This window comes from Hippocampus zosterae, chromosome 9 (assembly GCF_025434085.1).
Source record: "Hippocampus zosterae strain Florida chromosome 9, ASM2543408v3, whole genome shotgun sequence".
Lineage (NCBI taxonomy): Eukaryota > Metazoa > Chordata > Actinopteri > Syngnathiformes > Syngnathidae > Hippocampus > Hippocampus zosterae.
Genome location: NC_067459.1, coordinates 9,183,397 through 9,253,280, shown reverse-complemented (window position 1 = coordinate 9,253,280; position 69,884 = coordinate 9,183,397). Strand labels below are relative to the sequence as shown.

The 69,884-nt window shown below is 41.9% G+C and overlaps 6 protein-coding genes and 1 long non-coding RNA gene across 23 annotated transcripts in view; 2 read left to right on the top strand and 5 right to left on the bottom strand.

Moving 5' to 3' along the window:
• kif17 (kinesin family member 17) overlaps nt 1–2,711 on the top strand; it is a 19,353-nt gene extending 16,642 nt beyond the window's left edge. Inside the window, exons 11-14 of one of the 5 annotated variants that reach the window (XM_052077110.1) lie at nt 739–967; nt 1,810–2,082; nt 2,160–2,204; nt 2,289–2,711. In XM_052077110.1, coding sequence (XP_051933070.1) covers nt 739–967; nt 1,810–2,082; nt 2,160–2,204; nt 2,289–2,465 — 724 coding nt within the window. In that variant the 3' untranslated portion in view covers nt 2,466–2,711. Of the gene's footprint in view, nt 1–738; nt 968–1,809; nt 2,205–2,270 lie in introns of those variants that run through there. The other 4 variants (XM_052077109.1, XM_052077111.1, XR_007964197.1 and 1 more) reach the window with 4 other exon arrangements.
• Nucleotides 2,712–5,931: 3,220 nt separating this feature from the next.
• On the bottom strand, nt 5,932–12,032 carry zgc:158258 (uncharacterized protein LOC791186 homolog). Of its 3 annotated transcripts, XM_052077123.1 has the most exons (5): nt 11,466–12,032; nt 8,466–8,593; nt 8,189–8,387; nt 6,822–7,949; nt 5,932–6,509 (listed from the first exon to the last, which is right to left on the bottom strand). In XM_052077123.1, exons 2-4 carry the CDS (start codon nt 8,568–8,570, stop codon nt 6,871–6,873), a joined length of 1,383 nt encoding a protein of 460 aa, XP_051933083.1. In that variant the 5' UTR covers nt 8,571–8,593; nt 11,466–12,032; the 3' UTR covers nt 5,932–6,509; nt 6,822–6,870. The 3 variants fall into 3 exon arrangements, with proteins under 3 accessions (XP_051933083.1, XP_051933082.1, XP_051933084.1); XM_052077122.1 differs by having other exon boundaries at nt 5,932–7,949; XM_052077124.1 differs by having other exon boundaries at nt 5,932–7,949; nt 8,487–8,593.
• A 122-nt stretch (nt 12,033–12,154) lies between these two features.
• yod1 (YOD1 deubiquitinase) lies at nt 12,155–22,248 on the bottom strand. Its single transcript, XM_052077133.1, has 3 exons — nt 22,153–22,248; nt 19,921–20,133; nt 12,155–16,418 (listed from the first exon to the last, which is right to left on the bottom strand). The coding sequence occupies exons 2-3, from the start codon at nt 20,126–20,128 to the stop codon at nt 15,727–15,729; spliced, it is 900 nt and encodes a 299-aa protein (XP_051933093.1). The 5' UTR covers nt 20,129–20,133; nt 22,153–22,248; the 3' UTR covers nt 12,155–15,726.
• A 7,053-nt stretch (nt 22,249–29,301) lies between these two features.
• LOC127607365 (6-phosphofructo-2-kinase/fructose-2,6-bisphosphatase 2-like) lies at nt 29,302–41,422 on the bottom strand. Of its 6 annotated transcripts, XM_052075586.1 has the most exons (17): nt 41,275–41,422; nt 40,991–41,071; nt 40,527–40,652; nt 38,275–38,371; nt 36,859–36,925; nt 36,686–36,760; nt 36,092–36,148; nt 35,876–36,000; nt 34,787–34,994; nt 33,749–33,895; nt 33,563–33,667; nt 32,894–33,023; nt 32,737–32,799; nt 32,106–32,170; nt 31,139–31,306; nt 29,802–29,824; nt 29,302–29,649 (listed from the first exon to the last, which is right to left on the bottom strand). In XM_052075586.1, exons 2-17 carry the CDS (start codon nt 41,049–41,051, stop codon nt 29,580–29,582), a joined length of 1,587 nt encoding a protein of 528 aa, XP_051931546.1. In that variant the 5' UTR covers nt 41,052–41,071; nt 41,275–41,422; the 3' UTR covers nt 29,302–29,579. The 6 variants fall into 6 exon arrangements, with proteins under 6 accessions (XP_051931546.1, XP_051931547.1, XP_051931551.1 ...); XM_052075587.1 differs by lacking the exon at nt 29,802–29,824; XM_052075591.1 differs by lacking the exons at nt 29,802–29,824; nt 31,139–31,306.
• A 968-nt stretch (nt 41,423–42,390) lies between these two features.
• LOC127607018 (uncharacterized) lies at nt 42,391–42,909 on the top strand. The gene is made up of 2 exons (XR_007963983.1): nt 42,391–42,698; nt 42,748–42,909. It is a non-coding gene; the product is annotated as an uncharacterized LOC127607018 (long non-coding RNA).
• A 426-nt stretch (nt 42,910–43,335) lies between these two features.
• phtf1 (putative homeodomain transcription factor 1) lies at nt 43,336–58,289 on the bottom strand. 5 transcript variants are annotated; one of them, XM_052074973.1, is made up of 17 exons: nt 57,802–58,289; nt 57,518–57,629; nt 57,337–57,393; nt 57,197–57,266; nt 56,979–57,137; nt 54,310–54,499; nt 54,121–54,229; nt 53,212–53,376; nt 50,764–51,006; nt 50,562–50,690; nt 49,407–49,676; nt 48,541–48,672; nt 48,371–48,457; nt 47,316–47,471; nt 44,334–44,429; nt 44,131–44,256; nt 43,336–43,645 (listed from the first exon to the last, which is right to left on the bottom strand). In XM_052074973.1, the coding sequence occupies exons 2-17, from the start codon at nt 57,545–57,547 to the stop codon at nt 43,625–43,627; spliced, it is 2,040 nt and encodes a 679-aa protein (XP_051930933.1). In that variant the 5' UTR covers nt 57,548–57,629; nt 57,802–58,289; the 3' UTR covers nt 43,336–43,624. The 5 variants fall into 5 exon arrangements, with proteins under 5 accessions (XP_051930933.1, XP_051930934.1, XP_051930932.1 ...); XM_052074974.1 differs by having other exon boundaries at nt 57,518–57,626; XM_052074972.1 differs by having other exon boundaries at nt 57,518–57,609.
• Nucleotides 58,290–61,494: 3,205 nt separating this feature from the next.
• Nucleotides 61,495–67,144, bottom strand: LOC127607138 (olfactory receptor class A-like protein 1). 2 transcript variants are annotated; one of them, XM_052075261.1, is made up of 2 exons: nt 62,966–67,144; nt 61,495–62,850 (listed from the first exon to the last, which is right to left on the bottom strand). In XM_052075261.1, exon 2 carries the CDS (start codon nt 62,837–62,839, stop codon nt 61,907–61,909), a length of 933 nt encoding a protein of 310 aa, XP_051931221.1. In that variant the 5' UTR covers nt 62,840–62,850; nt 62,966–67,144; the 3' UTR covers nt 61,495–61,906. The 2 variants fall into 2 exon arrangements, with proteins under 2 accessions (XP_051931221.1, XP_051931222.1); XM_052075262.1 differs by having other exon boundaries at nt 61,495–62,790.
• Nucleotides 67,145–69,884: the final 2,740 nt, after the last annotated feature.

The following is a 69,884-nucleotide window of genomic DNA, read 5'->3' as shown; positions in this document are numbered from 1 at the left end:
GATGAGCGAGTCCCAGGCACTCGCTGATCAGAAAAGTATGAGATCCATTATGCATTTCAAGAGTCCCAAATTTCTTAATCTGAAATGGTCTACTTATTCAATTGCATATGATAATATCACGAACAACAACAGTATATATTGATAATAGGTTTATCCTTATAAACAAATGCTGCAAAAATTTTAATAATTCAAGCATACAAGATTTGCTGAGAAATAGGTTCTTACTTCATCCTGTGGTTCAGTCTTTGAGTACATAAATTCTCCTCTCTTTAGTCTGCTTCCAAAGATGCGAGGCTTTCTCAAAGTCAACTTATTATCGCAAAAAACGAATCAACTTTAGCTGCTTCCTCCGTGACATCTCCGCAATAAACTTTCGGAGCACTTGTTCACAACACTTGTTTTACCGTTACACAACTTGGCAATCGTCTGCCGATTTCGCAATCTCGTCTCGCGAGAACAGAAATCTCATCACGCGAGATTGCTTAACGCAAGATGAAAACAACAATGGTGGCGATTGTCAAACTGGGATCATTGCTGGAAAAAAAGATGTACCGTAGTTTTTTTGTTTTGTCTGAGAAATGTCCTTGCGTCCCAAAAACGCACATTATTTGGAACTGTGTGTCCTGCGGGAAAATTATGCGTCTAGGACGCGGGACGCAGAGGTAACGAGATGGCTGCAACAGTAACATGGTGGGGGTGAAAAAGGGCCTTAAAATGGAGGCCTTGTTTCTTGTGCAGGCTTCAGAGGCTGGAGCAGGAGGTGGTCGGCGGTGAGCAAGCCCGCAACAAAGAATTCCAGCAGAGGCAGCGGCAGAGGAGGAAGGTGGCCGATCAGAGGAAAGCTCAGCTCGTTCAAGCTTTGTCGGACAACAGCGAGGAGAGCGACAACGTGCTGTTCAGTGTCTACGACTCCATTCAGGAGGAGGTCCACGCCAAAGGCCAGATGCTGTCTAAGGTCCAGGGAAAGGTCGGTCACAGTGCCATCACATGCGTGCACCGTCGCCAAAACATTACAAATGCAATTTGTGACAGTTCCTGTTTGTTTGTGGGGGTTTCTCCCTTCAGTCTCCTCTTCGGGAGGTGAAATGCATACTCGATTGGGTTCAGGTCTAGTGATTAACTTGGCCAGCCTCAGACCTTGATGAAATCATTTGTTGCGTAGGTCGCTGCCCATCTTCAAAAGCCTCCTCAAAACTCACTTGTATTCTTTGGCATTCGACTCAGCATGACTTTGTTCTTGGTTTTACTGTTTGGCGCTTTCTACCGTCTTTATTACCGATTTGTTTTACTGTTTATTGTATATGTTAAATTGCTCCATGTACAGCTTTGTATGCAGCGATGTCTTTTTGAAAGTGCTCTATAAATACAGTTGAGTTGAGTTGAGTTGAGTCATGTGTTTTGGGTCATTTTCAGTGCCCAATGTCACATGACGAAACTGAGAAAACAAGTGAGCCAGGAATGGTTGTTCCCTGACACTGAAACACTGATGCCATTTTTCGTCGACATAAAGTGGCAATATGGCCAACCTCTGAGAGGAATAAAACGGGTGGATTTTACTGCTTAATTCATATTCCACCAAGACAATGTGAATCAGAATTCTGTATTTACACTAAGGGGGTACATGGAACATCTTGTAAATAAAAGTTTTGAGTTGACTTCCCTTTTAAAATCAAAGATGTTCAAAACACAACTACGTTAATGTCAATTAAAATTTAGCGTGATTATCTTGTGTTGGTTCTGAATACTATGACCTATGTACTTGAGTTGTATCCCATGGCAAGATGAAAAGACCATCTTCTCCACCGGCAGCTGAAAGCAGCCAAATTAGAGATTCGTGACCTGCAGGCAGAGTTTGAAGAGGAGCGGAATGATTATCTCGTGACCATTCGTCGCCTGGAACGCGAGGGCCAGCTGCTTCACGGTCTGCTTGAGCGCATGGCGCCACTCGTTCGCCGGGACTGCAACTACAGCAGCCTGGAGCGCCTGAAGAGAGAGGCCGCATGGGACGAGGAGAGCACTGCCTGGAGGATTCCCGACGTGACGATCCAGAGAACCACGCTGCCCTCGGGTGGGACTTTCCATGTTATAGCCTTTTTTTACAGCGGTACTAAATGCCAATTTGAACATGTTCCTGGTGTCTTCCTCACTTAGCTTCCAAGCTCTCCCCGCCCAGAGGCCTGGCAGCCGATGCCAAAGACATCGTGGTAGGTTTTTGGCATGGCTTCATCCTCATGAGTTTGCCATTTGTCCCCCACCCCTCCCCGTTTCAGCCGCGTGTTCCCTAGCAGGTTGAGGAGGACCGTTACAAAGAGCTGCTGGACCGAAGCGACAGTGAAAACATTGCCAACGCTTACTTCAGATGCAAGAGGGCCAACCAGTTGCGTGGGGGTGAAACAGCCATGGGTCACGGTGAGGTTTTTTTTTTTTTTTTAGGACACTGTCGTACTTTTGATAGGACACGGTAATGTCCCGCTAATACGAGAGTTGCTAGCCATGAGTAGTGAAAAGCTTTGACCAATTAGCAAATCCATAACTCATTCAATCCCAGCCATTTTCACTGGAGCAACCCCCCTCAATCCCAGTGTTTTACTGGATTTTGATGATCTTGCGAGGCCCACAGAATATTTGGTTCTAATGCTATATAAACATGGAGCCTACCAAAATAAGGTTTGGACTCTCTTCTTTCAGAAGAAAAACTTTTAGTTTCTTTTTCCGTTCTTCAGCAATCGGCATTGCAAAATGGCTAAGTTTCATGAAAATGGCGATTAAAAAAAAAAGTGAAAAAGAGCTTTATATAAAAGCATGCATTTCAAGCACTTGAGGCACCACTGTCACCTACTGGTCGCTTTTTTACATGATTTACAATGCAAAAAGCTTATTCTCATTCAGATTGCATCAAAACCCTCCTCCTCTCTATGACGCAAAAAAAAAGACCTAGACGTACAAGTACGTCCTTGGTCGGCGGGGCCTAATTTTAGAAAGACGTACATGTACGTCTTGTGGGATGAAAGAGTTAAAACATTTATTAGAACAATCTCTATTAATAGTTTGAATGGCAAACTATAATCCAAAAAACACTTGAATATTTACTCATTTTACATTTCCCTGAAATTGGTTACTGATTAATTTGAACCAGAAGTAAGGATAATACTCATGCGGCAGAGACTCGGTAACATCCACGAATAAGCCCGGCTAATTTTACAATGTATTATTTTTATACACGGTCCACACACCCCTGTGCAAAGAGGCCTGTTCCACCATTGATGTGACTAAACACATTTTCCCCACATCTTTGGGAGGTTTGATTGTGGTCCAATCAAAGCAAAATTGGACCTTTTGGCCAAGGGATATTTGGCATAAACACAACACGACTCATAACCAAAAGAAAACAACGCTTTCATTTTAGCGTGGTGGTGGCAGAATCATACTTTGAGGATGTTATTCTTCAACTGGCTCTGGAGGCTGATTTTTATTAAAATCTTTTTGGGTGTGTTTATCTAGGGGGGGAAAACGGCGCAAATACGAGCCTGGACTCAGTCATGCCCCGTCCCCTTCGCCTCGAATCCTTGAATGTCCCAGCGTCCGGTGGAAAGGTGAAGCGGAAAAAAAACAAATTACATCAAGAATGAAAGTAATATCATCGCACACAACTAGCAGCATATTTTGTTTCCACAGTGGCATGTGCTTTAAATCTGTCTAATAAAAATTAATCTCATTAGTTTGAAGCAATAAATTAGTCTTAAGCACCTGTACACCAAACATTTGAATCTTCTTGCTTCATTGAAATCTTTTTTTGCATTCATTCCACTAATAAAAGGTCAAGATGTTTGATGTTGGTATTGCAATTAAATGTACAACATTTTCATGGGTGCTGTGATGCTCATTTTGCTGTCATTGAAAATCATTCGGGCGGCCTGAGTGGTTAGCACATCGACCTCACAGTGCAGAGGTCGTGGGTTCGATCCCGGATCTGGCCTTCCTATGTGGAGTTTGCATGTTCTCCCCATGCCTATGTGGGTTTTCTCCGGGTATTCCGGTTTCCTCCCACATTCCAAAAACATGCATGGCAGGTTAATGGAACACTGTAAATCACAGGTGTCAAACTCCGGTCCTGGAGGGCGGCTGACCTGCATGTTTTCAAAGTCTCCCAGTTGCAACACCCGATTCAAATGATCAGATCATCAGCAAGGTCTGCGGAAGCCTGATATTGAACCTGTTCATTTGAATCAGGTGTGTTTCAGCCTACATCATAAAATGTGTCCGTTTATTTATTCGTGAATTCTACTGTCCGTTCCTTTTCAAAAAATGACAAGGATGCCTTCACCATAAGATCGGTGATTGGCTCATTTCGCTGTCAATCAAAAACAGATTCAGCCTCAGACAGATCATTCAATCATAATGCAGAAAAGCTTAGCATCGTGGCCGCCCGATAAACACCCCCTGTCAATAGACTCCCAGAGACGCTGAGCGTCCGATGGGCAGGACAAAACCAGCATTTATCCAATGACTCGTCTCGTTTCAATGCATTGGGACAACCTACACTGAACTCTCTAGACCCCCAGCGTCCGCGCGGTCGACGCTCAGCGTCCACAGTGTGAAGCTGCAGGAATGAATGAGAAGAGAGTTGCGTCGTAACCAGTAATAAGCTGATTCGGAAAAAAATTTGAGCGTGTTGTAGCGCATATTTAGTCAATGACATGTCCACACAATTGTGCGTACACACATGTTTGAACACTTACTTTTTGACATTTTAGGGGAAGCTGAGCTTCTCTTGCACTCTTAGAGCAATCACCTCTGATGTGTTCTCTGCAATTGGCTGTCAATCGGTTCAGGGTGTCCCCCACCTATACTGCCCGAAGACAGGTGGGATAGGCTCCAGCATGCCCGCAACTCTTGTGAGGATAAAACAATCAGAAAATGGATGGATGGATGAAAATCATGCCCCCCCACCCCACCCTTTTAGTCGGAGGGCCCTGGGTTTGGGTTGCATTGTGAGGCCACCCCCTGCCACCCTGATTATTACAATTTTTGGTGAGCTTTGCTCACCAAGTGCAGTACAGTGGCGACCATTTGAGAAGTCCAGTCACTATTTTGACTTCATGTCCAAAGAAATTGATGAAGAAAAAAAACCCTCACATACAGATCACAACACATTTAAGAGAAAGACCCACAAGGCTCTTGAATTGTATGAGGTCTCCAAATGTAATATTTATAAACATACATTATTAGAAAACAAATAAATAAACCTGAATGAAGTTTAAAAAAAGTTATTTTAATTTATATTAGAAAAAAATTAAGTTTAAAATGATTTTCTTAAGTATTGGCCAACACGGGTGTCAATCTTAAGTGAGATTGCCAGCATGTGTTGAATGCAACTAATACATTAACTGGTGATCTAACTCAAAATCAAGTAATCAGTAAAATAAAAAAAATTACTTTTTCAAGTTAACTGGAGAAACATTGCCCACAACCTGTCAGGTGCTATCTCACGGTTCACAATTTGGCCTGATTTCATCCTCCATTGTAGAATATGAGTTTGCAGTGAGAGAAGACGTGTCAAGTATCAGAATCTGACACCCCTAATTCGCCGTGGTAATATAAGCCACAGATAACACCCCCCCCCCCCCCCCTCCACACACACACATTTTCCAACCTCCATTGGCCGAGCCTTGCACCTCTGCCAGTGATCGCGCCAACTGCAAAAAGGGAACAATTGGCCATTGAGGCCTTGCACAACCACACAGGGAAGGAATTAAAAGTCAAACACGCGAAAGAGGAAAGAGCAGGCAAAGAGAAAGGACCGTCTGTCTCTTAAGTCAACAGGCGTGCCATGCTCTGGCTAATCTGATAATGCAAGAGGAGCACAACTCTGGAGTAAGACGAGTAGTACGACCACATAGCTGCCCTGTAAATCAACCACTACTCAGGACGTGCAGTCAAACATTTTATTTTTCTTGTCCGTGTGTGAAAAAGAGAAGGTAGAAATGGTCATTTCTATTTTTCAGTATGAAAGACACATATCGGCAATTAGTCCAAAATCTGAGCATTTTCCCTCCCTTGCAGTCAAAGAACAAGCCAGATTTTTGGATGTCTCTGAAAAATTTATCATGAATGATTGCTGTGAGGTATTGTTTGGATTTGTTTTTCCTCGCTGATCTGTTTGGAAAACGTGGTCAGAGCCGAATTCTTGAATGCTACATGTGTTCAATATTCATAGGGTCGCTCACATTAAAAAAAAAATGGCTAAGATGTTAAAAATCAGAATGTGTGCACCCAACTTAAGACGATAACAGAAGTACTGAAATCAGAAGCTGTCACCTTTACTCGAGCCAATGTCCAATTTGAGGCACAGGCAGGGATCCAGAGTCCCGTAAAACATTCCCTTGGAGCCTAAGTACTCTGCTGGAAAACAGTCAATGCTAATTGAGCTGCAACACGACACTGTTGGGGAAAAAAAAAACAACAAAAAAAAACCAAAAACTGCATAAGAATACCTAGCATGGAAAGAGCTTCTCCTTGTAAGTCACAGGTGTCAAAGTCAAGGCCCGGGGGCCACATCTGGCCCACCGCATCATTTTATGTGGCCCATGAAAGCAAATCAAGCACATCAAGTTCCATGATGCTTACTAAAGTCGGAACCAAAATTTCAAATTGTCATATGTAATCCACAACAACAGTCATTATTCTTGACTTCTAATTTTAAAACTAGTTATCCATCAATTTGTTGTCCGCTGTGTATGCAGTATGTTTCCCCAAATTCATAACAACCCTCCAAGGGAAACGGTAACGACAATGTGGCCCATGACAAAAATGAGTTTGACACCCCTGTTGTAAGTTCTTCCTCTTCATCCTTCCCGTCCGCTCCTCTGCTTACTTGTGCGGTTCATCTCTGAGCAGTCCCAATTTCCTGAGAGCCTCTTTTCTGTCTGCGCCCATTCCGGGCACCATCATCACCGTGTATGCCACCGAATTTGAGGCTTTGGGGGCGGCCGGCTCGTCCTCGAGGACCGTTTTGAGTTTTGGTTCAGGACGATTTATCTCAAGTTTGTGGTTGAGCAGGGTAGTGGTTAATCTGTTGGGTTTGCCGGGATGAGGGAGCGATGTGGCCGATCGGTCGCTTCTCCTGGAGGAGTGGTGGAAGCTAGCACTACTCTGCAGCTCCTTGCTCCTGGGCGCAGGGGCCCCTGGAGCGTGGCAAAAAGAGGGGCTTCTTAATGGGCCCACGTTTGAGGGAGTTTTGGAAAATCCATCGTCCGCAGACAAATAAGACTTCGGGAGCTGCGGCCGGGCCAGTCGAGCAGTTTCCGACTGTGGGTCTTTGAGGAGGCCGAGCTTCAGCAAAGCTTCCTGTCTGACCACTTTAGGATCTATTGCGTTCTTCAGACCGTGGGATGAGCTTGAGGCAGGGGCCGCTTCCTTTTCCGTCTTCACGGAGATATTTGAAGGAATCCTTTTGGGTTTTGGAGCAATGGGTAGCGGGCCTGTCGTAAAGACGCCGGCTTTGAATATGGCTTTGTCGGACCTTCCGACGTTGGCGGTGTTTGAACTTTCTATGATGACTGGAGGACGTCGGACCAAGTCTATGGTGTGATCGACTGTGGGACATAAAGGTGTTTTCTTTGTGGAGGCGCTCCTCCGCAGGTAAACAAGCGCATCATAGGATAAAGGTCCCCTTTCGCCTGTCTTCACCAGGTTGTCTTTGGATTTGATTGCAGGAGGTGTCGTGACATTGCCATCGGAAGGTACGTGAACGCCGGTGGGCTTCTGGCTGGAACTGTTGCAGAATGAAAGCGACTTCTTTTGGTTTAGCCCAATGCCAGCTTTGACTTTTGGTTCAGAACAATTTGAGCTGCTCGCCAAAACGTAAGGTGTTGGCACAAGGTAGTTCTGTATGGGTTTGTTCTCGACTTTTTCCCTGATGGTTTCCATAGAGCTGTGCTTTTGCAGACCTGCGGGACATAAGATGTTTGTTAGAAAAGACAGACAGACGGGGAAAATAAACCCCAAGTTGACTCTCTCTCTCTCCCTTGACGGTCAGGCAGAAACAATGACAAAACAGACACGTTTCCCGACCAACAACCTCAAGAGATGGGCTTCGTAATCAAATATGCAATGGCTGTGCTAGTAGCGGTATTTTGTTGAGTTCATTGCAGCTAAATGGCAACTGTTGCCTGGAAGATGAGCTCACCGTTGAGCTTGGCTTTCCTCATGGAGGCTGACAGGTCCGCCAGTCTGGAGGCCAGACTGGCAGGGCCTCCCGGCAGGAGGTCCGCTTTGTTGTCGGACAGTCCGCCGTCATCCTCTGTGTCTAAGGACTCGATGGTCTCCTCCAAAAACATGAGGCAGGCTTTCTCCTCAGCAGACAAGTGGCCCAGACTATCATCACTCTGTAATGCAAGAGAATATCCCCACTTAGAACAGTCCTGTTTTTCCAGCTTTGAAAATTTTGAGACCAGGAGACTCACGAAAACGGAATGTCCGCTGACAATGCTGTCACAGCTCCCCGCGCTGTCCACTCCGGCCATCATATCCAGTCCAGTACCACCTGGCCAGGTGTCACTCTTTGGCATTTTATCCAAATGGCAGTGTCACTCTGCATCACAAAAACATTTCCAGTTAAGATTTGTTTAAAAATCAGCGGCCACCAACGTCTTTGAAGGTGTGAGTCAATACAACAAAGTCCTGGAAAAGAAAGAAACTACGGGTGTGCTAAGCAACACGCATCAAACAGGTCAGCCAAGGGGATGAACTGCAGTCGATGACGGAAACATGGTGAGAACTGAGAAAAAAACACCCAAAGGGTGTCAGCAGTCAGCAGCAACCTCCACAGGCTAGGGTGCGAAGGGATCACCATCCACTGTTCGAAGACTTGGAGAGAAGAAATATACATGTCATACTACAAAAGTCAAGTCAAGTCAGCAGTATTTATAGAGCACTTTCAAACAGCCATCGCTGCATACAAAGTGCTGTACATTGAGCAATTTAAAATATGCAAAAACAAAAAACAAAAAATAAAAAATGCAAACCACTTACAGTGAAACTCCTCTACAACGAAACATACATGGGCGAAAATACCCGCTAGTGTGGAAAAAAAAATGCATTAACACCATTCCCACTTTCATGCCCCCCATACAACGAAAAAAAAAAACCCTGTTGCATTATACGAAATCTTTTTCTCTGCTCTTGCCTCGCAACGAGATTCACTACAACAAAGTCTAATTCAACAGTGACCTTTACTGCTTCTTTCAGAAACGGCAACAGCAACCACCACACTGGTTTACACATGCGCAGTAGTCCAGAAAGTATTTGTTTTTGTTAGTTTCAGACGCAGCAAGAACGTTGCATTGCTAAAATGGCGACAAAATAGACCTTTGGATGTCAAGCAGCTAAGACAAGAAGAGCTCTGACGTTGGAAGAGAGGGTAAAAGTGATCAAAATGAAAGACGGAGGAAGCAAAATAAAAGACATCATCCAAGAAATTGATGAAAGTGAATGATGATAGTAAATTTTGCCATTTCTTTCCCTTTTTTTCTTTCTACACTGACTATTTGAAGTGTCAAATAAGTGTATGCTCATACTTATGCACTATTGGAATAAAAATAAAGAGTACACATACGTTTGTGTGTGTGGGTGTTTACATCTGAGATCAAATTTGGTACATTGAAGAACCCCCTGTTGTGAAAAATTTCGTGCTGCAAACATGATTTCGTTGTAGAGGCTGGGCTGGATTTTGCAAAGAAATACAGAGATGAGCCACAACAGCTTAACCCAACAGAGAATGCATTTCACCTCCTAAAGAGAGACTGAAGGGAGAAATTCAGAGAAACAAACAAGAACTGAAAGGGGCTGCAGTAAAGTCCTGGAAAAACATTTCAAATAAAGAATGCAACAGTCTAGCGAGGTCAATGGGTCGTCGGCTGACTGCAGTTGTTATAAGTAAGGTAAGCGTCATACGCCACCAAATATTAAATGACAATCATTTATGTTCATTTCATAACTTTTGCTCACTTGAAAAGTGGATGGCTTCAAACAAAAAAACTGCTCTGTCCCGAGTTCTTTCACACATCTTGATGTCAACCGCGTGAAAGAAAAGCTGGACTTCTGAATTTTTGTGTCATCTCCATCTTTTGATCTGAAACCCGAATGTCTTCCGTATTCAACAAAAACAAGGGAATTGACCTCGCCATCCAAAAACTATGGGTGGCGACTGTATTTGAAAACATTGATTGCGTTACTGATTTCCCACAATTATTAGGAATCCGATAAATATCACCGTGACCCTCCTGAGGATAAGAGGTTTGGAAAATAGATGCGTTGATGGTTAAATATCAATATGCAAGACTTTATTTGTTCAAATCTCTGTCAATGTTTACATTTTCAATGACCTCCCACATTACTAGGAAATCACAATGTCTCATCACTAGCTATTTTCAGCATGTGTATTATACTACGACTAAATCCATTTGACAATTCAAGCAGACTGGAGCACTCAAGATGATTTGTACTCGCTAGTTTTGGCTGCTTTTCAGCTCTTGGGATAGAAAAGAGTGCACTTTATTGTTCACGCTAAGCGACAGCCAGCTGTCAGGATGTGGACGTAAGATAACAGTTAAAACATGCACAGTTTATGCAAATAAATGTGGCTTCCAGATGAATCATGACATTTGGGTATGTAGTCTGGATGAATTACACAAGATAAGGACTGACCCAGGTCTTTATTTACGATTATCAGTAAAAGTGCGGCCCACTTTGTGATTTTTGGATACTTTCTTTGTTTTGAGTAGATCGGGGAGAAAAAGCCACTCAAAACACACCACAGGATAATCACTCAGGATAATCTTTTAGACACAGCCGATAATGTGATAGTCATCTGATCGCCTGCTATGCTTAAATTTAGATTACATTCAATAACCTTTTAGTCACATTTGCATCCTTTCAGCAGCAACAGTAGATATATGAATGGCCTCAAACATTCTTCACACATTCCACACCAGAGGATAATGTTGTCAATTTATCAGACAACTGTTTTTTTTTTAATTGACGTGTGTGGGTTATTTTTTTATTTTTTAGATCACGGGCGCAGGGGTCTTTCTATGTTTGGTTACTATAACTAAAATAAATATATGAAAAACAAATGTCAAAACCCCAACAAAAGCCAGACAATTCTAACTGGCGTTCTTCGTAAAGATTTGCATCTAATGCTGTGGCCGCTGAGTGTGTCCACAATACGATTATAAGGGCGGATTAAACTAAAAAGGAATGCCCTATTTAATCGATACTCAAGGACAATATTAACAAATGGAATATATACCGTAGAAGGCTACGTAATTGTCGTTTAGTATAATTAATACACCTGATATTGAAAACACCAACGATTTACACACGTCATCGGTGAAGACTGTTACAAAAGAGTTATAACGCTCATGGGAATGTTTTACGTCTGTCGTTGATCATAAATATCGTACCTGTAAATTGTTTGTGCTCCATGCTCTCGTTTGCTCCGTTGTATGTGGCGAAAGTGCTCCTGAGCTCGCTCTCGGTGCTTACCTGCGGAAGAGCTAAACTGTCAACCAATCAGAGCGAGGCCTAAAGACGTTGTCATGGCAATAAGCTGACATAAAGACCGACTACGACAAGTGCACTGACTCGCTCCCTCCTGCCCAGAACTCCAGAGTTGAATTGACTGCAAAATTTGAACGGAAAATTATATTATATTATTTGTCGTTAAATATGTTCGACAATGCGGCGACTTCTCAGCATGCTTTGTAGGAATCTTCATAAATAAGCGTGCCAATCCAAACGTTGCGCTTTGTTTGCTTTATGAGTGTGGCTGTGATGTCATACAGAGGAACATCTTCGGACATGTAAACTGAATGTTTACTTTTACCAGACAGCGTTCGCAGTGACCAGTCCTGAGTTGTGCCCGGCCGAAAGTGCTGTCAAATGAATGCATGGGCAGTCCATTGTGTTTTAATTATAAAGTCCTTCAACCACCTACGGTGACGTGACAGTATTTTTGACTTTAGTTGTTTAAGCTGTTCGAGCAGTACAGCAACGTTGAGGCACTTTGAAACAATACTTAAAAAACTCCCCTGTAACCCCAACTCTACTTCAAAATCCTCCTTTTTTTTTTAAAATAACACAAACACAACACGACTGTCTCTATCTTTTACTTGTGACACAACACTGCAGAAAAAGTCAAGTAAATCCAGTTATGTAATGTTTGGTGTGCAACATTCATGGAAGAGTAGTGATGAGAACTTGAGAAATGGCAAGGTGAAAAATAGTAGCAGTTCACATTAAAACAAGAAAATCTTGACATGACTTTTTGGCAGCAACCTTGTACTGAGCGACATTCTCCTCATAAAACTTGAAATAAGTGTCAACATTTTCACATTATTCAAATTCACAACAAAAATTACAATTTAGTGAACAGAAAAATTAAGTCTCTTTTGTTGACAGCACCATTATTTGCCATCTACTTGAAATGAAATAAGCACACAAACCGAAACAAAAAATTCACTTCAAGTTTTACCATCTCAGGAAAATCAAATCAAGAAAAATCAACAGTGAAACGCCACATATTCCGTGATCTCAACACTGCCCCTGGCGGTCTGGGGGGGACATCACAGAACGCCAAGTTGAACACTTAATGGGGTTCCAATCGCCCTCCCCATGAAATAAATCGAAACAAAAAAGCCTCGAAAGTCAAACTATCATGAAACAAGTCTGCATCTTAGTGAGCATCTAAAGACACAGGTGCTCGTTATATTAATTTTCAGATATAAGCGTCAAAATTTAAATGAATTAACACTTGAAATGTGTCATTCAGCGTAATGAATGTTTGCATTACACAAGTTTCACATTTTAAATAGCATTACTGAACTAAATCAACTTTTTCATATTATTTTTTAACGCACACCTGTACTTTTCCCTACAATTATTCTTTTGGGGGACGAGGAAGATTCATCATCCCTTGACAGGCACGACACAAGAAATGTGCCACGCGGGAAAGGACTTTAATGGGAATCCTCAAAAGACGAGGACTGACTTTCATTTTTGTCTTGCATAAAAAATAGGCATGTTAAAATGTTAGTTTTTGCAATTCCAAGTTTGAAGTCAATCCTGTTTCCTATTATTTTCAAAAGAGAGTTTGAAAGTCAGTGTCACGTAACAATTTGACCAGTTCCGTCACTACGTGTCTTGTGTTCAGGTAGTTTTCAGTCATGTATGTGTGTAACCGAAGACCTCCACCAAGACCTAAACACAGCTGAGAAATAAACGAGTCTAACATTAAGAGGGTCATAGCTAAAACGAGGCAAAGTTGGTGAGCCATTTTCCCCCACTGGGAACGTAGACTCAGCATGATGTCCGATTAAAGAAAACATTACTGTACCTCCACATATGTTGAACAAAAAGCAAAATTGTTTTGCAAGGGCACACAAAGACAATCTGTACAAATCTGAGCAAATTTCCTACGTATTTACTTAGCACACTTTCTTGTGTGTATGTGGGGCCCCTCTCAATTTAAAAGTCAGCAAGTGTGGAACCTACTTGAGTTGACAAAATGAGATGTTCATTGCGTTTCATTGAATACACATGAGAAATTCTGACCTGAGATGTTAACGCTTCATGTTAAATGAGATTATCTTATTTTAAATAAAAACAAACATTTTCTCATTTTAGTTTAAAACAAAACTCTAGATTGACGTTACCTGCTAAACTTTCAAATTTGGTCAATTTTACTTCCCCCCACACACAAATCAAGACAATTTTAAGCGGAGTAAACCATGGTCAGCAAAGACAAAGGGAAATGATCAAAACAAAAGTACGAGAGAGTGTGACCATTCGTCGTGCTGCCAACTTGGTTCATTTTTGTTCTGACATTCTGACCAAATTTATCGTGCTAGCATCATCTTCTGCATATGATCAGTATTAACTGACTACCGGACAAAATAGCACAACTCCTCTCTGCACCATTTGCAGAAATGACCATGTGTTTTTGTCCAAAATGTACACAGTCCATCCCATTAAAATAAATCCCTACGTTGGTTACTTGGCCAAATTACTGAGCGTCAAGAATTGGCTTGCAATCTTTGGCAATGCAATTCAAGGGGAAGTCAACCAGACCATTTTCTTTACGGGAATATGTTCTCTGCAACCCCACTGGTCTAGCATCTGTGCAATATGATTTGAACAGTAAAATCCAACCGTTTTTGTCCATCTGACGGAGCGGCCAGTTTGCAACCTGCGGTCGACTCATGACAGTCGGTCAGGGATCAGTTAACAACCAATCACGGCCCACCTGTTTTCTGTCACTTAGCCATGCCGTGTTGAGACTAGTGAAGGCACGCTGTGAAAATATTTTGGGGGTGGGGGTGGGGTTGACTTCACCTTTCATGGCTCAACAAACCAACCGTTTGTGTAGTTAGTTAGTGATTGTTTTGGTTTTGCAATGTTTCAACACAACGACAGCGAGATGAAAATGGCCAGGTAGTATGTTGAAGGCAGACATATTCTGTAGGCAGAGGTGTTTTCTAAAATGTTGACAAAGGTGGATTAAATTTTGACCGGTCGAGGCCGATCTGGAGAATAATGGCATTACCAGTGCTGGGTGGCCAGTTAAATGTTGTGGATGTCGGTGAGGTAGACCAGTGATACCAAACTACTGAGCCGCGGCAATTTCACTTACTTGGTTTGGAAATGATTTACAACAAATAATTTACCTTTGCTGATCTATCTATGCCAGTGATGTATTGTGACAGACAGAACAATTAAATGCTCTTCTGATGGTGTTCAATTAACCTGCATGTCATCCTGTTGCCATTCATACAACAGAATAATGCAAGTAATCCCCCCCCCACCAAGAGACTTATGATTGCCTTTTGATGCCACAAAATGGAGCCAAAGCAGTACTTTTCTTTTAGACAGGGCTTGGTGCCATCTTCATGGTGTTTCGGAAAGAGCACAAAAATGTGAATCGGAGAATATTTTGCCCCGCCACCCCCCCCAAAAAAAGTCGGCAAATAAGTGAAATTGCAAATGCGTCGGTGGGGGGCACACCATACATATTAGGGCTGAACAATTAATCAAATTCCATCTAATAATGCAATATAAGAGAATGCAATTTTTAATTCACACCAGGCAGTTCAAGTTACTGTTTTGTGAAACATGAACATATACAGTGTGTATATATTATATATATATACATATACACACACACACACACACACACCCACACACACACTTTTGTTCTGCAGTAAATTGGGAATTTCTCCATTGTGAGACAAAGGATTTCTTTTCTTGTCTTATAAGACAACAGATTTGTTTGTAATCAAATATGACTTTCTGACTTATGTTTTTGCCACGCTTGTTTGGCAGAATTGTGAAGTTGTCGGAGTGAATTTTAACTAAAGTGGATCAAGATGTGTGTCTTATTCATTTGGGCTACACTTACCCTTATTTTAGCATATAAGACCAAAACCATTTTTGGATAATAAAACCTGACCTTGAAAAAAATAATCACAAATGAAATAGCAATTAAATGATTTTCAAAATTGTTCAGCTCTAATACATACTTTTTGCTATTTGTGTTTGGTGGTGTGCCAGGAGATATTTTTTTTTTCTTTAAAATACGCAACTTGGTTCAGTAAAGGTCGGGAAACGCCGAGGTAGACGGCCACATAACGTGGAGGGGTGGCACACAAACAGAAGCAAGTAAATGTTTCAGACTTCGCCAAAATTGGTGTGGCCCGTCTCCTTAGCATGCTCGCGGGCCTCCTTCTGTCCTACCAGGCCCGTCTGGCAGACCATGCACCGCAGTGCAAAGCGGTTGACGTCCGTGAATTGGCGCTTGCGGCGAGCCTCGTCGGCCAGCTCCAGGGCCTGCGCCAGGATGATGTCATCGCCGGTGGAGAAGATGGTCTGGGGGGGCGCGCCGGGCACCTCCCTCTGCAGCGGGTCATAATGGATGCCGTCGTAGATGAGAAGCACGCGCTTGCGGTAGCCGGCGTCCTCCCCAAAGCGATCCACGCGTACAGTCTGTGTATCCACCACGCAAATCTCGTACTGGTAAAACTTGGACAGGATGGACACTTCGATGGCGCCACCCCATGTGTCGTCGCGCCGGATCCAGGCACAGTAGTCCTCGTTGCTCTTGCCCAGAACAGCCTCAGAGTACGCTGCCGGGTCACTGGAGACGATCTGGGCGATGAGGCCGCGCATCTCCGGGGCGCACGCCGGGTCGTACACGCCGCCCTCCACCACAAAGTTGACACTGGTGAACAGGCACGAGTTGTCGGCCGGCACCACGCGGCGCGCCAGTGTTGGTAAAGCGTTCAAGCGAGGCGTTTTGGTGACGATGGGATGGGTGCCCAGCTTGGCCTTGTTTTTATCCTCCTCCACAATAAGCGTGTCGCCTGTGGGGGAATGACCACACCACATTACTACGGTGGTGGAACCTCCACAGCACCTTTTTTTTCCCCCTTTAAAAATATCCCTTATTTCCAGAATAGGGGTTACCAAATTTTTACACAGAGTAACATCTTACAAACCGCACCCCCTCAAAAAAAAAAAAAACTCAACTCACCAAGTAACATCACAATTACGTTAAAATGTACTGTACATAAGTGCATCTAAAAATATGTTTGATATTTTTTTCCCCAGGGTCAGGGAAGGCACGCTTCAATTGTGCCACACAAATCCTTCAGACAGGAAAAAGCCGACTATCGCTTCTTCAATGAATTTCAAATGAAATACAGCAATCGAAACAAAAATTTGAGGATAATTGTTCAAGAGAATATTTGACATACCTGTCAATTTTCTTTTAATTCACAGTATTTTCTTTAAAGGAAAGTTTGACTTTTTGCCCTTGGAAAAAAAAGCCTTTTATTTAAAACCACTGCTCGAAATAAGCGGGTTCACATCGCGAGTAATGAGTCCAAATTCAGATTTTGCATTGAAAAGAAAAACGAAGTGAGAATGCCCTTCTTTCAAAGAGGACCACCGGCCAGGCCAAAATCAGAAAAATCATTGATTTGTTTTTTTTTAACAAACTACTGCAAAGATATACATAATAAATAAATAATAAATAACTGCATGATAGCTTTGCACATCTTTGCATCCACTGATGAACCGTGTGCAGATTTATTTCGATTTGTGTTTTTTGTGATTAACTCTGAATTTCTCACAAGGGTTATTTTTGACCAGTCTTCATGTCAAATTTATGAACTGCAATTGATAAGCTGTTCATTTTTTTGCGTTCACTAGACAGCTTTGTTTTTGAAAACCTGATGAAAATAAATTCACACATGAGTGTAAAGAAGCATACACTTCAGCAGGGGTAGCCAACCCATGGCTTACGAGCCGCATGCGGCTCTTTGGCTGGTTCAATGTGGCTCCCGGGCTTTCACACGACTAGCGTCGAAAATGCCTCGGCAGAGGCAATGCCATTCAAACAAGGCACTAAATTCACAGAATTTACTACGTTAGCCTATCATCAATCCCGTTACTTGATTGACATAGAGGGCAACCAATCAGATGACTGCATTACCGCTCATGAGCAAACAACGGCGCTAAGCTAGTCAGCGAATTACCTCTGATTTTAAGGCAGGGGTGCCTAATACGTCGATCAAAATCGACCAGGAGCCAGCGAATTGATCCCAAGTCGACCGCAAGGGGTGGGAGGAGAAAATGGGTGGGGAAAAAAAAAAAGATTTGTTTGTTTGTACCTTTAGTGTTCGTTCATTTTCGGCCTGTTCCGACTGTTACTCATCGTAGTGTGCGTGCACATGTGCGCACGCGAGTGCACTGGTGGGCACCTTAGTGAGTGTGTGTGTGTGTGTGTGCGCGAGGAAGGGTATGATGCGGCTCTTTACAGTAACACAGTAAAAAAATTGGCTCTTCGTCTCTGACTGGTTGGCCACCCCTACACTACAGTGACTGGCTGTAACCTGTTGCGTACAGACAATAGCAGTGGTATTTGGAAACCCAGTTCAGATTAGCAGCAGGTACAACGTGTGTTTACAATGTGCTTGCTTGATATAGAACATACTGCACATACATGGTGGCTATTTGCATTTGAGTTGACCCACCGTTCAGTTGTTCGATGCGTCAATGGCTGTGTTCAGACTGCAGGAATATGTGATCCCAAACAGACTGCGGTACATACTTTTATCTCTGGTAGACTTAATTATTGTAATGGTCTTCTGACTGGAGTCCCTCTAAAAAGCATATGTTCTCACCACAACAACGGTTTTACACTAGCTCCCAGTCAGCAATAGAACAGATTTTAAAGTTCTGCTACTTGTCCATAAATCACTGAATGGTTGAGGTCGTAATATATTAAAGAAATGCTCATGAATATAAACCAAGTAGGGTTCTGAGGTCCGCAGACTCGGGTCAATTAGTGGAGACCAAATTTCAAATCAAATATGGTGAAACAGCATTTAGCTGTTGTGCCACATAGAAATGGCGTTAAGCTGCCAAGAGAAGTGAAGTCAGCTCCAAGTGTAAACACTTTTAAATCCGGATTAAAAACTGCTTTTCCCCCCTCCATACTTATGATCGAGGTCAGGGGTGGCCGACCAGTCAGAGAGTAAGAGCCAATTTTTTACTGTGTTACTGCTAAGAGCCACATCATGCACATAGGCACACATAAGCATCATCACATCCCTTCCTCTCGCTTGCACACGCATGCGCGCGCACGCACACACACACCTACCTCTGCTATGCCACATGTATTGTAAATGTCCCACACCAACATGATAATGACAGAAATTATTACAGGCCAGTCACTTTCAACAAGGAATATTGTGTGCACTGCCTCACACATACACAAACTCTCACTTCAACCAAGTCCACAACAAAAATATAAGAACGTTTTTCTCTTACTATGCATGTTGCTTAGCGACTTAGTGCAGGGACCTCTGGCATTCCTTCTCTTGGAACAATGCTCTTCAAATCTGGCTTGCATTCCGTTGTTGCCACTCAAAGCAAGCACTATCTGCATGTGAGCTACAGTGGTTACTCGGGTCAGCCTGCCACATAGGGCAAACGTTTTTGCCCGAAGATCGACTTTTGAAGCAACCAACTTCCCATGATGAGCAATGGCCGGCCCGAACATGAACGAAACCGAAAAACACAAATCTTCCCCCCGCTGCCATTCCCTCCTTCCACCCATCGCGGTCGACTTGGGACCAGTTCGCAGGCTCCAGGTCGATTGCGATCGATGTATTGGGCACCCCTGCCTTAAAATCTGCGGTAATTCCCTGACTAGCTTAGCGCCGTTGTTTGCGCATGAGCGGCGATTCAGTTGCCCTCTGACTGGTTGGCCTGTATGTATGATAGGCTGACGTAGTAAGTTCTGTGTATTTAGCGCCGTTGTTTGAATGGCAGCCTCACCACCGAGGCTTTTTCGACACTTGTCATGTGAAAGCCCGGGAGCCGCATTGAACCAGTCAAAGAGCCGCGGGTTGGCCGCCGTTGATCTAGGTCTTTTCAAGCATTTTTTAAATCATTCATTCTTTTCCCAAATGTTTTTCTTGCACTCTTTAGTTTGTTTAAAGATAACCCTTATTTGTCCCACACTGAGGAAATTTGCAGTCTAACAGCAGCAAAATTGGGGCGGGAGGGGGGGGGGGGGGTAGAAAAGTTGTTTTCTAAGTGACTTTTTACTCCTTTACTTTGATTATAAATCTCGAACTATTTTTTTGTTTGTCAATGCTTTTAGATCATGAGCTTTTAATTATGTCGAGCATAGTCAGTTACTTGGTTTATGAAGTGTGACATATAACGCAACCTTGCCATGCTTATTGACTTGAAAGTCAATGAGCATCACGCACGTCCGTCTGAGAAGCAACGTGTGATTTCCAAAGCAAATTGACAAGGTGGCGGTCACTTTGTGTGACGCTTGCGTCATACCAGACTTGATGGGGTAGTCCTTGAGGTGAGCGTCCCCGTTGCGCAGGTCCAGGCTGGAAGGCGGGTAGCCCACCATGATTTTCTGCACCTCGCAAGGGATGCCGGTCAGCTCCTCCACTTTGCTTTTTAACTCTTGCACACACGATTGGTGAGTCAACCCTTGCATCACGTGACTCCCGTTTTTTGTCTTACAGCGAAGACGCAACATCCTGCCTGATAGGTGGGACAAAAATATGGAAGCTTGACAACAGCAACAATGACAGTTTGGACATAAAGTTTATGACGCTCTTCTAACATGACACACCCATTTGACTTTTTTTGTCTTCAAATCAAGAATATGACTTTTTGTTTTAATGTTACCCTTTTTTGATATGGTTTTTTTTCTAAAAACATTCAACATTTTCCTTAAAAATGATACAACTACGGGCGGCCCGGTAGTCCAGTGGTTAGCACGTCAACTTCACAGTGCAGCTCCGGCCTCCTTGTGTAGAGTTTGCATGTTCTCCCTGGGCCTGCGTGGGTTTTCTCCGGGTACTCCGGTTTCCTCCCACATCCAAAACATTGTCCCTAGGTGTGAATGTGAGCGTGGATGGTTTTTCGTCTCTGTGTGCCCTGCGATTGGCTGGCAACCGATTCAGGGTGTCCCTCGCCTACTGCCCTTGACCTTTTTTCTGAGCAGTACATATGTGACGTGCGGTTGGACCGTTGCTGGTGGTCAGGAATAATGTTAGCACAGGCATGATACATTGTTCAATGATTCGATGTTTTTATCTTAATCTGCATTCATGTTGTTCATGTTATTTCTACCAGGTTTTTTTTTTGCAGCACATTTTTGCGATGCGGTTCCCATGCAGTGGGTAGAAGAGGGGTTGAAATAACATGATGGGTTGATGGATATAGTGAGCGAAGATATGAGGGCAGTTGGTGTTAAAGAGGAGGACGGAGAAGATAGACTTTGGTGGAAAAGAAGAAGACGGTGTGACAAACCCTAACGGTACCAGCTGAAGGGAAAAGAAGAAACAAAATCAATCAATACAATAACAAATGGGCATCCGTGCGATGCCTGAAGGCATAGGTTTTGTGTCAACCGTTTCTTTTAGTCAAATTATTTGAGTAATATGACTGTTTCAGTGGTAGTGGACTATTGTCCACTAATCTGCTGATAACAACAGCTTTGTTTTGCTTTTTGCATGCTCGCAAAACAACTTTGATTTTGTCACAAGAGAAAGAAGAAACTTATTCGAATTATGACAATTAACTGTGGGGTGGTGGGGGAAAATGTGTTAAGCGAAGCTAACATTATAACCCGTCTGTGGACATTCATGCTTTTTTTTTGCCCTACAGACAGCCATCTTTGTCTTTGCATCACACAATCACAGTAACAAACAACCTTTTCACTTCAAATATATTACTTTTTTCTTGAAGATATGCAATATTTTCTGAACAATGCACCCTACAAAAAAAGTTTCTTAAAAAAATAAACATTTCGAGATATGCCACTTTTAAAAACTTTGCTGGAATTGTACATATTTTTTGGGTAGAAAAAGTGTAATGTATACCCTTGAAAGCACATACCACACATATAAAAAAATACTGAAAAAAACTCGGTTTAGGGCTTTTCTATAATATATGACTTCTGTTAATTATTTTCCCCCTGAAAAATATTGTTTTCTTCTCTCAAAAACAACTTTTTTCCCTCACAAAACACAAAATTACGAGTTTTCTTCACCTTTTCAATGCAAAGTATTTAAATTGAGATTTCGCAGAACACAAAGTTTAAAAAGTATGTAAAGACTATTATTTAATTTAGAAAGTTGTGACACTACTGTTTACCAAACTGACGATGACAAAGCGCGCGTGTGCATACATAAACACAAAAACGACTTGACAGCAAGATTGCTTTGTTTTGTTTTGCTGCCCTTTTGTTCAGACGCGATACTGTTGTTTTCAAATGTTAGCGGGACAACTTGCATTTTCACATACCCTGCGTTTACGCGTCAAATAAACTTCGTATTGCCATTATTGTAATGATGATTACTGATGACGAACCTAAGGTATTAGTAGATGGGGAATGTGTGTCGAGCGAAGCTATCCTGTGCTAGCATGCTAACCTGTCCATTAACTTAGCGTTCAGTAGACATTTTCTCTCCAAGCGGTCATTTTCATCCTGTTCTTGCCCTCGAAATGAGCAAGCTCATTTTAGTGACATTCACGCTGTATTTTTTTTGTTACCTGTATTTGCTCGTTTCCAGCACGTCGAACAATGCAAACACAACTACGGGGCGGGATGGGACGTCAAAAACGTACGTTCGACGTCATGACGTGACACTACCGTAAGTTCTCTAATAGCTCACTATTAGATTCTTGCGGTGATAATTGGTAACCCGTATGCCCATTTTAAATAACAACCTCAGACGCTTCGTCATGCAGTCAAAGTTGAAGTAAATGTACAAAAATATAATTATTACTATCAATAACAATAATAGTAATAATAATGAGGGGAAACTATGCCTTTCGAACTTTATCCTTCCCCTAAAACCCATATTCACAACAACTCTAAGCGGTTCTTCCTCAATGTTTTGCACAAACACTACCTGAAAAAAAAACATTTAGTCTCCAAGTGCGACTCTCATAAACAACATTAAAGTACAGTGTAAGACTCTGTTCTCCAAAAACAATAGGACGTTGTATTACCATACCATTAAATATATTAGTCGGTCACTGTAGGATTATGTCTTGCAATTAAAAAATGAAAATAAGAACCATAAAAATCTACTTAAATAACGATTAAATTAAAAAAAAATGTACGTAAAAGCTGTACTGTATGTAAAAGTGATAAATAATGAGTTAATTAAAATTTGTATCATTTACGCCACAATTGACTCAAATTTATTTGTAGAGGCACTTAAAAAACAACCATTGCTGCACGCAAAGTGTTGTCTAGTACATGGAGTAAAACACCATAACAAAAACATTATAACATTCATTCATCTTCCGAACCGCTTGATCCTCACTAGGGTCGCGGGGGGTGCTGGAGCCTATCCCAGCTGTCTTCGGGCAGTAGGCGGGGGACACCCTGAATCGGTTGCCAGCCAATCGCAGGGCACACAGAAACGAACAACCATTCGCACTCACACTCACACCTAGGGACAATTTAGAGTGTTCAATCAGCCTGCCATGCATGTTTTTGGAATGTGGGAGGAAACCGGAGCACCCGGAGAAAACCCACGCAGGCCCGGGGAGAACATGCAAACTCCACACAGGGAGGCCGGAGCTGGAATCGAACCCGGTACCTCTGCACTGTGAAGCCGACGTGCTAACCACTGGACTTATATTATAACACAATTAGAATAAAAATGTGATTGAAAACGGCTTCTTGAACTTTAACCAAGTGATTCTGCCACATACAAGACTGTACCACTAAAGCAGTGGGTCTGAACCTGGGTTCGAATTAGTCTCAGTGGTTCGATGGAGCCTCAGACATGTAGATTAAGACACACTCGACTCAACATGTCAATTAGTTATGACACGCCCGCCTGGCCATCACTGGCTGTAGATGATCACATTGCTTGTCCAATCTGTGCTGCGTGAAATTTAGTTCGCTCAATTCTCGTCGTGTGACTGTCGTGAAAGTACGTCATGCACGGTTCATTTTGTGCATTTAACAACAATTTACACATAGCTTGTAAAATCTGGTGTTGGACCAAATACAATGTCTTTAATAAGAGAATAAATATAATATAATCATTAATTTAAGTTTGTTTTCAAGGAAAGAAAAAGAAAATGGATGGTTGGATAACAATATTCAACAAAACAGTCAAAATTGCGATACAAGTTATTTAATATTCTATTTACATGACAAAAAGATGTGCAAATACAAGCGGGTTTATACAACAAAAACATAAGTACGAATAATTGTAATAAACCATGATTTTTCTTTCATGCAATGAAAAGCATTGTCATAATACATAATATAATAATACCTTATTTAAAAATGGGGAAACAATTAAATCAAGTGTTTAATTAAACAGCAAGCCAACAGTAAATAAATACAACATATTTTAAATGTAATGTAAAGTATGTCTATTGGGGTGTGTCCTTGTGAATGACATCAGAAACTGGAGACAGGTTAGCCAGCTAGTCTGCATGTGAGCGACTGGGCTCGAGTTGTGGCATAAAGCAGCTCCTTGTGAGTGTTTAAAAAATAAAGTAAAATAAACAATAAATGGCTGAAAGTGTGCTGCACCTGTGATTTTCCTTACCTATTTGCAGAGCATTACAGTACCATTTTACTTCAACAAGCAGCAGCAGTGCATCTGAAGCTTGCTCTGACCACAAATTTTCACTTGCAAAACACACACACAAAAAGCAACCCAGCATAGGCTCATAATTAGAAAAATATAAAGTGAGGCACGAGTAAGTCATGATACAGTACTACTATGTCTATATGCAGTAAATAAAGTGTTGCCTTGAGATGCGAGTTTAATTCGTTCTGTGACCACACTGTTGTAGCCTGCATAAAAATAAAAATAATAATAATACTGTTTTTTTTAAACAAGAAAATTCCGATACTGGGCGGCCCGGTAGTCCAGTGGTTAGCACGGCGGCTTCACAGTGCAGAGGTACCGGGTTCGATTCCAGCTCCGGCCTCCCTGTGTGGAGTTTGCATGTTCTCCGCGGGCCTGCGTGGGTTTTCTCCGGGTGCTCCGGTTTCCTCTCACATTCCAAAAACATGCGTGGCAGGCTAATTGAACACTCTAAATTGTCCCTAGGTGTGAGTGTGAGTCCGAATGGTTGTTCGTTTCTGTGTGCTCTGCGATTGGCTGGCAACCGATTCAGGGTGTCCCCCGCCTACTGCCCGGAGACAGCTGGGATAGGCTCCAGCACCCCCCGCGACCCTAGTGAGGATCCAGCGGCTCGGAAGATGAATGAATGAATGAATTCCGATACTTATTTTCCTTTAACGAACTGATTGCCAGCTATTTTGAAACCCTTCTTTATCCTACCATGTAAAGATGTACCTGGGATTGAATGCCTGGATTCTTTAAAAAAAAAAATGTGAAAAACATTTTAGGCATTGAATGAGTTCACCAGGTTAAAAAAAAAACTAAACAAAACAAAGCAAACACCCCCCACTGAGTACTTTACTGTAATACTGTACTGACATTATTGATATTACAGATACAACAACTCAGTAAGTTATAATCGGATTTTTTTTGTTGGTTTGTTTTTTCACAGAAGATAAGGAATATATGCCTGTTTGTATTGTTAGAATTTACATGTCCTGTTGCACCGATGGTGTTCAAATTGCTTGAAGGGGTGCAACACTGTGACATCAATAAGATAAGATAAGAAAACCTTGATTAGTTTCACAATGGACAATACTGATGTGTATGGCGTTTTGTATTGTGTTTTAGCATTAAGATAGCAGACATTCCTGGGTCTCATCTGGGTCCTGTCCTGGGTATGACGTTAAACTGCATCCAACTGGTCCTCCAGGTTGGGGGTTGGGCGTGAGGTTAACAACCTCACCCTGTAAAAACCTGCTGCCTTGTAGGTTGGGTTTCTTTAGACAAAGGCTAGGAGAAGGCAACTCTGAATCCAAATCCCCCTGCTGCCTCGCAGGGTCTGCCTCTTAGGCATTGGCTACGGTGGTACATCCTACCAGTGTACCCGGAGTGGAGCCCCGACAGGCAGGGTCAGACACGCAGTCAGCGACCCTGGCAACTCCTGCAGCAGACCCGGTCCCAAGTGTATTGGTTCATCCTCTCCCTTGGGCGCCGATCGGTGACGCCGAGAGGGGGACACTACAGCCTGGGCAACTCAGTGTCTCTATATCCCCCGCCCAAGCCTTCGACGCGCACTGGAGAGTGGTCTCCACCGAAGTCACAAGACTTCGTAAAGCAACCACGGGAAGAGGCACTTACCGGTTCATTAGAGCTCCGGCCAATTGGCGTAGAGCCGGAGCGCCAGGGGCCTCGTCCGACGGTGGGAGGAGTCATCGCACTCCATTGGCTAGCTACCGCCCGCCCCAAACTGGGCAGCCCCCAGTCAATAGGGTGCTAGCCCGTCACACTCGCGTGCTCTACTGGGTGCGTAGAGAGCAGGGGAAACCCGGAAAGCGAGTGCCTCCATGCACCAGGCAAAACACGCAAGAGAAAGAAGTCCCCAGCACTTCGCATAGCAAGCTGGAACGTCAGAACTATGTGCCCCGGAATGTCCCCCGACCCGACTCAGATCACTGACCTAAGAAAGACCGCCATCATTGGGAAGGAACTGGCCCGCTTGAACATCGATGTGGCCTGCCTCCAGGAGACACGCCTGCCAGACAGCAGATCCCTCAGGGAAGAAAACTACACCTTCTTCTGGCACGGTCAGCCGCAGAAGGAACCGCGCCAGCATGGCGTGGGCTTCGCAGTGAGGAACTCCCTGCTCCACGCAGTGGAAACACCGACCGGCGGCACGTCCCGTCTCCTCTCCCTGCGCATGAAGACCACAGCAGTGTATGCCAACATCATCTCAGCCTACGCCCCCACCCTGACGTCCTCCCCAGAAGCCAAGGATGAGTTCTACGAAACTCTCGAAAATGAAGTGAGACGTATCTCCAAGACCGAACTCCTCCTGATTCTCGGCGACTTCAACGCACGTGTGGGGGCCGATTGGCAGGCTTGGCCCTCTTGCCTCGGCCCACATGGAGTTGGCCGACTGAACGAGAATGGCCAACGCCTCCTCGAGCTGTGCTGCCACCACAGCCTCTGTATCACCAACACCTTCTTCGCAGGCAATGACCGCCACAAGGTGTCCTGGAGGCACCGTAGATCCCACCATTGGCACCAGCTGGACCTAGCAATTACAAGAAGATCCAGCCTGAACGCCATCCTCCACACGAGGAGCTACCACAGCGCAGACTGCAACACCGACCACGCCCTAATCGCCAGTAAGGTGAGGCTGCAGCCTCGCAGAATCCACCACGCCAAGACCAAGTGCAAGCCGCGCATAAACACCTGTGGCACTGCCGACCCGGAAAAGGTGAACTGCTTCTCCACTACATTCAGAGATAAGCTGAAAGAGAAATATGACAACACCACAGAAGACCCCGTCCGTCTCTGGGACCAGCTCAGAAACGCCATCTACGACTCCGCAATGCTCGCCTTTGGGAAGAGAGTGCGGAAAAACGCAGACTGGTTCGAGGCGCACTGGCTAGAAATGGAGCCTGCAACAGGAGCCAAGAGAAAGGCAATGCTTGAGCACAAGAACAACCCCTGCCCCAACACCCGAGACACCCTCCGTGCTGCCAGGAGTAAAGCCCAGCGGTCAGCCCGCCGTTGTGCTAACAAATACTGGCAGGACCTCTGCATGGAGATCCAGTCAGCTGCTGACCAGGGCAGGACCAGGAGCATGTATGAGGGGATCAAAACGGCAACGGGTCCATCATGCAACAAAACCGCCCCTCTCAAGTCCAAGACCGGTCACACGATCCAAGACCAAAGCAGGCAAATGGACAGGTGGGTCGAGCACTACCTAGAGCTATATGCAACTCAAAACACCGTCGCAGGAGCAGCCCTTGACTCCCTGCCTGACCTTCCCCTCATGGAGGAACTGGACAGCGCACCCTCGCCTGACGAGCTTGCGAAAGCAATCGACGCTCTAAACAATGGCAAAGCACCAGGCCAGGATGGCATCCCCCCTGAGGTACTGCGGCATGGGAAACACACGCTCCTGCAACCGCTGCACCAGCTTCTGAGCCTCTGCTGGGAAAAGGGCCACATCCCCCAAGACATGAGGGACGCCTCCATTGTCACCCTCTACAAGAACAAGGGGGACCGCAGCGACTGTAACAACTATCGGGGCATCTCTCTGCTCAGCACCGTTGGGAAGGTGTTCGCCCGCGTCGCCCTGAAACGGCTTCAGCGCCTCGCCTCACGAGTCTACCCCGAATCGCAGTGTGGCTTCAGGGCTAAAAGATCCACAGTGGACATGATATTCTCCCTCCGCCAGCTTCAAGAGAAGTGCCGCGAGCAGCAAAGACCTCTGTTCATTGCCTTCTTTGACCTGACCAAAGCGTTCGACCTGGTCAGCCGGAGCGGGCTATTTCAAATACTGGAGAAGATAGGCTGTCCACCAAAACTGCTCACCGTTATCCGCTCCTTCCATCAAGACATGCAAAGCACAGTCCGCTTCAACGGCACTACCTCCCAGCCATTCCCAGTCAGCAGTGGAGTGAAGCAGGGGTGCGTCCTTGCACCAACCCTATTTGGAATCTTCTTTTCCATCCTCCTCCAGTATGCCTTCTCCGACTGCGAAGAGGGGGTATACCTCCGCACACGGCAAGATGGTAGCCTCTTTAACATGGCAAGACTGCGCGCCAAGTCTAAAACCTACAACATCCTGGTAAGAGAACTACTGTTTGCAGACGATGCTGCCCTCACTTCCCATAGTGAGGCAGGACTCCAGCACTTGGTGAACAGACTCTCACGTGCGTGCAGGGACTTCGGGCTCACGATCAGCCTAAAGAAGACAAATATACTAGCCCAGGGAACCGCCGTCGCCCCCTCTATCACCATCGAGGACACGCCGCTGCAAAATGTCGACTCCTTCACCTATCTAGGCTCAACCGTCACATGTGCAGCAACACTCGACGCCGAGATCAGCTCGAGGATCGCCAAGGCTGCCGGTGTGATGGCGAAGCTGTCGAAACGCGTCTGGGATAACCGCCTTCTCAGTGCAAAAACCAAGGTTATGGTGTACGAGGCCTGCGTCCACCTACACTAGGCAGGAACGACGACTTAACACCTTTCATCTACGTGCCCTCCGGCGGCTGCTGCGCATCAGGTGGCAGGACCGGATTCCAAACACCGCGGTCCTCCAACAAGCCGGCCTCCTAAGCATCCAATGCACCTTGATGAAGAGGAGGCTATGCTGGATCAGCCATACCTTCCGCATGGACCCCCACCGGCTGCCGCGGGAAATCCTCTATGGCGAGCTGCTTGAGGGACGCCGGAGTGTGGGCCGACCCCTGCTGCGCTACAAGGACACTTTCAAACGTGACCTAAAGGCGGTCCGGGTGGATCCCAACAGATGGGAGAGTGCAGCAGCAGACCGAGCCACCTGGCGCAACACCATCCGCATAGGGGTTGCCGAGGCTGCGGCGGAGGAGCAGGACCGGGCCTCACAGAAGTGGGCAGCGAGAAAGTGCCGCGCAGCTGCTCCACGCACCACCCCACCATCCTCAACATTCATCTGCGTGAAATGCCAGCGGGAATGCCACTCAAGAATAGGGCTCTTCAGCCACTCGCGCTCATGCGTCCAGTACAGGACCTAATCCCCCCCTACGCGTCGACCATCGCCTTTCGAGACGAGGATGCTATATTTCACAGCAGACATTCAAGGCAAATGTATGTGGTTGTTTTAAATATGCAGTGTGGAACTGTCATTGTTTGATATTTTATTTGACAGTAAACATCAATTGGGCACGCCAATCAACAGCTTCAAGCTTCTTTTTGAAGAATTGACGCTCTGCAACCATCTAGTGCTCCTATCTTGAATTTGCTGGCAAGTCAAAGCAAAAGAATTGGCCAGGCCACGGCACATATCTTGAAAAACTCGTATGTCAAGGCACCATTGTACATATTTTGTGCTGGGACATTTTTTTTTAAACTTCACTCAGAAGCGGACACAGCCGCTCGTTTCTTCAGGGTTGTCAAAATCGATTCCTTCACACAAGGAGCCCTGCAAAGCAAAACATTTGTAAGTGAAGGTCCAAAGTGCCACATTTGCTGTGAGTGCAAAGGTTGACAGAGGCACGCTTGTAATGAGATGTGTCTAATAAAGGGATGAAGAGGAAAAAGAAAGCTTGGCTGGATGTCATCCAAAATACTCACAAACAGCCGCTTCCTATGCGAGGCTGTAAGGTTTAAAGAGAGAACCAGACACAAAGAATAGAAATGTAGAGACAACAACGAGACAGATATGAACATGCTTTTCGTGAATGCAAACATTTTCAGTTGAGTTTAGAATCCTGCTAGTTCATGAACATACATGCAGACAAAGAAAAATATGGCAAATCACAAGCTTCATTTTCTTTACTTATGTGAGCAATTTGTGTTCTCTTTTTGCACGTCAGGAGGACAGTGTTTCCCTTACATCCGAAAAATGCTATGGTCTCATTATCTAACGCCAGGGGTTACTCAATCTGAATTGGCGGCCCCGGGCCACATCCAGCTCACCAGCCGTCTCACTGTGGCCCCAAAACTGTTCTAGCCCTTTCCCAGATGGGATGCAATCAGTTTGGTGCGCACATGACGGACCCATTCAGAGCATTAAATTCAACTGTTAAGCAGTCACTCAGTAAAGTCCAACTAAGCAGTGCGCCTCGCTGTTGGCCTCTCACGTTGTCCGAGAAACAAACGAAAGGGAGTTTGTGAAATTGGACACCGGACCCGAAGGACAAACTATCTTAGTGCTCACTAGGATGAGGCTAGTACAACACTATGGGGATGGATTTAACAAGAGAGAAAACAAGGTCCTGGGTTCTTCTGTTAGCCGGGGAGAGCGCGGGATCCTGGAGATCAATGCGCCAGTGTATTCTATACTCCTATATGTTTGAATAATATAAGTCAATTTGGCTCCGTAAACGTATGATGTAGATAAAGCACCAAATACCGGTAAGTGAACTCCATTTACCATTTTGAGAACGTTTGATTTTTCGATTATTGGACTATGATGTGTTTATTCAGAAAAGAGCAAGAAGCAAATTGATTCGACGATCATTCGCTGATGTTAGCAGGAACGGTGAGTGGAGATTTTGAGTGCAAGTCTGAGCTCTGGTAATTACAGCGTAATTTTCCCCTTATGTCAGCGTAATTTTCCCCTTATGTTTATTCGTCATATTTACGCATATCAATCATGAACATAGATACTTCCCATTACCTGAAGTGGTGCCCTTCCCTCTTTCAGAATAAAAACATTAAGCAAAGGGAGCACTTTGTTAACTGTGTGGATTTCACTCATTTAAACATCTATCCCTTTTGCAAGTACACTACAGTATTTGATTATTGCTATAATCTATTTGTTGTTTGGGTACACTTATCAATCCGTGTTTGCTTATTTCTTTTCTTAGAAAGCACAGAGTGAAACATGGCAGGGGTGGGGGATAGTTGTAGATGTGACGAGTGGGATGGTAGGTGACAACATGGCCGGCGGGTGAGGCGACACTGACTTGGCTTGACCGTCCCTCGGGCATCAAAGCCGACGGCGTGGGGGCGAGGGGCAGCCAGGGCTGGTTGCCGGCGCTGTACAGCCGGGGACGCTTGACCTGGTCGTGACTTGACAAGGGTGTATAACTATTTCGCCGGAGTAAGAGGGTGGAGTCCTTGGGGATTTGACCCTGGTGGGTGCGGGGGGGGAAAAAGAAAATGTATAGCTGGGAGGAGGAAGGGGGTGCACAGCTGGGATACCTCACTGGACACACTTCGAATGTACAAAAAGGAGGAAGAATGGAAAGTAATAGAATCAGGATGCAACCGGCGCGATTCCTGGTATCGTCATCAATTTCAAGCCAAGTGCGGCAGCATGGCCAGCCATGAGCTCTCATTAAAGCTAATCCTCACCTCAGCAAAATGCAACATTCCACAACGAGGAAGGAAAGGAAGAAAAAGAGGTGCAAGAGCAATAGACTTTAAAATAAGTATGGAGGCTTGCAGTGGAGTTTTGACGCTGGCAATGTAATCCAAATTTATACCGTGTACAATTCGGAATGTGAACCTTCACTTACCCAGTAATGAAGTCATAAATACAGTAAATATTTGTGTGAAACATTTGTAAGCCATGAATATAAAACATTTGTTAAAAGAAAAAAAAAGGGCTTGTTCATTTGTGCCATTGATTTTGTCCAAACTTCATGATGGGGACTCTGTGTAATGCAGATTACATTGTGGCATAAAAACATTAATTCAAAACAAGAAATTCCTGTTGCGTTTGTGTTAACAAACCTGTCATCGAGCCGAGTGCTTCCCAACGTTTATTCACGCAAGTAACACATTTACATTACAAAAATCTAACGGCACACCCCCTCCCAAAAAAAAAGTCTTCTACTAAACTCATGATGCTCTTGCTTATGTTTTCTCACAAATTTAACTTGCTCCGTGTGAAATCTGGACCCGTTCAGACGTAAACGATATACTCACAAGTGGTCTGTCGCGATGCGTGTTCACTGCCTCCACATTCAGATAAAACATTTCCACTTTACAGCCTGGAAGGGGGCGAGAGAGAGAGAGAGGGAGAGAGAGAGAGAGACTTAAAACAGTAAGTCCCTTGCTACCTGCTCTATAGTGAAAAAAAAGAGCAATTGACTCCCCCGAAAAATGTATATAATAAGTAGTTTCACTGTAAATACACAACAAACTATAATCCCAAATGACGTAAATAGCATTTTGATCTAATATTATAAATGTAAACAGTAAACAGTTCAGATATGGTTTCAGTTGAGAAAAAAATAAGCCAAAGTGTGCATGCACATGTGACAAGGCCTCTCTCCATACTAGGCTAAACTCCCTGGTGTGGTGTTCCTCCCTGGCAACCAAAGATGTTCGTCTCTCAGTTGAGATTTAATATTTCACCTTATTTCTTTATACCGATTCTTTCTTTCCTGTTAGTTGCGGGTTTAGTGCCATCTAAGAACGGCGATTGAAAGAGAACAAAATTGCAAATAGCTGAGTTTTTCAGAAGATAAAAAAAAAGGTGTGTTTGTGAATAACATTGCACAAATCAACCGCGGTTTACTGTCAACTAAAACTAAATCATAAAGATGATCTCTACCATATGCCACTGGGGTAAGTTTGAGGACTGTGTGGAGCGGACATTTCATGTAGGGCAGATCCTCTGGGAACAAAACGGGGACAAAATCAGCTTCACAGTCAGCATGTGGGACAGGCAGCGTATAAATAAAGTGTCAAGCGCCTCGGACTGCACACACCTGCACTTTTGTCCAGGAAGTAGGCCAGCAAACAGCGCATGACTGCCTGGTGGCAGACCACCAGCACGTTGCCTTGTCTCTCCAGCTCCATGATGACCGGCTCGAGACGCTGGACCAGGTCCTGGTACGACTGGAGGAGCATGCAAGTCACCTCGAGGGGTTTATTTGAATCAGACATGCAGAGAGCTCATCTTTTGTAAAAAAAAAAAAAAAAAAAATCAAATAAATAAAAATCATCAAATCTTTAGAAATGCACAGGCAGTGTTTTGAGTCACTTTTGAACATGCTCAACTTTTGAAGACGCCTGGCAAGACACACACACATGCACACACACATACATACATACAAAATAAACTGCATTTAAGGTTAGTTTTTATTTATTAGTTGTTTTTTTTTCAGCGCAAACTCTATTTACAAAAGTAAATTATTTCGAAAAGAATCCTATGTTTTAGAGAAAATTAAAAAATTGGTTTTCTTTTAGTTTGACGAAAAAACACTTGTGCGGGAGTTAGAATGCTTTGAACGCCAACGTTTATATGACTTTTGAAGAAATAGTTCAACGGATGTTTTGTGGTCCACCTCCAATCTTTTATGTTAAGGGTGTTGGATTAAGGAGAGTCCATGGTAAGGATGTTTTGTGTTTCGGGTGTGGCGGGTGTATTCAGTCACCTCTCCGCCTGGGTAGCGGTAGTGATATTTGTCTTGGTCCCTCAATGCAAACTCCTCTGGGAACGCCCTTTGGATCATTTCGTAGGTCATCTCCTCGCACACACCCTGGAAAAAAAACCCAACACAAAATACCTTCACATACGAGATCTTATTGCAAGCTGTGGGATTGGACATCACGCCGCTGACCGCGTCAATTTCGTTGAGTATCTTCCACTGTTCGTAGGGGACGGCCAGTTCCTCCGCCGTCTGTATGGTGCGTCTCAGCTGGCTCGTCCACACCTTCAAGTCAGACAGCTCATGCTCCTCAATGAACTTCCGCAGGGCCCGGGCGAACTGAAAAAAAAAAGTTCAATAATTGATAAATAAATACACAATAAATACCTCATAAAAAGATAAATAAATTGTGCCATATCTTACAGTGACGCCGTAATTAACTTGCGGTTCCTGAGCATCTTAATTAGTGACTGAATATGATTTAGGGATGGCGATGTGTTGAAGTTGATACCAATTGTTTAACGGTAATAAATCTGTGAATAGGTAAGCCGAATTGTCGAAAAGACAACTCAAGCCAGTCGCCACGCTATCATGGGGGCCAATTTCAAAATAAAGCTCTAAACAGGCTAATGCACTGGCGCCAATGTATTATTTGGTAAGCTTTTATTTGGAAGTTAGCTTTTGCGTTGGCAGTGTGTTACATTGCGAGCATGTTTGCAGCTTCCTTGACATACATTAATGACTGAAGGCAGAAAAAAACAGTTCTATCATTAATTTTTATTTGAATTTTTTAAATTTGATGTACCCAAAGCACTTAAGAAGTCATAAAAATGTGTTAGTATTACTAAGTGCAAGAGAGAAATAGAACAAGAGCGGGTACGGAGGGCTCATGTGAAGTCCCGGTATGCCATAAAAAGTCCCGGTAGAGGCTGAAATTGAAAAGTGATGGTACTCCTTACCGCTGCGTACTGACCCACTTAAAGCACTGCTGCTGTTCTTTTAATGCTATGACAGATGAACAATCACACTCTATACTATTGTAATTTATAAAAAACAAACAGTAATTATGTTTTTTTCTAATATAGTGTAAAGAATTCAACACGTTTTGCCACATTTTTTGCTTCAAATCAATAGCCTTGCATAGAGACAGTCACAGCTCCTCAGTGAGCTGCAGTGACATATGTCATTCTTGGCACAGGAAAAATAATATGTGCCTGTGAGTATTGTTACCAGTTTCCCACGGGGAGAGAGTTCTGAATCTCCTCCGATGCGCCCCTCGACGTTATGGTCACTCTCGCCATGGCGACACAGGTAGATGGAGTGGGAGTGCACGTGGATGTTCATGAGATAGTAGACAATTTTACTCTGGATGTAGTCCTGCACCCGGTTCACCAAAAAGCGGCGGCCCACATTCACCACTTTAATGAAAGACAGGTCCCTGTGGAGAGAGTGGTCCAGTGTCATCCTCTAGTGGCTGTTTTTCAAAAATTGGAAGATGACAATTTGGTAACTTTGATTTCTCACTACGTAGCAAAGCAATGTGATTCCCTGCTTTCAAAAGTGAACTTAAAAACAAAAATATTTAGAGAATTTTGGAAAAGGATTTGAATTGACTTTTTATAGCATAAGGAATCAGTCGTGAAAATGTGTGACACTCAGCTCAATGTAAAGCAAATGAGATTTGCAAACATAAAATACAAATCTAAAAGTGAAATAAAATAAAATATAAATATATTGTATAAAATATATATTTATATATTTTTTTTTATCCTGGACTTAAATTATCCTCAGAAGAGGATAGTTCGAGCGCGTTTTTTTTTTCCCCCTCCCTACCCAGCGTTTTCCTTTCTGAACTCTGACTGTAAATTTCCCCATTGCGGGACAAATAAAGGATATCTTATCTTATCTTATCTTATTGTAAACATGTTCCTTATCTTTTTGAAAAGGTCAGTAAAACAGTCAAAATACCTGAAAAAATGATTTTTAAAATGTACTGAACTAGAAAAAAACAACGACCTGTTAATCCATGTACTGTATATCCATTTTTTATACCGCTTATCCTTGAGGGAACTTCAACAAAAAAGAAGTTGTTTAAAAAAAGGTATTTCATACTATATTTTTGAAAAGAAATAAAATCATTTAAAAAGGTCTAAAACTATATATTTTTTAAAAAGGTAAAAAATACAATGAAACAACAATCAAAATAAATGGATACTGTCAATAAAAAATAACATTCATTCATTAAAATGAAAAAAAAAACAAAAACAAGCACCTTTTAATGCACTACAATCATGCAGGTGTCTTTGCCTTAAGTCTTACTTGTCATAATCATCAGGATCCAACGGCTGGTAAGTAACCTTGTAGCACTCGATCCTTTTTAGGAAGTCATCCATGACGCGCTCCCGGTGCCTCTCGGGATAGTCCGGGCTGGACACCTTCACTTCCTGTTTGGAGGGATTTGTCAGCATGTGAATCTTATTTCATAATATCACAGCTATAGAGTATGAATATGAAGAAAAGCTTTCAGACTCCTACCATGATATTCGCAGCAATGACTTCCGGGTCGTCACACACGGACTCCACAAAGAACACCTGTTGGCAAAAGGCCACACCACCAGCATGACTCCCAGCAAGGCGATGCAGAGACGCATAGTAGAGTGCCAAATCAGTTTGTCCATCTGCAGCTCTTGTGAAAGTGCTACATAAATATTTATTCTAGAGTATTGTATCGTGATAATTCAATGGAGCATTGTAATGTGTTTTCTGGCGTGCGCGTCTTGATCACCATGTTGATTTGCTGATGAATTACAGAAGACCATCACTAGCTGTTGCAAAATATTGGACATTTTTCAAAGAGGAAAAATAATATACACTTGTGAGTATTGTTTTATGCTTTGACGCAAGTGTCCAAATACAAGATGTTTAAAGGTTGGTAACAACGATTACATTGATGCTAGTTTCATTAGCATGTCAATGATGTTTTGCATTTTCGGTTAGCATTAAGCTAGTGGAATTTCCCAAGACAACGTTAATGTGGTTTGATTAAATACAATGCTTTTTTTTCTGAAAACATGAACAGGTAGTTAGGGTTAGGGTTACCAGTGTAGTTTATTGATTGTTCAAACACACCTTGAATGCATTTTCCTTCACAAACGTTTGAATGAGGTCACGACGCTCTCTTGTTGTGTTGGTTGCGTCAAAAACCTGACGACAAAAACTCTGTTTGGGTCATTTGCTCTGAGCAAGATGTGCTTTTGATGGGAGAGAACAATAAAATGAGAGAAGAATGAAGCAGGACTCACAGCGATTTGACCACCCTCGTCTGTCAGATACACCTTCACATCTTGCAGTGCCACAAGCGCACATTGCCTGTAAGACAGACAAATGGAAAGCTCCGAAACGAGTTGCGGACATAATTGGAAATCAGGGTTTCGCGCTTGTCCACAGATCATTATTGCAAAATGGGGGCGCAGAGTGAGATGTGGAAACATTTTGCTTTCAAGGCTGACAGAAAGATAAAAATAGTCAAAAAATAGTCTACAAAGCCACACAGACCGCAGGAGGTAACAGGTAACAGTAAGCAGCTCACTGGCTGAGCGGCTTCCCTAGAATTCAGTGAGTGACAAGTGAGAAAATACGATGCATTTAAGCATAGCTTCACAGACAATTTGCAGACTAACAAGTGAGAAGTGTGACAAGCAAACATTTGAATTAGGTGTGTTGGAGGTGGGAGATGTCTAAAACAGCCTTGATAGGAGCTCTCAAGGACTGGAGTTGGGCACCGCTGATTCAGACAAATCGGGTGTTTTGCTGCCGACATCTTGTGGCGTCCAAACCATTTTGGGGTGTGGTCATTTACTCACAGATTTCCATAATTTCCATGATATTGAACAGAAGGAATAGAGTGTGGAAAGTAGGGGCATCCCAATCCAACAGCATTATTTGTTCGACACCCCCCCCCAAAGAAAAAAGAACATTATATGGACCTAAATCCAACAACTCAGATCTTACCACTCATATACAAGCAGTCTATTCCAGACTCTGTTCCCACCTTATGGTAAATGTAAAAAAAAATAAATAAAAATCCTAATGACCTGAGGTAAACTTGAATTGTTATTTTTCACTTCCCTCCATCCATTTTCTAATCTGCTTATTGTCACAAGATGACTTCATGATGCTGAGGTTGATTTTATGGAACCCAAATGTTTGGAATAAATAGGTCAGATTTTCTCATACCTACTGTTGTTGACCGTTGTTCTTTGTTTGAATAGGATCACTTCATCAGGTCTCTTCAAACATTTCATACGAAGAAATAAATAAAATCATGTATCATTCTTGGTGATATCGTATCAGATCAATATCGATATCGAATAGAACTCCAGACTACAATATTGGGATTGTATCGGAAGAGAAAAGTTCTATGGGGTCACTGAAAAACATTTCTGGATCTTTCAGGTATTTTGATGAAAGCATGTTACAGACATGTTCTTCAGACCCAAGCATAATATATGTGCAAAAAGACTCCTGGTACTTCCATATTTATTTTTAGCTTCTATGTGAGCTAGGGAAAGTCATGCCACAAGTGACAGCTGCAGCTTTTGCTTTCATATTTGGGTCATGATTTAGCACTGGGAAAGCAATCCAACCCTGACACGATATCATGACAGCACTCATACACACGCACACTCAAGGTTGTGGTGTTACAGAGCAGAACTCACTTCCTGATCTTCATGGCCTCCTCATTGTCATGGCGAAAGAAGTCATAGGACTTGTAGGCTCGGACAGCCTCTCGGCGGTACACGCCCAAATTAAACACTGTGGGGACATGACAGAACTGACATTGACAACGGGTTTTACGTGGAGGCCTAACAAATCCTATTTTTAATCTGGTATCACACGGAAACATTGAGAGTGTTTAACTACGTACGTTTAGACCAGGAGTCGGCAACCCAAAATGTTGAAACAGACATATACATGCTGTATGTGTGCAGGAGACTGCACTGTCTCCTACATCAGAATGTTATTCATTCCTTTGTTGTGTGCTCACAAACGCCCCCATAGAATTTATTTTGTGATTTCCTGACTTGATTTTTTTGTTTTGGTGCATTATTTCGCTTTTCCTAGTGTCAGTGAAGTGATCATAAATTTCAGTTTTTCGGAGGCTGTCTTTTAACGCCTCTCGAGTTGAACGAGAAGAGAGAAGGCACAGAGTCGAAAGCAGACGTGTCTGTGTTTGTCGAGACTATTAAAAGCATACATAAAGTGTAGGTTTTAAAAAAACAACACCACAGCTCTCCTTTTTCGGAGCTGCAACATGTATCTATATCTATTTGAGCTATATTAGCCTACTATCAAAATCTTTTTCCATTTTCAAACATTTTTTATAAAGCTCCAGGGAGCCACTAAATGTCGCTAAAAAGCCTTATGAAGCCGTGTGTTGCGGACCCCCGCTTTAGACTGATGATGATGCATAGATTTTTATCAACATCATACTCAAGTACTTAAGCTAATGAATTTTATCCCATGCAAAAAAACAAACAAAAAAATACATAAGCATCTCAATTCAGGCTGAAATGATGAATTCCAATAAAATAAATAATTTAATTACAGAAAAAAAAGTTTCAGCAAAATGTTGCATCTAGCATGTTCTCTACACTCACATGTAGAAATTAATTGGCACAATCGTGGTGAGCCAGGAAGAATTAGTGTGGATAAAAGGGAGAATGTTCAAAGTCTGGGATCATTTCATGCTTAAAGATTGAAGATGAAGTGCAATGTGTCCACTGCAAGTCAGTGATAACTCTCATATCACGATCACCAACACAAACTATCAATTTTAGCTGACTGATGACAGCCACCCACCGCAAGTTGGAACAAACATATTGTATTGCCTTGAAACGGACAGACAAGGCTGCCGGTGCACTTACAGTAACATTGTGCTGTTAAAGAAACTGTAATAATATAACACCCCAAGTCAGCACAGTCATGGTCAGGGTGTTAACGGCCATAACTGACATCCAGGCACTCACACAGATAGCTAACGCTTAGCCAATTAATAGAGAGCTACTCACCTGCGCTCAAAAACAGGCAACTCTCCAGTTTCATTCAATGACACCTACGTCACTCACCAGCCCAGGCACCACCATTTAAAGCCACACACACATTCAAAGTTAGAGATACAGTATTACAGTGTAGAAAGTGAGAATGGAGACCGTAAGAGGAAGCTATTGTACCATGCCGCCCAAGAATAATCAATTGCAAAAGTACCGGTAATTCAAATTAAGATATTGCAGAAAACTTAAAGGAAATCATACGGACTGAACAATTTTGTTATTTTATTTTTTTAGAATTTGGATGATTATAGTTCACAGTCAATGAAAACCCAGAATTTACCATCTCAAAAAAATTGAATACAACACGATAAAGAATTAATTAAAAAAAACGTTTTTAAAATGAAAATGGGGTACGAATTGTGTATTCCTGTGTGTTCGATGAATGTGTGTATATTAAAAAAAATACATATCCCTCGGGTGGTGTCCGTCCCTCATTCAGCTCGAGTGCTCCGACCACCACAGGCACGACTGTCACCTTTACCTTCCAGGCTCTCTCCAGCTCCTCTCTGAGCCCTTGGTATTTCTCGAGTTTCTCATATTCTCGTGCAGTGACCCCCAAAATAGATGAGTGGTTGCAACAGATCCCGGGAACAACATCGGACATCTCAGTCCAGAAATGAGAGTCCAGAATGAGGGACGGACACCACCCGAGGGTGGGTGAGACGAGGAATTTATATATATATATGTATATTGGAAGTTAGCAAGAGTCACTGAACTGAATCTTTTAAGACAATGATGTGCATTTGTCATACTTCCTGTCGGGCCATTAAGCCAGGTAACGACACCACCCCCACCAGAAATGCCTCGTTGTACAGCCACACATGTCACGCATACCAGAAACCACCATTGTGTCCTACCTTTGGTGGGGACGCCAATCCAGTTGAGGTAGCGTGTGAGCTTCTTGGAAACGTATGTCTTCCCTCGGGCAGGCAGACCGATCATCACAATCACGGTAGGGGAATTTGTCATGTAAGACGCCCATGCTGTATGTGAGAGAGGAACGATGTGAAACTACATCAAACATTGCTGAGGTAATAAGTTACAATATCTATCGCTGGGAAAAATATGGAACTCACAATATAATAGTGTAGGTCCACATTTTTTTAAGGAACCATAAAACATATCAAACTACAGAATATCAAGCACATCATCCTTGAGATTATCTTCCAAGTCAATGAGTTTTCCCTATATTATTATGGTGTACTTGTTTGCTGTAATTTAGCTCCACAGTTCGTTCAACAATATTCTGACGTGATTTTTTTTACATTGAAATCCAACTTCATGACATGCCATGTACAGTATACCCAATGAATCGACTTACAGCATTTCTTCTCATTCATCCTCACGTCAGCTTTCTTGACGTGGAGGCGCCGGTTCGACATGAGCGATTAAGTAATCGCTTCTGCACACAAATCAGAAGATGCAGTGTTATATATTCATGATAAATATTCCTGTTGCTGCGGCAACCCACACAGAACGGTTGGCTGCACGAGAAAAGATTTTGCTGCCACATCATCGGCTCGACGACGAAGCCGGAATTAAACTTGGCAACATGCAGCATCTGTCAACGTCAGCACGTCGATAACGCTATCGTTTTTTTCATACCTCGTAAATTGAACACCCGGAACCAGAGTCACTCACTGGCGCTGGGTGAATGCAGGTCCCGGTCGCACCGTCCTTGGTTACCGAGCGAGCCAAGCCGGCTGGTGCCCTTCCAAGCCGACCGACGTAGGTGTGTGGCTTCGTCACATCGACTCCCCGAACAGTACCGTAAAGCTGCTAATAGACGCCCGCACCCGTCCCATTGGGGCAACGGGTTCTGGGATTGACTCGAACAACCTCCACATGGAGCCACTAATTTGAGCGCTTAAATTTAAGAAAATGGAACTGTTCTTTCTTTTAAGAACGATTCTCTTAAAATGTATCGTTCAGTTAAAGAAAATGTTTCCTCAAATAATGTTGAAAACCAAAGTTGATAAAAATCGAACTATATTGAGCCAGCTATTTTTTTCATGTATCACCACAAAGAGCCTGCCGTACATGTACATAGTTTTGTACATAGTTTGAGAATCACTAAAATAGTTGATTTTGATTCAAATATTTGAAACACTTAAGCTTTCAACACACACATATACATATATATTAATTAAATAAGACCTAATATCCAATGTTTTTAAATCCATTGTGTCACCTTATTTAAGGTACCCTACATGTCAAGTATTTGCTAGACATTTCATTTTAACACTATTTTTACAGTACATATTACATGATATAAATTGTTCTTGCACTGAATTTTAGCTGTTGTAATTTTTCAAGCCTAGAAAATACTCAGTATCCCACTTAATGCTTTGTTAGTGTGTACCAAAATCCCCTTTTTTAAATTGGATTGTTTGATATTTGTGGCCCAGAAGTTTACAAACACAGTATATCAATGTTTACTGCTATGCCAAACAAATTGTGGTTATGTCATGCATGTAGGCAAGTAACCTTCGCAAACCGAGCAAACTCCCCCCCCCAAAAAAAACCAGTACAGGTATTACCAGTGGAATTGAAACATTTTATTCTATTGATCATTATTATCAAAACAGGAATAACCCTCCCCCATTCTAAAAAAGTGCACAAAGTCTCCTAATATAAAATCCTTAACAAGGTTGCATCATATATTTTATTTGAAGTTTCAATTAAAAAAAGCAAAAAAAACAAACAAACAACTGGAGTGGTTCCAACATGCATTAAGCCTCCTCTTATGTTACTTTCTTTGCTACACCAGAAATGTCGGTGTGACCCGGTGCAAGTTTAAAATTTAAGAAAGAAATCATACTTACGCATTTCGTGAATATTGGAAAATCCCACAAAAACATACATGAGTTTTCATAACACTTTCCATTCATTTTCTATATCGCTTATTTATCCTGTTCAGGGTCATATCGAGTTAAAACCTACCCTCGCTGGCATCTAGAAACAGATTACACCCTGGATTGGTCGCTAGTCAATCAAAAGGTACAAGAGAAGCCAGACAACCACCCAAAGTGTCACTGAGTAGGAACTATACCCAAGCTGCCTCCACAGACAACAAAGTGTCACTGAGTTGTAACTAAACCCATGCTGCCTCAACAGACACCAAGTGAGTGAACCACTACATCAACGGTGACTGCACAGGCAACATTTTACAATTCAATGTATTTGAAAAATGACTAAAAATAAAAACATGGACAGTAGAAAATATTTTACATAAATATTTTACCATTTCGAAAACTCCCAACATTAAAGATGGGTTAAAGTTTGATAAGATGGAAAAAAAGTTTTGTTTTTTTTACTGTACAATCGCTCTACTGGCCTTTTGTTCCCTTTTTTAAATTGTCAAAATAATTTTCCTTGTATAAATTGCTTTGGCTTCCTTGCACAATCACTAAACACACATTTTAAGTTCACTGAAGATTCTAAATTGTCCTTTGTGAATGTGAATCCCCGTTTTTCTTTATGTGCCTTGACTGGTGACCAGTGCAGAGTTTAACCCATTTCTCTTACCAACAGTCAGCTGGCTCCAGCTTCCTTGTGACTACTGGGTATTGATGACAAGCGCTATAGAAAATGAATGGATTAATTCAACATCACTGTATTGGTATTGCTAAGAAAGGAACATAAGAGATTTTTTAAAAATCCCAACTTGCATAGCGGTCATAGTCTATTAAAACAATCATACATACAGCTGAAATAAATAAGAAAAAAAACCTTAGGATGCTCACCTTGTGTTAAATTACTGCCATCATATGGCACACATTATACCACAGGTGACAGTACAGTATTTCACTTTCCCGGCTAAGTTAAACCACATTAAACAGAATCCAAAATTGGTGTGAGCCGTCATGTAGGGTTCAGTAGCTTTGCACGTGTGGTTAGAAGGCGGGTCTGTTTCCGCTTTAAATGCCGAGAAGGCCTTTTGCCGCATTTCACATTAAGGTTTGATTTTCCACAGCTGCAAAAAACACAAAACACAAGAACTGAAAATCGAAGGCATCAACGAAAGCCAGTCTCAGCTAATCTCTTTTTTTTCCCTTTGACTCTTTTGTGGCACTTAATCCATAACAACTCAAAGGCTATTCAAAGAGGGACAACTCGAGTTGAATAAAAATATATACAAAAAGTTACTCTCTACTCTACTCTCTCTACTCTAATATTTCGCAAAATTTGAAGATTTAATGCAGGAGAAAAAAGTTGCACTAGATTCAATTAAAATGTATTGTGCATAAAGGTTAAACAAAAACTGTATATATTGGTAAATGTAAAAAACCATAGGTGATGACATGAAATGTGGATGTATTATACTGCACTTGAAATTTAAATACAATTGTATTACATTTAAAATATGTACTGTACAGGACTAAAAACGTTTTGTGTTGAAGGCACCAACACTGCATTTAAAAATTCTTATTGTTTTGAATGTTATACTAGGAGACTCACTCTAATGTTGAAACCCAGCAGGTCGCTGACCACGGCAGACACTGCCGACAAGATGACCACCCTAGTGATGTTGTAGATGAGTGGATTGACGGTCAGGCCGAGAAGGCCGAATGGTGTGTCCAGCTCCTGGCGGGAGGTTCGACGTTAATACTGTTCACACGTCAAAGCACTCACTCGAGTGCTCACATGTCTAATGCACTTGCCTTCATCAGTTTGGTGGCCAGTTTCAAGACGTTGTTCACGATGTTGAGCTCCTCTTTTTTGTTGGGTTTTTTCTCTATCTTTAGGTACAGATTGATCTGAAAGGCAGACAAAGTGGAACAGAAACAGCGACACCTGCTGGTCACCTACACCCACCAGCCGGAACATGAATTACAGTGCACTCCGCTTAATAGAACACCATTGGGCCGAAGCGCTTCTGTTCTACTAAGCGGAGTTTCTAACCGGAGACACTTTATTAGGTACACCTTCAGACACGTCGACGACCAAGTTATGCACGCAGAAAAACCCCTGCTGACGAGTTAGAAGAGATATTTCGACTGTGGACGTCCATATCTTTAATCAAACAACAAAACAACAACTTTAATCAACTTCAGTCAAACATCTCAAATCACGAGAAAAATTTCGTTACTTTTGTCTGGAAACAGGAGTCCGTAATTTTGCGGTTGACTTCCCTCTCAATGCGCTGGATAAGAGGGAAGTCCTGGAAACCGCGGGCGTACCTTCTGAGAATCCGGCAATGCATCGTATCGTCTGAGTATGTCCTTCTTATCCGCAGGTGATAGCCCTCGTCTCTTGAATGAAGTTGAAGCCATTGTGACGTGCGTGTGTCTATGTGTGGAGTGACGCGTGCTACCTGTTACTGTATACGGCTAGAACTACCGCGTTTTCTCGCGATAGTGGTACAGTATCACGATAGCTACACTTCGTCTCTCTCTCGTCTCTTGAATGAAGTTGAAGCCATTGTGATGTGCGTGTGTCTATGTGTGGAGTGACGCGTGCTACCTGTTACTGTATACGGCTAGAACTACCGCGTTTTCTCGCGATAGTGGTACAGTATCGCGATAGCTACACTTCGAAAACCACTAGTTTACAATGTTCATTGCTTACGGCCTGTTCTACTAAGCGGAAATCTGTTCTACTAAGCGGAGTATCTTTATAGGAAATTGCATTAGGCAAATCCGTTCCAGAGCCTTTTGCTCTATTAAGCGGATTACTCTATTAACCGGTGTTCTATTAAGCGGAGTGCACTGTACTAGTACAGTGCAACTCTACTTATGAAATTAAGTGGTTCTGAAAGAAATTTCCTAACTATAATATTTTGTAAGTAGAGATACATTTTCCATGTAAATGCCCTAATTCATTCAAAGCCCTCCAAAAAAATAAAAATTAAAATAAAAAAATACATGTTTTATACAGCATAAAAATGCATCAAAATACGTAACAAATACATGTTGCAATTAGATTATTGCACAATAAATGAGAGCTGTGCATAATGTAAAAAACAAAGAAAAAGATGGTTATTTAACCTTTAACTGCGTCCTCATCGTTTTTTGCCCTCTTTCATCCACGTTCTCTCTCAGAAGTGTTTTTTGCCTGGCATTTTGTAAAGAACTGCTTTAGTCGGCTTTAAACAATCCTTCGAAACTGTCCAAAGGCAAACATCAGGATAGTGAGCGATCGCCTGAGTGGTGGTTGGTGACTTTTTCGGGGTGATTCACATTTACGTAAAATTATCGGAACTCCTCATGGCCCGAGGGGTCAATGACGAGGACGCTGCACAGACACATACCTGTATCTATCTATCTACACACAAAGACACATACGGTCGAGGTCCCTTTTAGCTAATAGGATGCCCGGATAATGCTCGGCAATAGGCAATGGCAGAGCAGCTTTAAGTATGTTGCGTTCAGGAAACTCTGAGCTGCGACTAGCAGACCATAATGTAGTTTTACCTTTCGTATCTAGAAATGTCTTTTGTAACAAGGCAATATTTTCCTGTTGAGACGTTTCGTAACTTGAAAATTTCATATGAAGAGACGTTCGTAAGTAGATGTACAACTGTTCACTCAAATGAAACCCCAACACAATTGTAGAGAAGAAACAAAGTCATGGGATTTACATGCAAAATCGGGACTATATTGTGTTTAAAGTAGCTTTTTTTTCTCTTTTAAACGAAAGTACTATTACAGGACTAAAGTCATATTTTCTAGAAAAAAGGTCATAGGAGTATGTTGGCGCGAGTATATGTATTTATTTAAATAAATATACTTACTGTATATAGATATGTAAATGATTCAATACTGAGATCAAGGAGGAGTATTTAACAATTGTGATACGATACGTCTTTATTTATATAGCGCTTTCACAACAGCGACAGCTCACCAATTCACCTGTAGTAGTAGGTGGGGAAAAAAAAGAATAGAAGAAGGCCCTGATTATAAGACGACCCCCTTTTTTTCCAAGACTGAAGTTTGAAAAAATACTTTTTGAACACCAAATTAATTTTTATACAGAAAATAATTACAGTACATCGGAAACAAATGATTGTAACAACACATTTGAGAGGAAAAGCATGTTATTTTGCCTCATTCAAATCTTACTATCTGAACATTTAAATATGTAAACTAAAGTGCAATCACATTCGTAAATGAATGGCTTCTGGTTTTTGAAATGTAAATGATATCATAACTTTCCCTCAGCTGCCGGTTAACCTGGCCGATTTTCAGCCCACTTTTCTCCAAATTGTCGCCGTTTCTCCATTTTCTGTTATCTCTTCTATTATTTTCATCTCTGTTCTTTCTTGCCGCTATTTTTTATTTTCCTTCTTCGTGCTACCGCTATTTTTATTTTTATTATTCGTGACAGGGCCTGTGGAATCAAGTTCAACATTCGCTTCAATGATATCTGGCGCCATCTAGTGTCGTGAATGGGTATAATGTCTAGACCCCGATTCTTAGACGACACCGACTTTTTCAGTGCAAAAAACACCGTCTTATATTCGGGCCAATACGGTATATAAATAAAATAGTTTTCCAAAACTTTAGTTACATACTGGCTACAAAACAGGATGGAAATATTAGAAACATCACCGCAACAATGAGATGGTGCAGTATTTTGGGTCAATATTCAAGGCTGCCTCCAAGCTGGTTTCACAGTAGACTTTGTGATTTGCGGGTTCTGACCTGTTCAGTGAGCAGCACCGAGGAGTTGCTATACTTGCAGTTGGTCTCGGAACCTAGTGTGGCGAGCCTAAGCAGGAAGAGGACGAGCGACGAGGCCCACAGCATCAGTTCCCAGTTGGTCAGCGAGTCTAGGAAGGTCTTATGGCTCTGCAAAAGCTTAAAAAAAACAAAACATTAGTGCCAGGAAAAATCTGCGTTCGAAACACAGTGGTTGGTAGTCATGCGATACATTAAATTTGCCACATTTATGTCAGTATCTTTTTGGCTAAATTGCTTTTGTCAGAGTATTTTTAATGTGACATACTTTTTACCTTAACTAGAATATTTTTGTTGGAAAAAAAAAGGAAATGACAAGCGCATGAGTGTGTGTTGTTTTTGGGAATGTGTGTGATGTGTACATACATGTATATTGTATATGTATGTTTTGTGAGAGCGCACGTGTGTGAGCGCGTGCATGTGTTTGTGTATACTGTATTGAGCTGAATTGTGCGTGTCGGTATGTCATGTTTTTTTTTTTTTTTTGGTGAGTCTTTTGTGTGCGTTTGAGTTGTGCAAGTGTGTTACATGTAGCGTGTGATGTTGTGTCATGTGTCTGTCACATGAGTGAGACCACTACCGACATTTGACTCACAGGAAGTCTCCGCAACCCACGTAGAAACCAAGTGTTCAAAGTTACTAATTTATACCTCACTTTCAATAGTATATGAAGGAGAACAACTCGGTCGTGATCTGTGCGTGCCTGAAAAAAATTCCCATTTCAGCCTTAAGAGCTCCACTTTGAACTTGAGAAAAGATGAAGCTTGGTGAGCATATCCATTTATCTTATTTTATCGATTGGATTTAAGTTTGCTTTAGCTGAAGTGATATTGTTGGCCAATATCTGAAGTTGCAGATTCATATTTCTTGGATTAGAAATCGTGTACCCCCCTTGCTCAATTCGTTATGAAGAGGACAACTTTCTACATTTGCTCATGTCATATTATTTTAATCAGCAGTACTTTTCCCTGAGTAAAATTTGTCGACTCTAACCACCTCTTGTCAACAAGCTGCTTTACCTGTGCACAGATGATGAATGAGATGGAGAGGGCAAGGAGGAAGATGGTGGACACGATGACATCGACGGAGCGCTGCGGCCCTCGCCTCTGCAACAAATGAATGAGGAAATGGATGCGCTCAGACAAGCAAGCAGCGGTTGTGACCTTGGAAAAGTTGAATGAATACACACCCTTAGGAAGGAGCGAAGGGACAGCCACATCTTGATGTTCTTCACCTTCTTCAGCCGGAAATGAGGGATCTCTGACTTTTTGGCTTTGCGAGCAGATGTCAGGTGGCTAAAGTGCTTGGCGAATAAAAGTCTCTGCGGAGGATTAGATATGGACAGTCAGTCAATGGATTGAAATGTATTTTATGTAATTTGTATTTTAGAATGAGTTGTTGTTAGTTAGATGTTTTTTAAAAAAATGTTTTATGCGGCACCACTCATCGAAGCCTGGTATTCCGATCAATGTTGCTTTCGTGGAATATGAATTACCGTAAGCTGTAAAATCCACCTGTTGTTATAACAGGGGGCGGCTATTTTGTTGTGTTTACATGTTGTTGACTGAAAATGACATCAAAATTCCAAAGGGCTCGGGTGATGACCAATCACAGCTCAGCTTGCGAACATCACACGATGAAATACAGAAAACAGGCCGCATACACCATATGGCAAGGACATTTTTTACTTAACTTGCCCTTGAAGAACCACTGGCCTCCACCATTTTCAGTATCCCATTTAGGCTTAATAATTTCATTAAAAAATATACACAGTTTAAAGAGAAATCAGGCTTAAAAAGGATCATTTAAACAACACTGCGAGAGCTGCACCTAGACTGGTTTGCAACAAGTTCATAACCGGTGCGTGAATGATTTCAATATTACAGGCACAAATAGAGGGCGTCATAATCTAATTTTGCGTAAAGCCCCATGGAGGTGTGAGCTGGCTCTGGGCTCATTGGATGGCATCAGAGAAGGGAGCGCATCATCGTCTTTGCATCCTCCTGCAAACCAAAAGCTCCTTGGTGGAGGTAACAATCCATCATCGCCACTCGCCTGCTTATAGGTCCTCTCAGCCACGCACATCATGAAGAAGAAGAGCCCCGTGAGGCAAACCCTGAGCACGGCGGTGATGAAGAAGAAGGCGTAGGCGTGTGCGTTAGCCGGGTTAAAAGCGATCTCGAGGAGCTCGGCCGCTGACGATGAGCTGAGGTTGGACATGTCCAGACGCTGTACCAGGCGGAAGGCAAAGGGCAGGAGTGCCAGCGTGGCTGTCACTAACCCGCCAAACACCAGGTAGCCCACGCCTTGCTCTGCAAGCTTCACCTTGAGGTTAACAAGAGGAGTTGTCTGATCAAGATGATGTTTACTCAAAAGTGCCTCATTTGTCAAATGTGTGCTTCACTCTGTAGGTTGGAAAGCTGAGAGACACATTCTTTGGGCTCCCTCATAAACCAATCATCAAACCCCAATAACAATTTCAATAATGATTTTTTTGTCTGTGATTCGAACAAATGTGTTTTAATTTGATTGACACATACATGTTTTCAGGCCGCAATTGTCATGGTTACTTGAATATTACTCCGGCCAGCATGATGGCTCAAATATTCTGTGGCTTCCAACATTAATTTCATGAATTAATTCATTCATTCATTTTTCGAAGCTGTCTTCTTTGGCATTTGCCTCAGAATGACCCAGACTTGATCTTAGTTTTACTGTTTGTTTACTGTTTGGTGCTTTCTCCCGTCTTTGTTATTGATTTATTGTTTTATTGTTGTATATATGATATTTGCTCCATGTACAGCACTTTGTATGCAGCGTTAGCTGTTTTAAAATACTCTATAAATACAGTTGAATTGAGTTATTTGTCTCACAATGGAGAAATTCCCAATTCACAGCAGCAAAAATCATGAAAGGGAGAAGTAGAAGAACAAAAAGTATAAAAGTAAATATAAATGATAAAATATGATAATACAAAATAAAAAAAATATCTAAAATTATAAAATATGAATATAAACATATTTATCATGGGTGAGTGGGGGTGAGTTCAAAAATACTTTTTGTGGCATTTTTGTTTGGTGGTGTGCCATAAGGTTTGGTGAAAGTAAAATGCATGCCGTGGCTCAATACAGGTTCGAAAACACTGAATTAGTCCTCACCAGCCCATCAGATTCCATAGGGCTTCAGTAAAGAATCTAACAGCTACTGTACCCGAGAGAGAATGATCCCGCTGATCTCCAGTACGGACATGTCAGCTTTCTTACACTCTCCCTGCTCCCATATAATGGCGCTGACTCGGTCCCTGGAAGGATGGCATGCTTGGAGCCAGGACAGCTGATGCTGTCGATATGCCACATAGAGTTGTTAAAGACAATATAATTCATCTACGAACGGTGTGCCGTTTTGGTTTTACCCCTGCAATGCCTTGCTGTAGACTCTCGTCATCGCTACTCAGCGTGGTGGTCTGCTGCAGTGCAAAGTCGCCAGCGAACCTCCCGTTGTCCTCACTGTCACTGCTCACTGTGGAGGCGGTGTCTGGGTCCTGGAGGAGTTCCTCCCACATGGTGTCGTCTGTGTCGGAGGCCAGCCGGGAGCCCACACTGAGTCGCAGACGCTCCACTTCCCGGGGCTTTGCCATGAAGGCCCCAGCTCCTTCCTGTTGTTACACACAGAGGGTGGAGCAGGGTAAACACAGCGAAAATTGGCCCCAAATTGAACATTTTTCAAACCACCGGCAAAAGTCCAATTTTTTTTAAATATCCCAAAGATTTTCCTGAGATCTCAGGTGTGTTAATGGTGATTGTTACTTCCCCAAACAGATTGCAAAACTGCTGTCTATATCAAACTTCTTCAATATTTACAAGTGTGTAACAGTTTGGGCGCCTGAGTTTTTTTGTGTCTGTAACGGGCAGCAGTTTTGTTCAGCGGCGATGTCGGTGCTGTTGGACAGTCTGCGTTGGTTTGGCTGGAAGGATGGCTGGCTCGTGGAGCTAAGGATGGTGAAGTGCCGGCGCAGAGCGCAGATGCGTATTTGGAGCTGAGAGTCGGCGCTTGGAATTGAAGCGGATTTACATGGGATGGCAGAAGTGAACCAATCTCCTTTTTCATCAATGGACGCTACGGCTTCTTGTTGACTTTCAATCTTAGCTTGTAGCAGACGGGTGCACATTGTGAGCATGATGTCTCTGATCCACTGATGAAAGGACACGTTGATTAGCTCCTCTTTCCTCTATACAGTATTTGCCTCAAACAACAAAGCGTATGCAGAAAGAGTGGGTTTGATTGCATGACCGTCCATGTCTTATGTGTTATTTTATGTTAACTGTTCTGTAAAGCTCTTTGTGGCAGCTGCAGCTGTTGTGAAAGCGCTATATAAATAAAGATGTATTGTATTGTCTGGGCTTCATGTCTGAGCTCTGTTGACTTTGATGTCTGAAGCGGAATTGTAGTGCATATCTCCAATAGTGAATGTCATTACAAATTAAGTGCTTGCTGAGTGTATATTCAACATATCTGCCCATGGAAAAACATACACCCATCCATTTTCTATGGCAATTATCTTTATAAGGGTCTTGGGCAGTGTTGCCACAATTACCTTGTAAAAATAACTTCCCGGTAAGTTACTTTATGAATTACTTGCTTTAAAAAGTGAATTATTACATTCAGCAGAACCCCACTGAACATAAAAATGACATTTTTTCAATTGCCACTTCTTTGCAAGTGCATTTTTAACAGTGACATATAAGAATAGAGAATGAATAAAATAAAGACAACCTTGTTGACATATAATTATTTTAGTTTTAAAAGAAAATGTCTCTTTAATTGATTCCAATTAATGTAATTAAAACAACAGCCTTTCAATACATAACAAAAATAAAAATTTAAATACCGGTAGTCTTTTTTTTACTTACTATTGTAAAGGCAAAACTCAACATTTATAATGTACATTATTGATAAAAATAACTTTGGGGTCCTCCTGCACTCTCACAATCTGGTATGACTTTACCTTTAAGATTGAAAATGCAAATGTCGCTCTTTGCTCTATTGCTGTTTATGAACACATGACTTGTCAGTGCTCTAAAAACGATGTCAGTCGCTCGGAGGGCAATGTGAATTTGGAAATTCTCACGTCTTTCACCATGTTCAAGCTGGAAATACCAGTTTCCCTTCCTTACGAGTTCTATAATGCACAGTTATTTGTTATGTGTGTGAGAGACACCATGTGTGAGTGCACTGCTTACTTGACTCTTGTCAATTTTTTCTCACCGTTGCTCCTAGCAGACTGTGAATTCCAACTGTTGGGTGAGTAAATGGGCAGCGCTTTGAAAATTCACACCAAATGCACATAAGAGTGGATATGTTCATCAATGTAATTTACTGCACTTGTAGTCTGACTACTTGACATATAACAGTAACACGGATATTAGTTACTATTGGCAGCACTGGTCTTGGGTGAGCGTGACACTAGACCAGATGGCTGTGGACAGGAGAAGCAGGATCTGCCCTGTCTGGATGCCAACCAGTGGCTGGGAACAGACTGTACACCAAACAGTCAAACTTGCACCTATGGCTGCCTTTACAGCAGTTCCTATACTTTTCATTCCTCTACTTTCTTCCTTTCATAACGTTGCTGCTGTAAATTGAGAATTTCTCCATTATGAAACGAATAAAGGTATTCTTATTCTTATTCTTATGGACAGTTTAGTCTTCAGTGGAAAAAATTGAACAACACACTATGTGAGCTTTTTTAATATTTTGTGAAATGTGTAATTTTGTGAAAAAAATTATTTTTGTTGTGGATAGATTTTTCCACATCAAGACTTTGATATGAACAAAATTGTGCAGGGACAAGAAGTTTCACCTGAGGCCTGACTGCAGCTTTGCTGCTGGAATTTCTGGAGCGCACAGAAGAAGGCGGTGCAGATGGCAGGCAAGGACCGGAGGGAATCACATCCACCGGTTGCACGCCCTCTTCTTCCTCACTCGAGAGCTCGTCCGACGCGCCGAAGCCAGAATTTCTTTTGCTCTGTGGCAATATGGCAAATATCAGAGTTTGAGCAGTGTCTCTTTTCAAAGTATAATTCACTTAATTAAAAATACAAACAAAATCCATGCTATAACTTTTCCAATCCAAAACAGCATATGACATTGGTTATATTAGATCATGATTCAACATTCCATTTACTGACCATATCAATTCATATATCCGTTAATATTCTTTCTTATGTGTTAATATATTGTATTTCATTAATGTCCCCCCTAACCCCCACCCAAAGGCACAGACAAAAATCTAGTCTTTTTTTTCCGTCAAAATGGTACAAACCTCAGACGTGGAATAAAATCAGAAACACAAATTGACTTCCAAATTTCTCTGACTTGAAAATGTTTTTCCCCATCGGAAATAAAAGATTAAGACTTTTAGTTTAGCTGGACGGGCAATGTTTTAAGTAAAGCTTTAACAGTCTTAACTGTCATACAAGGATAAATAGTCAGCCTTTGAAGAGATCCGACATCTTTTACACGTTTAATGTGTAACGCTGGAATGGCTAAAGCCTTAATTTGTGATAATCAATGCAATGCAGTCAGGTCCATTTGTAACTGTTAGGTTTTTAATTTAATAGATGCTATGGATACACATACACTGTATATGTAAGGCAACTGAGTATTTTTTTGAGGGGGTGGGGGGGAGGATGGAACATTTGCAACTTATCTGGTGTCTTTCACCCTTTCCGCCCCGGTTTTCTCCACCGAGTTTGACTGAAGACAGTACCATTGTCTTTGGTCGCTGGACTTCCTCAAACTGCGATGAGACTTGCAGCTCCTTCTCCTCGCTCTCATTCTTCTCATCCAACTTCTTTGGGACCCTGCTCTTCCTGGGCCTTACCAAGACAGGAAAGAAACCAACTGACTACTTTACTATACAGAACCCAAATTGCTTGGGTCAAGGCTATGATCTCACCTCCTCCTACGGGCCGGAATGCTGCCATTGTTGATGTTGCTGGTGGCAGGACCACCCGAGGGCGAGCGGCTGCACTCGGTAGACACAATCTGGCAGTGCACGGTCCCCAGGAGCAGCATGAGGCATAAGGGACCGAACACCTCACTGGCACTTGCTCCAGGGACTTCCACATAGAGTGCCACGGCGGCCACTACAGAGGGAGAATGATATTGAAACGGTCTATTGGGAAAAGGGCATAATAACAACATCTCTGTCTTCCTGTGGAGCTCAGGTGTGAGGCTTAATTGCTGTAAATACACTCAGTGGGGGCAACATTAAGCACACCTGGACAATCAAATGAGAATTAATACAAACACCGTAGCAAAAATTCTGCCAGATTTGTGTAATTGTGCCTTGATAAAGATCAAAATGGAGACACTGCACTTTAGTGAGTTTGAAAAAAAAATCAGTGGGGCCACAACTGATGAGAGAGCTCCAACGTGTGATTGTTCTGAGATCCCACCAGTTGCTCAGACGATTTTTTTTGTCTTAAATTGGGAGGGCTAAATGGTGCCAGCAAACATCACAGCACACGGCAGATTAGCGTATTGTGAACATCCCATCAAAAAAGAAGTACTTGCTTCAAGTTGTTTATTGCCTTCCCAGTTTAAGTTTTCTGGTAATATTAAATTTAAAATAAAGACAACTTTGTGTGTATTTCAATGAACCACAGAACCTATCTTAGAAGTCTGCTACCTTAACGCTAACACTCAAAAAGGCCGGTAGATGAAACTAGCATCGAAGTTGCGGTGTTCCTGCCTTTCAACAAAGAATACTTGAACGCAATCATTGCAGCAACGCACGGAGAAAGAAAACATTACAATACTTACAGGCATATATTCTTTATCCACAGTGAAAAATGACGTATTACTGCAGTTTACTCAGCAGTTGTGACCTTCTTCTATATGTATTAGCCCCCCACAGGAATCCGCGATTCCCCGATTGCGGTATTTGCCACGGATTTCAAAGCTCTCCGTGGAATTGAAAGCAGTCCGTGGAAATAAGGGCAAGGTGCAGAATAATACATTTACGCACAGTTTGTATTTTGGCAGGTACAACAGATGGCACCGTCAGATGGGCTACGTTCACACTGCAGGTCATGACGCACAATTCTGAATTCAGACTTTTTTTTCTATGTTGAATCCACTCTTTTTAAGTTCTCATTCACATTACAAACACAAATGCATCTTCTAATGTTAACTGAATTCCCAACGCATGACACCGAGTGAAACAGGCAAAAGACAACAGCGTGCAACAGTGTTTATGGAAGTAAATATGATCCGACATGTAGGGGGTCATTTTTTATCATCTTTAATCGACAGAGGAGCCATGCAGGAGGGGGTGAAATCATGATGGGGAAATGAGCTGACGCCTTTCTTTCTCTTCATTTCATGGAGACATCCAGTAAAGACAAAGTCATGTAACGGAGATGTCTCCTGAAGATAACCTCACTTCATTGCCATGCGTAATACACAAATTGTCTGTGTGGTTGAATTACATTTATTATACTTTATACATTACATTTACAATATCCAGATCAAGTGGCTAGTTTTCACCTTGTATATTGGCTTTAACATCACTTGTTCTTCCTCAAACCCATAGTTTTGATGAAATGTTTTGCACAAGTAATGAAAATAAATTATATGATGATAATTATTATATTGAAATAAATCTGCCCTAAACACTCTAAATTGTCCCTAGGTGTGATTGTGACCGTGAATGGTTGTTTGACATTGTTGGTCTTGGTGGTTCATAGGTGGCTGGAACAGATTCACTGCGTTTCCATCCATTTCAATTGGATACCAAAGCAATTGGCCCCGCATTAAACTGTCAGGCCCATTTTCAACACAGAGGAGGGGGAGAGAACTGTGTAGACGCACAGACTGCTGCTGTCACTGTCACTATTAAACAGAGATGAAAGTGGACTTTCCTGAAAATACAAATGCGAGCACCGAAGGTGCGAAGTCCAACAAAAATCTCAGTTCAAGTCCTTTTCCTCAAGCCATGACCACTTGAACGTGTTCCTAACACTTGCGTCTATTGCACGTATGTCAGCTTGCCTGTCTACCTGTTTGAACATTGCGCTGGGGCCGTAACTGGCCAATCACGCATGAATTAGTTTACACGAAACGCTCTTCAAATACTTGAATTTCAATGATGAATCTGCCTTTTCTATGCACACGTGCAACCTTTGTGGCTTCCGTTCACGCCAAAATTTCAAAATCTCTGAGATATGGAGAGGCCATGAGAATGCGAGGGCAGGGGTGTTATTGTTACTAGTGTTAGTGCCTCAACATGGCTACACTTGTGAAAGCAAAAACAATGATCTCAAACACGTGTTCGTTCAATGTTGTCAACTAATATCCAGATTCATTTTAGGAATTTTTGCCTCAATTTTCCAGAGGAATTTTCATGAAAATTTGAAAATTCGGAATTCCAGGAAAATCCTGGGGACTTTCATCACTAATTAAAACACCAGTCCTGAAAGAACATATCGTGTCAGTTTTGACAGCAAGGTTTTGTGGTAGTACTGTATTCTAATCCGGTGTACTGTGTAATCCTACCCTGTACATCAAGAGAAAAACAAGGGTTATCTGTTATATTTATCATCAGTGTGGGATGTATCCAACCTTGCATAAAGTAGAGGAGCAGAATGCATGAGGAGATTGTCTTGGAGGTGACCTGGATCCACCACGGGAAGAAGAAGGGGAGCAGCAGCACGCGGACCAAACCCTTACGAGTCAACGCCGTCCAGGGACTCTGTGGTTTCGCTTTGCTGAATGTGGACCCTACAAAGGACGATGCAATGATGGCTCCAAATGTGACAATTTGGCATTTGGACTCTAACCTCGGACCAAGTCAACATCGATGAGGTCTGACTTGATGTGGCCGGTCTTTCTGGGTTTACTGTCCAAATCCTAGTGGTGAGACGACTTGAATTTAAGAACGCAGAACAATCTTCTTTTACACATTTTCTCCTAAGCTTACATTTAAATCTGTCTGCTCCAAAGACTTCTCCCAGACTTGTTGATCATAGGCTCCAATCTGTGACATGAACAATATTTGATTAACGAGGATAATCAAATAACGATCAGTTATTTTAACTTTACCGTGGCCACTGTGCGCTCCCGGGCGATAAATAGCCACTTTTATACGTACACCTACCCACCTTCTCTTGATACCAGGATATTCTGGCCATTGTGTTTTGTTGCTGGAAGCACTGATCCAGAGTCAGCTCATTTCATAGAGAACACAAGCGAGCTGGGGGCAGGAAAACACTACTAAACAAATGGGAGCGGTGACGATGAACTCATCGAACTTGAACAAAACATTTTATGAAGAAATGTAGCAGGATGTGTGGCTATAATTTTAATAAAGCTCGGCAACAGGTAACCCGGAAGACATTTTTGTATTCATGCCGTGTCGACTATTTAGTAAAGTAGCTACACTTACCTGATCATAACGGCAGAGTTGGCACATTTTTGCAAGACGTTAGGTAATCATTACAGAATAGATTGTTATTGCTCTTCGATGTTTCATAGTTATTCAGACATCCCCATCTTTCCAGTGCTCCAGGGTTGTATTGAAAGGTATTTGGACTTGCCTTTAACGCCCTGGACATGAACGATGACCGAAATAATGTCATTAAAAAGCGTACCCATTTGAGAAAAGAGCCATAATCGACTAATTTTCTGCCTTCCGTACCGTCCTTCTCCTTTCACAACAATGCTAATCTTCCGCTCTCCTTTTCCGGGATTTGGTTATGTAAACTTTTTCCTGAAGTTTGTTTTTAAGGCAAAAGTGGTGATCGACCACACTACCCCCGAGCACCACAGATGATATGTCGTCCATAAAATAAACAAATAACTTATTAGTGAAATATAAGACCCACAATAATGTTTTTGTTTAATTTGACACGGTTATTGAAATCACGAAGCATCTATCGGAGGCAATTAAAACCTGAGAGACGCTATGCGAACTTCAGACCCCTTTTGATCAATCAGAGAATAGCATGAAACCACACCATTACATCTGCTTTACATGGCGTCTTCGGTTTACAACTGCCGATTTCCTGCATGCTTGATGTTTTACATGTAATTGCTTATTATATGTGTGGATTATTTCCGGTTTAAATTGCCATATCTCTGACTAATATATATTATAAATGTTGCATTTAACTAGTTGATTAACTTTGTGAGGTTCCACATACAAATCAGTAAAGCTTAGAGATGGATCATAATGGTATACAGTCCTGGATCAAAAAAAGAGAATGTCATTTGTGGCATGTATGGGTAATAAGAACCCTTTTTCTTGGGGGTATCAATCACTTTTGGATTTGCCTTTTTGCAACAGGGCTCTATCTCTCGTGTAATGAACAGCTTAGATCAACAGATTTTAATTTCGGCGTCTGTTGTTACCTTTAGCCTGGGGGCTTCGTGTTTAACTCGTAAACCTTACAGTTTGGATGTTCACAGCTCACCCCTGATGAAATAAGGACACGTTTGGATTGGTGTCTAGTGTCCTGCGTCAGGTTTAAATTGCATCTTAGCACATTTTAACATCGTGGAAAACTTGTTGAATTCAAAAAGTGACACCTGTATAACATACATATTCACCAGACAAAGAGAAAAATATTTCTTTGTTTTATTTCATGTAATTTTGATAATAATGGCTCACAGATAATGAAAACTCAAAATGAATCATTTGAATATGAAAGCACAGAAATGAGAATATTATGTTAAAATCAAAATGATGTTTCAAATGTTTCAATTTTTGAATTAAACTATTGAAATACATAAGCTTTTCTGCCACATCGTAATGTATTGAGATGCACCTACATATAACTCAGTCCCTAATGTTGCCCCTGACAAGAGGATGAGTAGCTTGGTATTGTGCACATCAATCTCAAATTCTCTCATGACAATTCCTACAAGAATTACATTTGTCAAGACAGCGGAACCGAACAACATTGTCACAGTTGTTGTTGACTGCATCCGTATGTACTCATTTCCCCTCTCGTATCCTGTTTCTGATGCAAAGCAGCAAAACAATTAGCCGGATAACTATGCATATGTTGCAACCCATTTGGGACACAGGGACAACCTGTTGTTGTTATTCATTTCAATCTAAAGGTTGTCATTGATTCAATTATTGTTTCATGTTCGCGGGTTATTGCATGTTTGCTCTGTTGATCATTTGTGGGGAAATACCTTTCTCTGGGGAGGGTTGTTATTTTCACGGATGTGCCTATAGGTTTTACATGTTTGACCTCATTAAAATGGCAAGTTCAAGCACGTTCTTCTTTACCTTGGGTAAGTAATATGGCCCATGAGAACAGTTCGTCTTCCCCGCAATGCAATTTTCAAAACAAATAAAACATCAGACCAACTGTTATTACTCTTCTTAAAAAAACAAATACATTTTAGCCACAAAAATGCTTGTGATGTATATGTTTTTTTTCCCACCACTGGTTGCATCATATTTCTATCATATACTGTATTTAGTACAGTCCTCAACGGCCTTTCTTTAAAAAAAAACAACAAACATTATTTGTCAATCGTTAGAATGTTTTTAACCCCAAACAACATTTCCAATTTATTTTATCTTTGTCTGTCATCTTGCTAATCAAATAATTTCACATATTTTGTCTTGCCCTTTTACAGTAAATACACTGGACAAGGACATTATTAGTCACTGTGCGGTGTTTCTCTGAACCTTGCTGCTCTTGTCGTCATTTATACACATTTGTACTTTATATTTAAGAGTACTAGTAGGTGGAAATGTAGAGGCAGAGGAGACTGAATCCTTGAGGGTGATTATTGACAACAAAATCTGGAAACTTTGCATTAAATAGATCAAAACTCTCAAAAAGCATTTCTATCCTGGCTACAGCAAAAGAATTTCTCAACCAGAAATCTTTGCACTTCCTGTAACTGCTCGCTAGTGTAACTATATTTCAACTCTTCAGAAGTTTGGGGTAACATTTATTCAATATCATTAAAGCCTATTATTATTATTATTATTATTATGTGTAAAATAAAGCAACAAGAGCTGCCCATAATGTTGGAAATATGCACCAAACAAATGGCTTGTTTCAAACTTAAAAAATTGTTTGGGCTTGTGGAATGAAAAACTGTACTTTAAATACCGGTAAATTTTCTTTACATAAATATAAGCTTTTTTTTGTAATTGTAATTTACAGTTGGAAATGAGATTTTTAATGCTGATTTATAACTACCTGATTTAGCATCAACGTGAACACGGATGTCTTCATGGGTGGGTGCGGAGCTAGATTGACAATTATGGGGTCAAATTCGGCATTTGTCATGGCAAACCGATGCTTGAAAAACGAGTTCATGCTTTTGTGGTTTTCAAGCCGGTCCAGTTCTGCTGCACTAGCCTCGTAGCGATGAACAGTACTGTATGTGTATACTGTATTCCAATAAAAATCATTCATGCACAACATACTGGCATAAAGAGCCCATCGTGTCTAATCAACCCACTGAGGCCAATTTTAAGTATAAATTGTACTGTTCATTTCTACTTTGTTTTGTTTAAAATGTAAGAACTGTCTTCAAGATGAACGTGATACAAGTGTTAAATGGAATCTTAAAATCTTGAAAGTCTTACAAGAAGAAATATTTTCCACTTTAATTGCTAAGATATTTTGACAATCATATCCTCGATCATATATGAAACTGTGGATCTTTTGCAGCATTCAAAAGGATCCTTCCAGCATAACCTTAAACGCTTTTAATCAAGACCATTTTAAATAAGCCTATATTGGAAACCTGTGATCTGTTTTTTTGTGTGCTGTGCAACACAAAAATAAAAAGCAGAGTGTGAGTTTATAATGAGGATCATAAATGAGATGTATTTCTTTATTCTAAATTAAACTACTTCACAAGTTAGTCAGGCTTGGCTCAAGCGGGTGTGAAACAGCCCTTAAATTATGCTTCCAAAAGCCTACACTGCCAGAAGATTTTTTTTTTGGAAACCATAAAGGCTATTATGTGGAAATGTGATAATGTAGTCGGGTCTCCCTGAGTGGCCTCTTATCACGACACAAGCAATTAACTTCAGAAACATGACAGTTGCAGTTTAATTGCAGTTTATTTGCAGGTATAGTGTCAAAAGACTGTTAGGATGATGAAAATACCTACTGATCTAGTAAAAATGAAATCTGCTTAAATTGACACTTCTGACGATGGTAGTTTCCATTAAGCGACAACAAGGTCTCAGGTTTATTTATCTATTTATTTTCATTTCATCCGTCCAATCTTGGATATATAGTACACCTCTGATGAGGTGGTTTTCATTCAGCAAACAACAATTTTAAGAACTTCATAGTGACACGAACTTTCTGGATGAATTCACATTTTACACTTTTTATATTGACTACTCAGTTAAAGGCGGTATCTAAAAAAAACATATCAAATACATGAAAAAAAACGGACTCAAAGACATTTTGGAATGAGAAACAGCTGTAGTTCAGCAGAGCTTGCTGGTAGAAGGTCTCGGGGAATGATTTTGTGAAAGAATGTCAAAAAATACAAAGTCATTTTGACTCCTGAGTGTCCATTGATGCTGGCTGGTCCTGCTCGGCCACACACACGATTCTGGCCTTGACCTTCTTGTTGGAGGAAATGATAAAGTACGGGCTGAGGAACGCGTAGCAGGAGGAACAGAACACCCTCATGTCCGCCACCACGGGGGACACCTTGGCCTGGGTCAGCATGTAGATCCAGATCATGTTATCGATGCCGAAGAAGAAGACATACAGGACCACCAGGGTGACCACCGTTCTGGCTGCTCTGGTCTCGGCCGGATGGGATCGACGGACGCCTCTCACCTGGTGGCTGTGACGGTGGAGAAGTAGCAGGATATAACCACTGGAGACCAACATCATGGCCACAACGGAGAAATCCCTTCCAGAAACAATAACCCCTTGGAGGATGTACAGCATGTTGTTTCTGAAGTCCATGAGGCAGAAGCCCAGGTTGAGTGTGGAAACAGGGATGGTGCTATTACGTGGAGCCGTGGAAAAGAGAAGGGCTGGAAAGTATATCACTATGTTGAGGAACCAGAGCCCAGCGAAGGTGGGGAGGACCACGGATGGAAGGGAAGACTTTAGTCTGGACAGGCATGGTCTGGCGGGGGCGATGGTGACCGCCTGAAACACGCTGAGCATGCAGGTGATGCAGATTGACAACGCTCGACCAACGCGGTAGCCGTAAATCACCATTTTGCAGCCCGGGTCGTCCAGCAAGTTGGTGAGCCCGAACACTGTCATGGTCTGGGGCACGCCGCGGATCATCAGGATCATCAGGTTGGCCAGGGCCAGGTGGCACAGGATCATGTCCACGGGAAGGAGTTTGCGGTCGGTGTAGACGATGTTGGCGTAGGCCAGCTGCACCACGGTGTTCCCCAGGATGCCGATTCCTGTTTGCAAAAGGAAGGAGACACCTCTGACGGTAACGCACAGATCCATGCCACCGAGACCTGGACCATTTGGTTGCACAAAGCAGACAGAGAACAAAACCCGTTAGAAGTGCACCACACAAGAATTTTTCTGTTGCCCCTCAAAATAATCTACCACCTTCAAAAACGTTCTCACCAGATCAAGGGTATGGCAGACCAGTTGCGCATTGCGACTGTTAAATGCCTGTAAGACAACATTTATAGCCTTCAATGCCCTTGGAGAGTACCTGTGCCTGGAGTTTTGGCAAAAACAAAACATCGCACACGCACACCTACACACAGAAGAAAAACAATTAGAATCAAGTCGTCTCAAAGGTACGTGTGGCTAAAGGAATACTTTCCTCAGATTTTTTTTTTTCATCCCAATTTCTCTGCGTGTGATCTATATGTTCTATTCCGATCTGGTAAATGTGCTACTACGTTTTAATTGGAATCAAGGACATTTCTTCTCAAAAAACATTGTTCACTATGCAATTAAATTATTTTGCTCGCTTGCCTCCCTGCAGGAAAGTATAGTGAACTACACTTAAAAAATAAAAGACGACACAGTGCATTTCAACAGTTGCAGTCAACAGTTTATGAATTATTAAAAATTCTTATGGTTTGTGGGGGAAAAAAAAGATTTGAGCAACATTATTTGTGACCTGATGCTCTGGTAGCGCGTCCCTGAGTTGAGTCATGTAAACAGAGAATTTTGAGGATGTGGTTGGTCCTTAATAATATTCTGGGCCCTTCTCATGACTCGACTGTTGTAAATGTCTTTGATCGAAATTGCTCAAAACATTTATTTTCATCATGAATTTCTAGAGCTTTCTTAGAAAGCAGACTGTTGTGTGGGCCTTCTTGCTGAGTTGAGTCGTGTTCTGTGACCAGATCAGGACCTCACTGATATGGATGCCAGGGAAAATAAACATTGTGACTCACTCTACCTATGTCCCTCAAATGTAGATGGGTGTACTGCACAGCTCTCCTCCTCTGGTCAATAACCATCTCCTTGGTCCTATTTATGTTCAGGCGGAGTTTGTTTTCTTCACACCAGGCCAAAAGTGAAGCAACTTCAGTCCTCTGTCTTATCTCCACCAGTAATCAACCCATGGATGGTGCTCATCCCAGGAAGAGGAGTTTCTCACACATTTTTAAAATTTATTATTATTATTATTTTTGGGAACGAGAGGGTGGAAACCAGACGAATAATCAATAAAAAGGATTCGCACATATGTGTCCCTCCCCTCCAAGCATGTGCGGAAGGTTTGGATAGCAGCATTTACAGCATGTGTCAAACTCAAGGCCCAAGCCCAAATCTCGCTCGCCACATCAATCTATGCGGTCTGCGAAAGCAGATCAAACATGTCAAATTACGTGATACTTTGGAAAATGTCAACCAAAAATTTAAATTCTCATGTCATCAATAAGAGAGATATTCTAAGCATTTCCTTGTTACCAAACCCCTCATGATAGTAACTTAAACAAGAGTTGAATCAACAGTTATTCTTGACTTCTTTAGATGGCTTCAGTCATAACTGCCTCCCAAGGGAAACGGTAACTAAAATGTGGCCCGCGATAAAAACGAGTTTGACATTCCTGATTTACAGCATTGTCAGTGGCGCTGTGGTAAACCCTCAAGCCTCTCTTTATATTTTCTCCTGGCCTGCGTGATGGATCTACACACATCTTATCTGGTTTTTCTTTGATAGTTCCTTCTGAATACAAATATGGAAGAGAGAGTTTGTATCATGGTCCTCAACTCCAAATTCGTCCATGATTTGCCATTTGAGTAACTCTGAAATGTTTGTGTCCGAAAAATGTTCACAGTAGAAGTACATATGTACCCAGTGACAGTTGCAGAATACGCTTCAAGATCAACTGAAGCCTTCTCTCATGTGCAGCAGATATAAATACATCCCAGTCCATTCAACCAAAGCAGTCCTTAAGAATTCGCAAAAATTCCTCAGTAAGTACTCAGAGGGTTTTCCAGTTGAACACTGTTACAACGTGCCCCGAAAATATCACAAAACCATTCGTCTTTCCATGACCGATTTAAGAGAGAAAGAATTGTGCAGCTTAGGTGCACTTTCTGTCACATCAGTCTGGTTTTTCAGAAGTCACCAAGATACTCAGTCACACTGGATTCCAAGAGACTTCGAGACTTCATAGGCCATGGCATATCAAACTTGTCAAGGTAAAGAATCAAACAGCAAATCTCATTAGCCTTGAATCAGCTATCGGGAGGCTTTCACATACTTTGTTGTCCTGTAAGTCAGGGGTCCCCAACCTTTTTTGCCCCACGGACCGGTTTATGTCAGACAATATTTTCAGGGACCGGCATTTAAGATGTGGCGGATTAATACAACAAAATAATATGGTATGAGCTGCATGAAAACTGTGATGTTTTCGAAATATAATAATAAACACAAGGTGCGTCTAATCTGGCCGCAACACTGATCGCTATGGTAATGTTTAATGCCTTTCAAAATACAATACAACGCAAATTCAAAGTGCATGAAAATGACGACTCACCACAGCCCCGATCTTGATTTTTTGCAACTATACGGTCCCATCTCAAGTGTGTGGTTTATGTCCAGTCTACTTCGTAATTTTGTTTTAGTCGCCGTTGCTGCAGAAACCCCCGACTTCACACAGGTAGGATGTCAGAAATAGCAATTGTGCTATTGTGGTGATCTCAGCGTATTCAGCCATAACTTTAATCCAGTTGTCTCGAACGTACTTTTAAGGCCGCCGTCATTTGCGATTTCCAGCAGTTTTTTAACTCACTTTGCGACCTCCAACGTTTTGTTTTTAGCGTAATCGGTCACGTGACGGAGAAGCGTGGTTTGACGTGAGTCTAGCGTGACACAGACGGATGTAACGGAGAATCTGGTAATTTTCCAAAATAAAACATCTCTCATATTCCGAAATAAATAAAACAGAATTAAGGCAAGTTCTTTCTGTGCGGCCCGGGACCAAATGCCTTGCGGACCGGTACCGGTCCGTGGACCGGTGGTTGGGGCCCGCTGCTGTAAGTGACGCACAGCAGCAAGACAATTAGCGTGATAATTCATGTCGCAACCCACTGAGGGGGACAACCTGTTATTGTTATTCATTTAAACCTCTTGCTAAAGCACAATCAAGCTTAACACTATGAGGTAATTATGTTCTCTTTACTGATCATTTGTAATGTTTTTTGTTTATAAGGAGCTTCTTTTCTCGAGAGAGAAGGGCGTGTTATTTTCTATGTTTACATGTTCTGAGACCTCATTAAAATGGCAAGTTCAAGCACATCCTTCTCGGTGGATTGCATCATGTGGTCAAGTGCAATAACAAAAATCAAGGCTTGCTGATTGATATAAACATGTTTTCAATGATGCAAAATTATTAGTCATGAATGCTAAAACGTAACTTGGGCACAACCACCCATGTTTAACCAAACACTAGATTATTACTGTTTACACAATCAAATGAGATATAACACAATAAATGTATTAAAACATTTGATCTTTACAAATAGGATTAAGAAAATCTTGATGAAACCTTCTTTTAACACTGTTTTTATTTTTGTGGTTGCAGTTTGTAGGGGTGTAGAACTGCACTGCATCACGCGTAGAGCTGTTTTATAATATCTTGGATACATCAAATTACATACATGTTAACATTATTATTATTATTATTTTATCCCAATATTGATTTTTGTCTTCTTCAACTTTACTCTCTTTCCATCGCAACCTTATTCTCATTCTTGTGTGTTTCAGTGTGGGCCTTCTCCAAGCTGCCTGCAGATTAGAGCTAAGATCGGTCCTAAAAAATCGAGCCCGACCCGAACCGGCTCGAGGGTATTTAAGATTGATTTGCAGGCCCGAGCCCGAAGCAAACGCGATATTTCATATTTTATTTGTGAGGACTCGGGAGGAGGAGGGGTGATTTCAGAGTTAAACAAGACTGTATAAACATTTACATCTTTTATATTTCCGTTTCTAAAGAGGTTACATTAACCGACAATTTTCTATCATTGACGGATTTTTAAGAGTGGACGGGGAAATTTAAGGCCGTCTGTCATTTTGACGGGTTGAAAATTGGGCCATAAAACACCGCAGCAGTACGTTCTCAGTACGTAGAATCGAGCGCGGCACTATAAGAGAGAGAAGCAGAGAGACAAAAAAGAATAATGATGGGTGGATCATAAACAGAGGCAGAAAGGATTTCTTAGAATTGTCATTGCAAGAGTTTAGTATAGTACGTGTTGTGATGAGGCGACTTCTGTTTTTCTGCGAACCACGGTCTCTCGTGGCCAAAACTATTGACGGCCTCAAATAAATAAATAAATAAATAAATAAATAAATAAATAAATAAATAAATAAGTAGGTAAGTAAGTAAGTAAGTCAGAGAGAGAGAAGCTCGACCCAACCCGAACCAGAACCAATGATTGACATTTTAAGGCCCGACCCGAAATAGGCTCGGGCGGCCCGATCTTACCTCTACTGCAGATTCAATGAATCCACATACAAGACTTTTTCGGATCCCATGATAAAATTTTACACAAATACTGGTAAATGGTGCATTTTCAACTTTTAAGTACAATTGTGGTTTTTGCAAAGGTGCCTGTGATCTATGTGTACATACTGTATGCAAAAACCTAGCATTGAAAAACAATCACTGTATCACTGTAGCCATCAAGCATCAAGGTGGCTTGGCTATAGCTTGGGGCTGCTTTGCTACTCCTGGCACAGGGTGTCTTGAATCTTTGCAGGGTGCAATGAAATTTGAAGACTATCAATGGATTCTGGAGAGAAATGTTTTGCTTGTTTGAATAAAGCTTGGCCTCCCCTATGACTCTGGGTCCTCCAACTAGATAAGGATACAAAACAAGCAGCTAAAAACACACAAGAATGGTTAAAAACAATACATTGGACTTTTCTGTAGAGCCCTGATCTAAATCCTATAGAACTCCAGTTGGAGAAGGCAAACTCTGGCATAGTTGGCATGATTGGGCATGCACTCAGCATCATCATCAACAAATATGCTACGACAGTGTCGGTGCGATACCTCTGAGGGGACAGAAGCAGTCATCTGGATTGATCTCAAGTAATTGCAGTCAAGTGCAATAAATTTCAATGTGGCAAACAGGAGAGCATACGCTCAACCTCCACGCAGCTATAAGAGGACAAGCAGAGAGAGGGGGGGGCCATACCTGGGTCCACGTCAGACCTTCTTGCCACTGCCGGCTCAGACGGGTAAGTTAGGTGAGTGGGCGATTATGACTCTAGGTTGAAAAAATTATATTTACAAAAACCTCAATATCTAAAAAATATAAACAGTTTAATGAATCAATTTACAATTTGCATTTAACATATCATCATTCTTTATTCTTGCAAAAGTATTAATTTAATCTTGAAAATTATACAACTTCAGTCTAATATGATGATTTTTAAATTTCAGAACTCTCTAAGTTAATTCTGAGAATATACGACTTCTTCCATCCATCCATCTGCCCATTTTCTAATCCTATTCATAACCTCCCAAGGGTCGCTAGCACGCTGGAGCCTATCCCTGCTTTCTGGAGGGATTACCCCCAGAACTGGTTAACCGCATACAGTATCGTAGACAAACAACCATTTCCGCTTGCAATCTCACCATGGGACAATTGAGATTTTAGAGTGTTCCATTAACCTGCCATGCATGTTTTTGGAATGTGGGAGGAAGCCGGAGTAACCGGAGAAAATCCAAGCCGGCACAGGGAGAACAAACTCCACACAGGAAGACAGGAGCCGTAATCGAACCCTAGACCTTTGCACTGTCAGGCCAACACGCTAACCAATTGACTTCATGCTCATAAGAATACGACTAACCAAAAAACAATCTTGAAATGCCTCAAACTACACCTCTTCTTTTCATTGAAAATAGGATTTTTCTCATACAATTATAATTTTAATCTTAGAAATAGGCTTAGTTTCTCAAATTTCCAATTTTGTTCCATTAATAACAACAATATTTTACAACCATCAAAAACACTGCTTTATTGTTTCAACTTTAATCCAAACAGTTTGACTGTATTCTTGTAAGATTATGTCTTGAAAAAGTTTCAATTTTTTTTAATCATTGGAATATGCAACATTGTTGTAATATTACAGATTTAATCAAAACAAAACCTACAAAATACGATTTTATTGTCGTAATGTTACAACTTGCGTTGAAAATGTTACCGTAAACTTTATCAGGAACATAAAAACTTTTCTACTTTCTGCTGAAATAGAGCATTGAACTTTTTCTCATGATTTTACAACTTAAAGGCGAAAATATGCAGCTCATGTAAAAGTCTCTAAAATACAGTACTGCATACAACTGGATTCCCGGCGGACGAGTGGTTAGTGTGTCAACCTCACAGTGCAGAGGTTCAATTTCAGCTCCCGCCTCCCTGTGTGGAGTTTGCATGTTCTCCCCGTGCCTGCGTGGGTTTTCTCCGGTTTCTTCCCACGTTGCAAAAACATGCATGGCTTGTTAACGGAACAATCTAAATTGTCCTTAGGTGTGAGTGTGAGCGTGGATTGTTGCTTGTCTCTGTGTGCCCTGCGAGTGGCTGGCAACCGGTTCAGGGTGTCCCTCGCCTACTGCCCAAAGACAGCTGGAACAGGCTCCAGCATGCCTGTGGTCCTTGTGAGGATAAGATGTTCAGATATTGGATGGATGGATGGATCTGGATTCCCGTACTACTACGACTTTAATATTTTTTTCACAAAATGTTTGACTTGGTTCCAGAACAAATCTTGAAAAGATACTGTCCAACTATTTGCAAATATAGCGTTTAAAAACAAAAATTTCAACAAATACTTTCAGCCAAAATAGGACAAACTGAAAATGGATGGATACATTTTTTTTCTCCAAAACTATACGCTTATAATGCACCATATTATTATTGTAATATTCAGACTTTTCAGGGGGGGAAAATGTCAACTTTATCTTGAAGTTATATGACTTTTTCCTCAAAATTAAGCATTTTTTCTGATAATATGAGCCTTTATTCTCATACTATTACTTGAATCTTGAAAATATACAACATTCTATTT

Bases quoted from the DNA above. Each gene is read 5' to 3' on its own strand.
- zgc:158258 (XM_052077122.1), bottom strand. From the start codon at position 8,570: ATGCCAAAGAGTGACACCTGGCCAGGTGGTACTGGACTGGATATGATG. The intron at 8,388-8,465 runs GTGAGTCTCCTG...CTTGCATTACAG, and splicing joins TCAGCGGACATTCCGTTTTC to AGTGATGATAGTCTGGGCCA. The intron at 7,950-8,188 runs GTGAGCTCATCT...TATGTCCCGCAG, and splicing joins GAGGAAAGCCAAGCTCAACG to GTCTGCAAAAGCACAGCTCT.
- yod1 (XM_052077133.1), bottom strand. From the start codon at position 20,128: ATGTTGCGTCTTCGCTGTAAGACAAAAAACGGGAGTCACGTGATGCAA. The intron at 16,419-19,920 runs GTATGACGCAAG...ATTCCCCCACAG, and splicing joins GGACTACCCCATCAAGTCTG to GCGACACGCTTATTGTGGAG.
- LOC127607365 (XM_052075586.1), bottom strand. From the start codon at position 41,051: ATGTCGAACCGGCGCCTCCACGTCAAGAAAGCTGACGTGAGGATGAAT. The intron at 36,001-36,091 runs GTAGGAGTCTGA...CCCTCCAAACAG, and splicing joins TCATTGCTGCGAATATCATG to GAAGTGAAGGTGTCCAGCCC. The intron at 33,024-33,562 runs GTGACTGAATAC...ATGCTCCTCCAG, and splicing joins ACCGCTACCCAGGCGGAGAG to TCGTACCAGGACCTGGTCCA.
- phtf1 (XM_052074973.1), bottom strand. From the start codon at position 57,547: ATGGCCAGAATATCCTGGTATCAAGAGAAG. The intron at 48,458-48,540 runs GTGTGTATTCAT...CATTTGTTGCAG, and splicing joins CCCTTCGCTCCTTCCTAAGG to AGGCGAGGGCCGCAGCGCTC. The intron at 43,646-44,130 runs GTGAGTCTCCTA...TGTTTTTTGCAG, and splicing joins TGCTGGGTTTCAACATTAGA to CTGTGGAAAATCAAACCTTA.
- LOC127607138 (XM_052075261.1), bottom strand. From the start codon at position 62,839: ATGGATCTGTGCGTTACCGTCAGAGGTGTCTCCTTCCTTTTGCAAACA.